The 70,495-nt window shown below is 44.8% G+C and overlaps 3 protein-coding genes and 1 long non-coding RNA gene across 7 annotated transcripts in view; 2 read left to right on the forward strand and 2 right to left on the reverse strand.

The window, feature by feature from the left end:
- Window positions 1-12,873: 12,873 nt before the first annotated feature.
- Window positions 12,874-29,174, reverse strand: LOC307085319 (major histocompatibility complex class I-related gene protein-like). Of its 3 annotated transcripts, none has more exons than XM_079750085.1 (7): window positions 29,062-29,174; window positions 27,860-28,126; window positions 20,134-20,412; window positions 19,404-19,703; window positions 18,915-19,013; window positions 18,286-18,353; window positions 12,874-12,942 (listed from the first exon to the last, which is right to left on the reverse strand). In XM_079750085.1, the coding sequence occupies exons 1-7, from the start codon at window positions 29,114-29,116 to the stop codon at window positions 12,889-12,891; spliced, it is 1,122 nt and encodes a 373-aa protein (XP_079606211.1). In that variant the 5' UTR covers window positions 29,117-29,174; the 3' UTR covers window positions 12,874-12,888. The 3 variants fall into 3 exon arrangements, with proteins under 3 accessions (XP_079606211.1, XP_079606210.1, XP_079606212.1); XM_079750084.1 differs by lacking the exon at window positions 12,874-12,942 and adding an exon at window positions 15,638-15,757; XM_079750086.1 differs by lacking the exon at window positions 12,874-12,942 and adding an exon at window positions 16,868-16,894.
- Window positions 29,175-31,622: 2,448 nt separating this feature from the next.
- Window positions 31,623-32,714, reverse strand: LOC307084943. 2 transcript variants are annotated; one of them, XR_013812335.1, is made up of 3 exons: window positions 32,561-32,714; window positions 32,285-32,382; window positions 31,623-31,777 (listed from the first exon to the last, which is right to left on the reverse strand). It is a non-coding gene; the product is annotated as an uncharacterized lncRNA (long non-coding RNA). The 2 variants fall into 2 exon arrangements; XR_013812336.1 differs by having other exon boundaries at window positions 31,623-31,817.
- An 11,062-nt stretch (window positions 32,715-43,776) lies between these two features.
- On the forward strand, window positions 43,777-48,056 carry LOC307085238 (BOLA class I histocompatibility antigen, alpha chain BL3-7-like). Its single transcript, XM_079749936.1, has 4 exons — window positions 43,777-43,891; window positions 44,848-45,114; window positions 46,643-46,921; window positions 47,641-48,056. The coding sequence occupies exons 1-4, from the start codon at window positions 43,837-43,839 to the stop codon at window positions 48,039-48,041; spliced, it is 1,002 nt and encodes a 333-aa protein (XP_079606062.1). The 5' UTR covers window positions 43,777-43,836; the 3' UTR covers window positions 48,042-48,056.
- Window positions 48,057-69,930: 21,874 nt separating this feature from the next.
- flot1a (flotillin 1a) overlaps window positions 69,931-70,495 on the forward strand; it is a gene marked incomplete at its 5' end in the record, with an annotated part of 9,651 nt that continues 9,086 nt past the window's right edge. The window contains 2 exons of the mRNA XM_079749187.1: window positions 69,931-69,973; window positions 70,409-70,484. Coding sequence (XP_079605313.1) covers window positions 69,931-69,973; window positions 70,409-70,484 — 119 coding nt within the window. The remainder of the gene's footprint in view (window positions 69,974-70,408; window positions 70,485-70,495) is intronic.

Consider the following 70,495-nt stretch of genomic DNA (forward strand, 5'->3'; position numbering starts at 1 on the left):
GTTTTTGCACTTGTAAATAGTTAATCGCGTTTGTAGCCTACACTCAGACATGAACTTATTCATGCATGCGGGTGTCTTCATTCATAAAAAAATATAAACATTCGGGAGTATGCAAATTATTCTAAAGAGGTCTAGACTCCGTGCGCAGCCCCGCCTTCTCCAGTGAACCAAGAAAGCCCGCGCCGTGACGAACGGCGGATTTTTGATCAAAAACTCAACTTCACTATCGCACCAACGTGAACCCACTCGTGAACCGCTTGCCGTCATGTTTATTGTTCAATGGGAAAGAAGGGTCGCATGGACTATACGTCATCCAGCTCAGGTTGCATAGCCGTGCGTGTGCGCATGTCGGCTCATTAGCATCTGTACCGTGGCCTGAGCACACCTCTCCCAAATGTGCTCAGGCCACGGATTTGAACTGTACTTCAGTACGGTTGGCGTGCTCACACTAGCCAAACGATCTAGACTTGAGTACGGTACAGGTGTGAAACGGACTTGGGCACGGTACAGATGGGCTAGTGTGAGTGCGCCCTAAATCAAATCTATCACAAATACAGCGATCTATTGATTTACAATTCTTACAGGTTAATGGTTATCAAAATAAAGTTAAGTATGAATGTTATTGTAATTACGCAAATCTAGCATCTTTAGTTAGCTGAAGTCCCAAGCCAGTTTGTGATGATTATAAATGAACAGCGATCCACTCAATCCTGGTTTAGGAAGCTGAACATGAGAAGCCTCTTCATGATTTAACTTTGAACCTAAACAGCAAGGAAGCACAAGTCAGCATTAAACATTAAACACATTATCACTTTGATGATGTACTGTTAATATATTACTGTGATGATGTACTGTTAACATATGACTTAATGTTAATCTATTAGTGTAGTGAAGTACAGTTAAAATATTACTGTGATGAAGTACTGTTAAAATAGTTATTTACTATTGCTGTGATAAAGTAGGCTGCAAATAAATATAACTGTAAACATATTTCCCTGAATAAGTATTGTAAAGTGGTAAAGTACTGACTGTGGTCAGGGGTTGGGCCTCAGGAGCCGGATTCTGCCCCTCAGTGCTCTCAGAGCTGGTGTCAGAACCTGGGAAGTATCAGAACGGGAGGAGGTGAAGTCATGGGCTAGATGTATCTAGATCTATAGAGCTGTATAGTCCAGTGAGCTAGATGTATCTAGATCTATAGAGCTGTATAGTCCAGTGAGCTAGATCTATCTAGATCTATAGAGCTGTATAGACAGTGAGCTAGGTGTTTCTAGATCTACAGAGCTGTATATTCCAGTGAGCTAGATATTTCTAGATCTATAGAGCTGTATAGACAGTGAGCTAGGTGTTTCTAGATCTACAGAGCTGTATAGACAGTGAGCTAGACAAGTCACAAAGGTCTCTATTGGTAGTGGTGTTAATCATAAGAGCAGAACTGCAGTAAAAGTCATTTTACTCACCAACTGGTTTGTGACTATTGTCTGAAGCTAAGGATCAAGAGAAATGTTTAGTGTTGTAACAGTGGTGGATATCCTCATGTTATTATACATTCATATTCTTCATGCCACAACATCTCATTGGAGAAGTTTCATCATTCAGAGGTGGAGAGGTTTCTACTACCAGACCGCCAGTGGGTGAGGACAACCAATCAGATCGTAGGAAGGGGACAGGAAGTAGGACCAGGTGGAGATCAGGTGTCTGTCCTCCTGGAGAGAGTGAGAGAGGAGAGAGAGAGAGGGGGGGAGAGAGAGAGAGAGAGAGAGAGAGAGAGGGGGAAAAGAGAAAGGGTGAGATTACTTGTATTTTATTGTAAATTAACATTAAATACACAAACCATATCAATATTATTATAACAATAACTAACATTAATAAATAGAGGAAAAATAAGACAAGCCAGAGCTCAACACCACCCTACAGCCCACTACACCACCCTACACTGCCCTGCACCACCCTACAACACCTTACATCACCCTACACCGCCTTACAGCTCACTTCACCGTCCTACAGTCCCCTACACCACCCTGTAGCCCACTACACCAACCTACACCGCCCTACACCACCCTACCCCACCCTGCACGACCCTACACTGCCCTACACCTCCCTTCCCCACCACCCTACAGCACCCTACACCAGCCTACAGCACCCTACACTGCCCTACACCACCCTAAAGCCCACTACACTGCCCTATACCGCCCTACAGTGCGCTACACCACCCTATCTCACCCTTCAACACCCTAGACTGCCCTCCACCACCCTACACTGCACTACACCATCCTACACCACCCTAAACCATCCTACGCCACCCTACACCGATCTACACCACCTTACACCACCCTAGAGCCCTACACCTCCCTTCACCATCCTACACCCCCTACACCACCCTATACTGCCCTACAACACCCTATAGCCCACTTCACCGCCCTACAACGCCCTACATAACCCTACAACACCCTACACCACAACAACAGCAACCTACACTGCCCTACAGCACCCTATAATGCCCTACACCACCCTACAGTCCCCTACCCCACCCTACCCCACCCTGAACCACCCTACAGCCCACTACACCCCCTTACAGCCCCCTACAGCCCCTACAACAACCTACACCACCCTATACCTCCCTCACCCCTTCATCTGACCAATAGAGTGGATATATATAAACAGTGGGCCAAAAAAGTATTTAGTCAGCCTCCAATTGTGCAAGTTCTCCCACTTAAAAAGATGAGAGAGGCCTGTAATTTTCATCATAGGTATACCTCAGCTATGAGAGACAAAATAAAAATAAAAAATCCAGAAAATCACATTGTCTGATTTTTTTAAGAATTTATTTGCAAATTATGGTGGAAAATAAGTATTTGGTCAATAACAAAAGGTCATCTCAATACTTTGTTACATGCCCTTTGTTGGCAATGTCAGAGGTCAAACGTTTTCTGTAAGTCTTTACAAGGTTTTCACACACTGCTGCTGGTATTTTGGCCCATTCCTCCATGCAGATCTCCTCTAGAGCAGTGATGTTTTTGGGCCTTCGCTGGGCAACACAGACTTTCAACTCCCTCCAAAGATTTTCTATGGGGTTGAGATCTGGAGACTGGCTAGGCCACTCCAGGACCTTGAAATGCTTCTTACGAAGCCACTCCTTCGTTGCCCGGGCGGTGTGTTTGGGGTCATTGTCATGCTGAAAGACCCAGCCACGTTTCATCTTCAGTGCCCTTGCTGATGGAAGGAGGTTTTCACTCAAAATCTCACGATACATGGCCCCATTCATTCTTTCCGTCACACGGATCAGACGTCTAGTATTTTACTGGAATAAGTGCTGCTCGGAATTGCAGTAACTGCAGCTCCTGTATCTAGTTTGAATGCAGTCTCCTCACCGTTCAGCTGCAGCACTCCCAACCATTCTTCCTCTTCACCCGAGCGCACTTCTCCCAAAAACGCAAACTCCTTGTCTTCTGAACTAGTGTGCCCCTGTGTAATGTCATGCACACTCTTGGCTGACCTGCACTTTTCAGCGAAATGTCCTTTTTTATGGCACTTCCTACATTCCTCATTACAGGCAGGGCAGTCTTTCCAGAGGTGTCTCTTGGCATAGCCACAGTTGCCACATTCTGTGGGCTGGCTATCCGCTGTGTCATGAAATCCTTTATGCCCTTTGATGTGTTTTTTGTGTATCGCTTCAACATGCCCTGCTGAAGACTCTGCCCCTCTCAGCACAGGCTGTTGCTTTTTTACTGCTGCACTTTGTCTGACTTTTGTCATTGCCTTAGCTAATGTCAGTTCTGTGTCTAGATGTAGACTCTCCGATAGCTTAGCATCTAGTATGCCGACCACTATTCGATCCCTTATCAGCTCTTCCCTCAGAGCCCCGAACTGACAATGTTCTGCAAGCGTGTGCACCGCTGTGATAAAAGATTCCACGCTCTCACCCGGCTGTTGACTTCGGCGATTAAAGCATGCCCTTTCATAGATCACGTTCCTCTTGCTGACGCAGTGCTTTTCAAACGCATCAATCACCGACTCGTACGACTTCTTGTCGGTATCAGACAGAGGTAAAACACTGAGGATGTCTTCTGCATCGTCACCAGCTGCATACATAAAAGCGTTCACCTGGAATTCCTCTGACTGTTTGTCCAGCCCTGATGCAATTCTGTAGCGTTCGAACCGCTTCATCCATCTCGGCCAGTCATTTGTATTGGAGAAGTCGAATTTATTGGGCGGGATTAGCTGTGGTGCTAAATGTTGCTGCTGCTGCTGTCGGTCTTGCATCTTGTTTCTTTTTTTTTTTCTTCCCCGTATTTCCTTTCCTTTTCTTATCGCATTCCGTGTTATTGTCGTTCTACTGCCCCACTTCTGACACCATGTTACGTTAGGCAAGGGTTAATGAAGCAGACAGAGACGGAGCTGCAAACAACGTGTTTACTCTTGAACCCCAAGTCATCTGTGTCCCCCCTAAACGGGTCCGTGCAACAACATACTTATAGCACCGCTATATTCTTTACACAACAACAGCTAATGACAACATTGAACTCTCGTGCAGGCTCGAACTGAGTGACACACAAACACACACATTTAAGGAGTTTTTCACCCGCTCCGTATCCAGCTTGCTCCACCCTTAAAGCACCCAGGCTACTAGTATGCGGCGAGCTGGGGCTCTCATGTTCCCCCTGCGGTGTATTCCTTGTCCGCAACCCCTTCCATCCAGTTGTCATACGATCCATGCAGACTGGCTTTGAACGGCTGATTCCATGGATGTACTTTGCGTGTGCCGTGTTTTCCCTCCGATGTGGCGAAGCATATGGTTATGCTGTTGAGAGCTTAAATAAATGGACTATATAAGTTGTCTATGAACAATTATTGAAGTTTAACATTTTCATCGAGCTGGTGATTCATTTCAAATCATTTGTTGCAAAATGTTGCAAATTGTATTCTCTATGCATAGCGCATCAGGTCGATATTGCTGTTTAGCGCTGCTTGCACAGATTCAGGAGACCCGCAGTGAATTCAACCTGGTTTAATTCATTGGGTATGCGCATGACAGTGTTTATTTGGCTTCAGGCTTTTCTAATGTCTCATTTTGGCTGCTGGTGTCTGTGGTGCACTTTCCTATCCTTAACGTAAACATTAACCTACTCAGTAGGCCTGCCCCGACGTGAGTCAGACATGACGATTGGCCTTTCCATTCCTTCTCAAACTACTTACAATTGCATATTTCATCAGCCCGATTTTCCAATTTTCTCAGGGGAGAAACCCCCGAACCCCTTTTTAAAATGACTAACTTCTGGGCTACAGCTCCAAATGTTTTCAATTGCTAGCAACGCTCCTGGAAACATGTTAGTGCGCTGGTGTGTTGGGAATGAAGATCCAGCGGACTGGAACAAATACTATGTTTAGGAACACGGCAGCACAGCAGCACCACCTGCTGTTTACATGCCAATAATGCAGCCTGCAGACCCGCGAAACGTTCACTTGATTAAAGGTGATATGACTTAATTGATCACTGCGGCCGGGGCATTTAAAATATTAGTCACCGTTACCTACATTAACTATATGTCATGTTACGTTATCTGTGAATTTAATTATATTTGTATTCTGCAGTTAGCCATTTTTTTGAAGGTTACATATGTTATATTGTATGTTGAATACAAACTTTTACACTAATTTTCATTAATTTATGAGATGAAACATATCTAGCGGTAGATAATATTTTGATTATATAATGTTGATTTAATATCGGGATTCTGGACACTGGATCACACAAAACAGGCCTCGGTCTCTTCTTCAATTTATATTCATATTCTACTTCACTGAGTACTACTACACTGAGTACTACGACACTGAGTACTGCTACACTGAGTACTGCCACACCGAGTACTACTACACTGAGCACTACTACACTGAGTACTGCTACACCGAGTACTACTACACTGAGTACTGCTACACTGAGTACTACTGGACTGAGTACTGCTTCACTGAGTACTGTTTCGCTGAGTACTGCTCAGTGTAGTAATGTTTATGTAGACTATGTATGTGTGTGTGTGTGGGTGTGTGTGTGACCGTGTGTGTGTGTGTGTGTGTGTGACCGTGTGTGTGTGTGTGTGTGTGTGTGTGTGTGTGTGTGTGTGTGCGTGTGTGTGTTTAGGAGTATGGTGAATCTTTATCCTTGGGTTAAATGATGGATATCTCCATGTGAGAGGTCAGACAGTAGATATAAACTTACGTCCTGTCTGGTAAAAGATCTTCTTCAGATTCACAATGCTGGCTTGGAAGACCTGCTGGTTACCCTGCAAGAGTCCAGTGATCCTCTCCAGGTAGTCTTGGTCATCTCTGGTGAGCTGCTCCATCCAGTCCTGTTTGGGGACCTCTCTCTGGGTGTTGCTGTCATAGTAGTTAAACTGAACTCCATCCACCATCCCAACAGCAACAAACTCTGGGAAGGTTGTGAGTCCAGACGACGCCGTGTAGAAATACTGCATAGGGTGAAGCCCTGTAGACAGACAGACAGACAGGCTACTACTGTGTATCACTGTAGACAGACAGACAGACAGACAGACATGTGACTAATGTCCATCCCTCTAGACCACGGGTCGGCAACCAATTTTGGCCCCGGGACAATTTTTTTTCCAGCCAGTAGGTGGCGGGCCAGAACATTATCAAAGGCTAGTTCAAGGAATGATTAATGAAAGTGCATCTGGAACTGCAACGCAGGCCCGTCAGCTGGCTTAGTCATATGCCTACCAAGCACTAGATGACTCTTAAAAGACGTACATATAAACAAGTGTATGCCCTAATCATATAAATGTCATGCCTGATCACGTTTGGTAGAGGTGTTGCTGCACTGTCTCCAAAGAGACAACGCAGTGACATCATCATGAGCAGTTCTAACTGGGGAGAAAGTGAAATCCGCGAGCTGCTGATCATGTGAGAGAAGGTGATGCAGTCGTATTAAACAAAGACGTTGAAAGATGGTGCGATCTACGAGGGAGACGCAGAGGAACTGTCCTTACGAGGCTTTTGTCGGGATAAAAAACCCTAACCCGTCCCTAACCCAAAAGTGGTCAGCAAAATAAAGAATATGTTGGCGTTTTTGCACTTGTAAATAGTTAATCGCGTTTGTAGCCTATACTCAGACGTGAACTCATTCTTGCATGCGGGTGTCTTCATTCATAAAAATATAAAAACATTTGGGAATATGCAAACTATTCTAAAGAGGTCTAGACTCCGTGCGCAGCCCCGCCTTCTCTATTGACCCAAGAAAGCCCGCGCCGTGACGAACGGGGGATTTTACCCCCTCGGTTTTACACAGGAAACTTGAGATAAGACGGTGAAATCGCCGGGCGTGCCAAGCCTCGACCGAACCGGCTTGGCAGTGTAGAAAGGCCTATGCTGGAGAGAGGGCAGTAGTGCGCACCTAAAAAAGCAGCCAACCACTCTTAAAACACTTCACACAACACAACACACACACACACACACACACACACACACCACGGCGGGTGCCGACTGACTGACTGCACACACCCACACACTCCCACTCACCCACACACACACACACACACACACACACACACACACACACACACACACACACACACACACACACACACACCAGGGCGGGTGCTGATTTACTGGGTGCACACACACACACACACACACACACACCAGGGCGGGTGCTGATTTACTGCGTGCACACACACACACACACACACGCATACACACACCATGGCGTGTGCTGACCGACTGCGCTCACACAAACCTCCGTTCCTAGCCTACTCACCGTTAGAAGAGCTGTAGGTGAAGTAGCCTCATCAGAGACTCTACTTGCGTCAAACAGCAAAGTCTCAGAGATTGGCGTCTTAAATCTTTTTTGGACTTTGTCAACAGCTCTTGCCTTTCTCTACGTGCAGTATCCCACAAAAATACGTAATTTCCGGTCGCCATTGTTGTTGTATATAGGCCTATAAAGGGGGGTTCCGTTTCATTTAATATTACATAGTTTCTAATAACTAACGCTCAGCCCCTCGCAGTTTACGCGTGACCGTGACGAGTGTGTCGCTAACCTTCTGGGAGTAGTAGCAGGATTTGATACAATTAAATTCAAAAACGGTTGTGAAAGAAAAAAAATAATTCACTGTATCCGTCCCTTTACATTGAAGCTAACAGATATAGATATTCGATATTCCAAAAAAAATAAAAAATCATATAACTTCTGAATAATCTGGCGGGCAAGCTATTATGTCTGGCGGGCCAGTTATGGCCCGCGGGCCGCCGACGCCTGCTCAAGACAAACAGGCATATGGCCCCGCCCCCTATCACATGGCTCCGCCCCCTGGCCGTCCAGGTAATGTAGGAACCTTCAGTTTGATCTGATTGACTTCCAAACATCTCACTGTAGCCTACAGCACTGGCTGTCCAGACCTTCAACTACAACACAACCTGCTGCCTCTCATTACTGCTGACATGAATAATAAACTATTATTTAAATAGTTATTACAATGTTTACTATTACAAGAATATTTGTGTTTTGTAGTTTCTGTATTAGATTATGGCATTTTAACTATCTTCACATTGCCATCATTGGAATGATAGTAATTAATATAATATAATATGATAATATAATTATTATGTTTCATTATAATATATTGATAGCAATGATAATAATTATATTATTGTGTGTCTGCGTGTGTATATGCGTGTGTGCGCGTGCATGATGATTCTCCAAGAACGTTGACAAGTAAATAATAAGATGTCTTTGAGTGTTATTATAATATTTAGGATTAAAACTAGACTTAAAGTACACATCGGATTCCTACCTAATTGAAATTTAATGTTTGGTTCTGATAATAGACTGTACATTTAGGAATAACATCGTCAAAGCAGTGGGCTTTCGTTTTCACAGTTGAACCCAGAATAAATGTTCAATCAAATGCTTTTCAACCAAATTAGAGAATCTAAGCACCGTCTATTCAGGGACCATGAACTAACCTTTTGGAAAGATAGTTTTGAAAAGTAAAAACTCGAGTCAGTCTTACTTGAGGACACACCGTGACCAAAGACCAACAGCAGCAGCCCCGTTAGCGGCTTCATATCGATGTATTCAGAAGAACAGCTCCATGAGATTATCCACAGCGACGTGACTCCGACTCCAGCAGCAGACGGACTGACCCGTAAACCTGCGAACAAGAGACGGATCACGAGGGAGGGGCCGGTCTGGACCAATAGGAATTCAATACGGCTGCGACGTCATTGGTTTTCAGGAGAACTTCAAAGTGAAACTAACTAAACACACACCCACCCACACACAGACACACACACACACACACACACACACACACACACCAAACACACACACACATACACACACACACACACACTCTCACACACACACACACACACACACACTGTAACTACGATCAAGCTTCATGTGACCCTGAAATAATTGTTCTGACAACATCATATTCAGCTGTATAATGTTCAGCTATACATAATGTTCACTTATAAATGATATTCAGAAAAATATAATGTTCAGATATACATTATGTCCATGTGCATTTGTTCCGATGCCATTGATAGACCTGTTGTGGTTTTTAAAATAGTTTCAAAAAGTAACTGGAAGTGATATCTACCCCACACAACACATATATCGTCGTAATGGGTTTCGTAATGGCACTGAGACGGTCCATACAGGCATGTACGGCGTTGTTGACTCGGACTGTTGTCCGAGCCAACAGTCTGAACGGACCTTCTGGTCGATGATGGCGGCCACGCAGACACCCGCGGTAGATCTTAGAACACCCAGGGATTCAGAGTTTAAACTGCGCCGTATCGATGAGGGCCATCCATCCGCTCCATAAGGCGTATCCACCACCAGCTCGCTGTCGCCCCCATCACGCGGCAGAAAGCTCAGTAGAGTCAGATAGTGTGCGTACAATCGCTATGTTCAGGTTGTACAAAATTTAAATATCCACACTCCGTGTTGGCGTCATCCTATTGTGCTTGATCAGCAAACACCTGTTCTGTATAACATAAAAAATATACCTTAGACACACACACAAACACACCACACACACAATAGCTCAACTCAAGTCACGTATTCTAATATTCACCGTTTTCTATAGCTCCTTGCACGTTGCATTACCCCATCACCACCCTACCACCATCGCTGTGATCTGGTACACCCTCTTCATCAGCTTCGATAAAAATAGCTGTTTTTTAACATCCTTAGTAGCACACGTGCGCCGATGGGTATCTGGGTAAAACTCAGTGGGGGGACTCGGGTACTTCTTGACCACTCCATCAATCTCCTCAAAGAATTGAGCGCATCGCGGGCCAAATCACCCCACTGGATAAAAAAGACAGGTTCAAACCAACGGGCAGACAGCACTGTCGAAGCAAGGGTGTCTGTTGATACCGAATGGCTCACGGGCCCCCAGTAAAACCCTTGGTTCAACGCAGCGCTTGAAAGAAACGTAGTTTGGCTCCATCCGGTATAACTCAGCTCCAAAACCCCCACTCCATTGGTGACATAGGCGCCTTCACGCCAGCGGACAACGTCTAGTTCAGGGCATACATTTTCACGGAAACGCATCCAATCTTTGGTAAGCATACGTAGTACACAATAGCTGATCTTTGTGACCCGTGTTGTAGCAATGTTCACAACCATGATAAAAGCAACCTGCAAATTCCTAGGCTGTGTGTGTACTCGGGGCATATCCGTCTAGGAAGAATAATCCATATTGAACATCACTATGATTGAGAGCATGGTGAATCCCCACAATCCAAACCCAAACTCCAGGCAGGTTGTCAGCCCAACATCTAACCCGAGTGCCCTCCATTTAAATAAATAAATGTCAGTTAAATTACTATCTTTGTCTAAATAAGGGAACAAAATGGAGATTTAGCTCACGGCTCACTGATGAAAGCCCTTGCATATGCAATAATATGAATTCTAAGAACTGGGTTTTGGTGGTTCCCCAAATGCGTAAGAGACTGCAAAAATTGCAAAGCAAACAATTTCTGCTCCCTCTTTTTTTAAATTTGTCAGTTTTGTTCTCAATCATCTTCAACATGTTGATGCTGTGTCCCCATACAGGAAATAGGTGGAATCAAGATGTTTTTTATATTTAAATCATATATTTGTTTATTCCCTTGTTCTCAAATTCCCAGTTGGTTGGTTTACACGTCAGTCAGTCAGAAAGACAGACAGACAGACCGTACGACAGGCACACACGCACACGCACACACACACACACACACACACACACACACACTGACACACACACACACATAGTATGGGCCGATATATTTAAAGGCATAATAATAATACAGATAATAATTACCGTACCTCGTATATACTAATCCGTATCCACAAGATAATTTGACACACGTTTATATAAGAAATATCCACAGTGTAAGACAAAACCTTTTGTCTTACACTTTAATGTATAATGCCTACCATCAAAATAGTATAAGTTATTACATTTAAAATGGGACTACATAATTTAATATACATATATATTAATTAACATACCTCGTATATACCACCCCAGCTTTTCCCACACACTCATTTGACATGTGACAGATACGGATAACTACAATGTTTCATAACAAAATAAGCCTCTCATTGTAAAATAACTGTATTAAGAGGATTCATAGAACAATATACTAGATAAATCCCCCTTTTAACACTCTTACCGTTCACAGACTCTTGCTCCCCTCAGGATAGACCCCCTGGACAGTTGCTGGAACCACATTAACCACATTAACACTTTAATCGTAAATGATGAAATGCACGAAACACAAAACCTTTAGTGTTAATGCATAACGCCTATCATTAAAATAGTATTCGTCATTATATTTAAAACGGGGCTAGATATATATTAATGAACATATCTTGTATATAGCACCCCGCTTTTCCCACACACTCATTTGACATGTGTTAAATGAGTGAGTATTAAATAATACTCGCATTATAAAATAACTGTTTTTAAGAGGATTCATAGAAAAATATGTTAGATAAACACCGCTTTTAACACTTTAACGTTCCCTGACTCTAACGCTCATTCCCTCTCATCTAGGCATGCCCCCACCCACACCCGTCTTGACAACAACAACTCACAGCAGGCACATGTGTACAGCATCACACAGCTGAAACATATTCCACTCATTCCAGGACGACACACACACGCCCATAAACCAACGTTTTTTGACACATTCTACACATCCAAACACACTACACACACATATACACACACACACACACACCACTCCCACCGTTTCAGCACTCACAGAGGAAATTACGTCAGATTCACGTGACGCAATTGAATCTCCAAAACAGTATTTGCTGAATCAGTTCTTGTGTTTTTTTTTACATACACTGTGATTCACAAGAGGCCAAGGTATAAATGTGATAATCCATTCCTTGGTGGATTATCTTTCGATAACATAACAGCTGGGCGTTGATTATCCCGCAGGTGAAATGTGCTGTGACAAGATTTCAATCACAAGCGTTTATCTAACATGGGGCGGGCTTGATATGATGACAGTGGAGTGCTGTTTATGTAATCAACCAAGATGGCTGATGGGGACCGGTCTGGTGAAGCCGCGTCAGGATTCAACTGGATGCTTCATCAGCTAACAGATGAACACTCAAATGCACTTAAAACCTTTGCTGATAAGAAAGATGTACTTCCGACAGGATTTGGTAAATGTTTAATTTCTGTTCAGCGCTGCCTCACACTGCTCTGTTTCACTGTTCTGGTTGAAGGTCTGATTGCGTCCAGAGGCATTTCGGCCGATGATAACGCCCCCTTGGAAAATGATGACCAGACTAATATGCTTTTTGCTAAATGGTCTGGCAATGTCAGACAAAAAACCAAAAAGAAGAACAGCTCGATAAGATTATCCACAGCGACGTGACTCTGACTCCAGCAGCAGACGCACTGACCCGGAAACCTGCGAACAAGAGACGGAGCGAGAGGGAGAGGCCGGACTGGACCAATAGGAATTCAATACGGCTGTGAAACGAAACTCAAACACACACACACACACACACACACACACACACACACACACACACACACACACACACACACACTGTTACAGCGATCAAGTTTCATGTAACCCTTAATGAATTGTTCTTACGATATTATGTTCAGCTAGCTATAATATATATTCAGCATTACATAATTGTCAACAATGTTCAGCTATACATTATGTTCACTGATACATAATGGTCAGAAAGATATAACGTTCAGTTATATATAATGTTCAGCATAATTTTTAGCTATATCTAATCTTCATCCACATATAATGTTTAGATGTATACAGTTCAGCTAAATGTGTGTTTATGAATGTGTGTGTGTGTGTGTGTGTGTGTGTGTGTGTGTGTGTGTGTGTGTGTGTCTGGGGAGTTGTGTTTGTGATTGTATGTCTGTGGGTGTGTGAGTGTGTGTGTGTCTGTGTGTGGGAGTGTGTGTGTGTGTGTGTGTGTGTGTGTGTGTGTGTGTGTGTGTGTGTGTGTGTGTGTGTGTGTGTGTGTGTGTGTGCTTTTACGCAGTGTTTTTAGATTTCCGTGACGCATTTGGAACCCTGGCGCACAACATTATGTTTGGATCCCTGAAAGAAATACATCTGCCTCAGGTGTATATAGACATAGTCAAAGACGTCTATAAGGATTCCTTTATCCAAGTGATATGCGGCAAACAGCTCACGGACCCAATCCCATTACAACTGGGTATAAAAACGGGCTGCCCGTGGAGCGCGGTGAACTTTGTGCTGGCAATCAATGGATGGATACGGTGGATGTGCCAGTGTGCGCCCCTTAACACCTACTCCCCCAACCCCGTGCAGGGGTACGCAGACGACGTGGTCGTATGCTCCCGACACGAAGGCGTTATAAAAGACATGCTTTCCAGGACTGACTCTTTTTTAGAGTGGTCTGGACTACAGGTGAAACAATCAAAATGTGCTGTCTTTTATGAGAGGAGGAGTGGCGGCAATCGCTGGTATCATGCCAAATCAGACACAATCCCAACATTTACAATAAACAATGTACCAATCAGAGTCTTTGCGCGCCACGAAACATACAGCTACCTCGGCCATAAATTCAATATCGCCGGGGAGTGGACAGCGCAAGTAGACGAGATTGTCACAGACTACATGGCCAGGCTGGACATGATACACTCCTCTCCTCTCCCTCTGGTTATGAAACTGGAGGCGATCGGGCAGATTGCTCTGGCAAAAATACACCATCTCTTCTCCAATGTTCACATACCAAAGAAGGTATTGTACGAACTCAACAACAAAACTGTACAACGAGTGAGAGAGTGGTTTGGCATGAGCACACACACAACCCGTGACTTCATTTTTCACAGTAAGCGGGCGGGGGGACTAGGGATAACAGACATTGAATGGACATGTATTTCCACACGCCTTGCCCATTTATTAAACATGCTTAACAGCGACGATCAGGCAGTCAGAGAGATCGCCAGAGCCTCGCTCATTCTCGACCTGGAGCGGCGCAAGGTCCCGAAAACGAGCGACCTCCCCAGCTTCCTTGGGTTTAAAAAGAAGCCCAGTGGTAAACTGGACACCAATGCGCCAGGGTTTGGCGTAAACTCTGACTGGCCCGACCTGAACGACCTGTGTGACTGGACTGGTGTTTCCCTGGAGTGGAAAAGAGCGGACAACGAGACGGTGAGCGTCTCCAAGTCTGTGATCACGGACCTGTCAATAAATGTGCACGCAACAGTGAGCCGCGACGGTACATCAAGCGCGCTCCCCACCATCGGGGCGCGCGCCTTCTAACGCTCAGAAAGCAAGAGAGAAAGGAGCGCTGGACAGGACTGAGGCTGCAAGGGAAGCTTGCCTGCCTCCAGTCAGTTGATCACTCTGTGTCCCACTCGATTCTAAAAAATGCAGCTATCGATGAGGATATCCTAATTTTTACGGTAAAGGCACGCCTTCAGGTGCTGCCAACTAAACTGAATCTGTCGATCTGGTATCCCAATAATCATGACTCTCACTGTCTACACCATGGACAGCGTCAGACCATAGAGTCTATGTCCCCCATTTTTTAAACTGATGTAATGTTTACCAAGGACTATACATAGCCAGGCATGACAGAATTGTTGACATTATCACCAAAGATGTGTCACCCATGTTTGATTCCTCTGTTTTGTTCTACAAACATTCATGTGTGAAACCAAAAATGTTTCAATGCAATGACCCCCATGTATTTCAAGGTATAACAGCAAATACACCAGATGTCATTGTGATTGATGAGAATAGCAGAGAGGTTTTCCTATGGGAAGTTGGTTGCACTTTTGACTCAAGTTTAGAGGAAGCTTTCCTCACTAAACAAGTTAACATTTACATTTACATTTAGGGCATTTAGCAGACGCTTTTATCCAAAGCGACTTTCAATAAGTGCATTTGTTACAATAAGTACATTTGTCATAAGAAGTGAAACAATATATCGCTGTCGGTACAGTAAAGACGTTCATAGAACCAAGTGCAAGTATTACAATCGCTAGGCTAACCCATTCCCCGTGTAAAGCAGCGATAGCAGCTACTGTAGATGCTACACAATTAAGTACCTTGAATAAGTGCAATGTACAAGTGCCAGGATGTACAACATTCAATGGTGGCTGTGCATTGGTTTCTAAGCAGAGTCGAGATGAACTCTGAACAGGTGAGATTTGAGTCTTTTGCGGAAGCTGGTGAGCGACTCTGCGGTCCTGACATCGGTAGGGAGCTCGTTCCACCACTGAGGTCCCAAAACAGAGAAAAGAGTTAAGTACCAACCATTAGTGCAAGCTATTATACGTTTAGGCTATAAATGCCAGCTCATCGTTTTTATTTTCAGCAGCCTAGGTCATGTCCACAGGCTGGTGGTCAGAGGCTTGAGAATTATGAGGTTGTCCAAATGTAAAGCAAAGCAGCTTGCAACATATTGCTCAATCTCCTCCATTATAGGCAGCCGAGCTATTTGGAGGAGGAGGTGTTTTCTGTACCCATAGATTTTCTCTGTATGTTAACAGACTGTGTGCAACCAACGTTGATTGAATAAGCGAATGTGTACGTATTGTGTACTCTGTGCATGTTTGACTCAAGCATTACAACATGTTGTTTCGAGGATGTAGGGTATCAAAAGCAACTGAAAATATTTGTGCCCCTGCAATGTATTTTATAAATGCGGACACAAATAAAGACATTGAAATGTGTGTGTGTGTATGTGTGTGTGTGTGTGTGTGTGTGTGTGTGTGTGTGTGTGTGTGTGTGTGTGTGTGTGTGTTTGTCTTTCAGCATAAGACATGTGATATCAGGATGCTTGTGGAGGAAGATCATGAAAGCTATGAACTCTGGTCACACAAAGCACAATAACTTCACTAAATGAAAGGACCTAACCTTTAAACAGAGTATATTGAGAATATTTTCTGATTTTTTGGGGGATTTTATTGGCCAAATAACCCCAAACAAGAGTAAAGCGATTTTTACATTGGATGAATAAAAAACATTAATATTTAATCCAATTACATTTTTTTTGTAAAAATACAAAAAAAACGATTTATGCTAGAGCAGGCTAGCTCGATTGTGCTAGCCTATGTAACGAGGTCGTGTTGCCATGGTTTCCAAGCATCAGTGAAAGATTACAGGTTTAAGCCAGAGAGTTAAACAAATCTATCACAAATACAGCGATCTAATTGATTTACAATTCTTACGGTTAAATGGTTGCTATTAAGATAAAGTTACGTATGAATGTTATTGTTATTAAGCAAATATAGCATCTTTAGTTAGCTGAAGTCCCAAGCCTGTTTGTAAGGATTATAAATGAACTGCGATCCACTCAATCCTGGTTTAGGAAACTGAACGTGAGAAGCCTCTTCATGATTTAACTTTGAAACTAAACAGCAAGAAAGCACAAGTCAGCATTAAACATTAAAACACAATATCAATGTGATGTTGTACTGTTAATATATTACTGTGATGATGCACTGTTAACATATGACTGTTAATGTTAATCTATTAGCGTGATGAAGTACTGTTAGAATATTACTGTGATGAAGTACTGTTCAAATATGATTGTTAATCTATTAAGGTGCGGCCACACTGAACGCCTTACGAGCGTAACGCGCCTAACCTGCCGCTTGATCATTGTGTCTCACAAAAATGGTTCAACGCGCCTACGAAGCTAGATGAGCCCGCCCCAAACTTATTGCCCCCGCTACTTTTCTTTTGCTCCACAAACCTGGCTGAGATCACCACCATCGCTGCGCTGTATTTGCTGTGGGAGTTCGAGGAGAGTAGGAAACCCAAACGCCGTCATGTTTGGGCGCATGAAATCCTCCGTAGGCGCTAACAGCTGGGTGACTTTTATCACCTCCTCCAGATCTCCGCCTGGATGACGGCCGGTTCCAGCGGTATTTTCGGTTAACTGGGGCCATGTTCGATGACCTGCTAGCCCGGGTTGGTGCTCGGATCTCCCGTCAGGACACCAACGGGAGCGCCTGTCCTCCGTCTCTCTGCCAGTGACGTCGGGTCAAGCTCAACGCTGATTGGCTATCGCGGCTAAGCGTCACTCGTAGGAGCGTAAAAAGGAAAAAGAATTGAACTCCGCGAGTAGGTGCGTTGGGCGCGTTATTTAGGTGTGTAAAACGCGTCTAACACGCTTAACACGCTGCTTCAGCGCGTGTAACGCATCTACGCGCCTAAACCAATGGTTCCCGATGCAAAAATGCCAAATTTCAGCTGGGTAAGTTTCACCACCTCCTCCAGAACTCCGCCTGGATGACGGCCGGTTCCAGCGGTATTTTCGGTTGACTGGCATGGCGCCAGTCAGTTCGATGACCTGCTAGCCCGGGTTGGTGCCAGGATCTCCCGTCAGGACACCAACTACAGGCGCTCCATATCAGCTGCGGAGCGCCTGTCCTCCGTCTCTTTGCCAGTGACGTCGGGCCAAGCTCAACGCTGATTGGCTATCGCGGCTAAGCGTCACTCGTAGTAGTGTAAAAAGAAAAAATAATTGAACTCCGCGAGTAGGTGCGTTGGACGCGTTATTTAGGTGTGTAAAACGCGTCTAACGCATCTACGCGCCTAAACCAATGGTTCCCTACGCAAAAATGCCAATTTTCTACGCCTCAAACGCGCGTAACACGTTCAGTGTGGCCTTACCTTTACTGTGGTGAAGTACTGTTAATAGTACTATTACTATTGCTGTGATAAAGTAGACTGCAAATAAATATAACTGTAAACATATGAGTCTGAATAAGTATTGTAAAGTGGTAAAGTACTGACTGTGGTCAGGGGTTGGGCCTCAGGAGCCGGATTCTGCCCCTCAGTGTTCTCAGAGCTGGTGTCAGAACCTGGGAAGTATCAGAATGGGAGGAGGTGAAGTCATGGGCTAGATGTATCTAGATCTATAGAGCTGTAAAGTCCAGTGAGCTAGATGTATCTAGATCTATAGAGCTGTAAAGTCCAGTGAGCTAGATGTATCTAGATCTATAGAGCTGTATAGTCCAGTGAGCTAGATGTTTCTAGATCTATAGAGCTGTATAGTTCAGTGAGCTAGACAAGTCACCAAGGTCTCTGTGTTGGTAGTGGTGTGTTAATCATAAGGGCAGAACTGCAGTAAAAACTCATTTTAATCACCAACTGGTTTGTGACGCTTGTCTGAATCTAAGGATCAAGAGAAATGTTTAGTGTTGTTACAGTGGTGAATATCCTGATGTTATTATACTTTCATATTCTTAATGCCACACCGTCACTGTGGACATTGGAGGAGGTTCATCATTCAGAGGTGGAGAGGTTTCTATTACCAGACCACCAGTGTGTGAAGACAACCAATCAGATCGTAGGAAGGGGACAGGAAGTAGGACCAGGTGGAGATCAGGTGTCTGTCCTCCTGGAGAGTTTGATCCACTCACCGTTCCTCTTCTTGTACAGAAGGACTCCAACAACAGCAGCAGCAACGAGGAGGAGAACAACGACCCCAATGATGATGGGGATGGTGATGCCACTCTTGCCTTGAAGGTAAATACAGAAAATAAAATCAGTCGTGTAATAATAGATGATGGACAGAGACCCTCCCCCATCCATCCCTCCATCATTGAACCACATGTCTAGGGTCATGTGATGCTACACACACGACTAACACAACGTCAGGGTACTATTCCTCTAGAATCTGTCCTGGAGCTCAGGGTCACTCTGGGACTGATCTGAGCCTAGCCCTATTCATAGAACTCATTTACCCACAATCCACCGTGTTCTGCTGCAGTGAGCTACTCCTGAGAGCTGTGTGTTCACCCAGTAGCTTCAGCAGTGTCCAGGTAGACCTGGCAGTGGTTGTGATGAGGTCAGGTGGACGTGGTGAGACATGTGTTCCCCACCTCCATCCCCTCCAACACCAGTCTTACCCCTGTTGGTCCTGATGAGGGCGGGGTCCAGGGGGGTGGAGATGTCCTCGATGCCTTTCAGCTGGACCACACACTCGTACTTCCCCCAGTCCTCCTGTGGGACGGCCTTGAGGTTGAGGTCCACGCTGACCTGGAAGGTCCCGTCGTGGTTGGGGAGGACCTCCCCGGGGTCCACCTGCTCCTGGAGCTCCTGGCCGTCTCTCTTCCAGAACACCACCACCCTGTCAGGGAAGAAGCCTGTAGCATGGCACACCACTGGGGAGGAGGGGCTCCTCTGGAGCAGAGACACCCGCGGACGCTCTGGAGAGAGAGAGGGGGGGGGTAGAGAGAGAGGGAGAAGGGGGGGAGAGAGAGAGAGAGAGAGAGAGAGAGAGAGAGAGGGGGGGGGAGAGAGAGAGGGAGAGAGAGGGGAGAGAGAGAGAGAGAGACAGAGAGAGAGACAGAGAGAGAGGGGGTTGAAAGGGGGAGAGAGAGGGGGAGAGAGAGAGAGAGAGGAAGAAAGAGAGCAAGAGAGGGGGGAGAAAGCGACAGAGGGAGAGGTTATTTCATAATGTAAACACGTGTTCTTGTCATGTAATATATTCTATATTTCATATTCATCCATAAGGGGCTGAGTTGCGTCCCCCTTGAGGGTTGAGTCTCGTCGGCGGGGGGGGGGGGGGGGGGAGTGAGAACAGGGACTCAGAGACATGAGTCTGTCGACGCCCAGCACCAGGTCATGTGACTCTACCTGTTCTCTGCAGAGTGCTCCTCCCATAGGACAGGAGCGCCGTCAGCCAATCAAAACACTCCTTGGTGTAGTAGTTCTTCTTGTATTGTAAATTAACTCTATCCTGATCCCATTTCTGTTTGGTGGGGACAGCCTGACGTACTGGAGCGACCCAGGTCAGGGTCTCCAGGTCAAACGATATGAAGTCCTCTCCATCATAACCATGCTGGTCATAACCACCAGTGGTATCATCCTCATCATCCCACTCACAACCATACATCCACTGATATATGTGGATACCTGAGAGAGAGAGAGAGAGAGAGAGAGAGAGAGAGAGAGAGAGGGAAAAGAGAAAGGGTGAGATTACTTGTATTTTATTCTAAATTAATATTAAATACACAAACCATATCAATATTATTATAACAATAACTAACATTAATAAATAGAGGAAAAATAAGACAAGCCAGAGCTCAACACCACCCTACAGCCCACTACACCACCCTACACCACCCTACACCACCCTAAACTACCCTACTGCCCCTACACCGCCCTACACCGCCCTACAGTCCCCTACACCGCCCTACACCGCCCTACCCCGCCCTACCCCACCCTACCCCACCCTACCCCACTCTACACCACCCTATAGCCCCCTATACCACACTAAACCACCCTACACCACCCTACACTGCCCTCCACCACCCTACTCCACCCTACACCACCCTACAGCCCCTACACCGCCCTTCACCAACCTACACCGACCTACACCACCCTTGAACCACCCTACACCGCCCTATACCTCCCTACACCCCCTTACTCCGCCCTACACCACCCTACTAGGGATGGGCATGAATAGTCGATGCTCGGCTAATTGAGCATTGAGAATTTTTTAGATGGCGTAAAGGTCAATGACCTTTCATTGATTAAACTAATGCTAAAAAATATCTTCACACGGTGTGTCTTTTTACAATTACCATTCCTAGTGTTGTTCAGCAGAGAAATAGTCAGCAAAAGACGTTGACGTTGCTTAGCAACCGGACACGCTGAGGTTGATAAGTTACCGGACTGCTAGCGGAGTGATGAGAAAGACGTGAATCGGCAAAAGATTCTCTTTCCTTGACAGCGGTCGAGTTCGGTGTGCATAAAAGTACAGACGGACCAATTGGGAACAACTGCAACTGCTGATGCCATCTCTCGCAGTTAGAAAGTAGCTGCACCCACCCCAAACCAATCGGAATGAGTGTATACATGTCGATTATAGCGGACTACACCACCTATTCGCACGGAATTCTATTCCGATCAGAGAATTGTATTCTGATTGAGGCATATATATGATCATTTTCTATTCCGATTGAGCGGTTCTTCCACTTCTAATCAGATCAGAAGTGTACGTAAATGCAGCTAGTGCGAGTCTGGCATCGAAGCAGAACTTCAGAACTTTCTGAGGGAGGCCCCCCCACCCCTGAATTCCACCCCTACACAGGCTGATGGAAATTGAATGGAATAGGGTTCCCTCGGTTTGCCAAGTTAGCCCGCACTGCATCACGGCAACGTCGGTCCCCTCAGAGAGAAGTTTTCGGTGGCTGGACTGACGGTCACCAGGCTGCGGTCGCGGCTGACCGCAGAGCATGTTAGCACGCTCATCTTTCTCAACAAAAATCAGGAGACTGGTGCTGAAGTTGTACGTTAGTTACCGGTTCTTTTTTCTGAAGCTTTGTTAATAAGCCTAATTCATTGTTAGGTAGGCTAACAATGACCCTCTTTCTCTGCCTTTTTTGATAGTTTTGAGTTACATTTGGCAAAACCATATGATATATTTTGGGTTAAGTAATAACATGATTGTTTTTTTTATATTATTATTATTATTATTATTATTATTATTATTATTATTATTATTATTTTTCGTTTTTACAGTGCAGTAGCACATATCAAGTGTAATCATTGAACAGATCCGGTTTAACTGCCACAGAGTTGTTCATCTAATGATAAAGATCTCAATGAGGAAAACACGCCGTGTTTTTGTATTTTGATTGCATTTTGAATATAGCATATAAATAGTTCATTGTAATTTTAAAAAATTAATGAGTAATCGAAAATGTATCGTTAATTCTCCCTACGATTAACTAAGACAATTTAATCGAATGCCCATCCCTACACCCTACACCACACCCTACACCGCCCTGCACCACCCTACAGCCCACTTCACCGCCCTACCCCACCCTGCACCACCCTACATCCCACTTCACCCCCTACACCACCCTAAACCCTGTACACTCCCCTATAGCCCCCTACACCACCCTACACCACCCTCTAATAATCTACACCACCCTACAGTCCCCTACACCACCCTACCCCACCCTGCACCACCCTACAGCCCAATATACCCCCCTACACCACCCTAAACCCCGTACAATCCCCTACAGCCCCCTACACCACCCTATAATGCCCTACACCACCCTACAGTCCCCTACACCACCCTAAAATGCCATACACCACCCTACAGGCCCCTACACCACCCTACACCGCCCTACACCACCCTACACCTCCCTCACCCCTTCATCTGACCAATAGAGTGGATATATATAAACATATATATACTTATGGACACATGCAGGCGCGTCGTTAGACGTGGGCATTCGAGGCTATAGCCCCGGATGTTTTGGGAATGGCCGCGGATCTCTGTGCCGTCAAAAAAAATAGAAATAATAATAATAATGACGAAAATAGCCCCGTAGAGAATACTTCTTTGTGGTTGCATTACCAGCAGCCACAGATGCAACATTGTAGCCAGTGGAAACCGCAACATTCTGACGTGTCCATATATGGGCAGATTTAGAATAATTTGTTGCAAAATGTTGCAAATTCAACGTGGTATTCTTTCTTCTCTATGCATAGCGCATCTCGTCGATATTGCTGTTTCGTTCTGCTAGCCTTTTAGTGAGATCAGAGTGTTGAGAAGCAGTAATAAAATATCTTTGGTAAGATGGATATAAGAAGAGAGACCCGCAGTGAATTCAACCCGGTCCACTTGACTCTGGGTAGGTGCATGACAGTGGTACCGTAAAACTTCAATAGCCCAGGCTTTTATTTGTTTCAATCACTGAACTTTCCAACAAAACTCTTGCTCAGTAAAGATGCAAAATACTATCAAATGTATTATTTAAACCAGTATGAATATTAGTAACCATAGGTTGGATCGAATAACGCCTGCACGCATGCTAACACACACACACACACACACACACACACACACACACACACACACACACACACACACACACACACACACACACACACACACACACACACACACACACACACACACACACGGTGGCGGAGTGGTAATCGGGAGAGTCGGTACAATTCCCGGTGGGCCGTTAACGTTTCGGGGCCGTCGGGCTGATCACTGCGGGTTAAGAATATTGCGAGGGGAGTAACTGAGCGCCCCCTCCCGAAGTGGTACAGCCCAGGTGGGCCTTGAACTGCGATTGGTCAGAAAGACGTAACAGCTAATGACAACATTGAACTCTCGTGCAGGCTCGAACAGAGTGACACACAAACACACACAGAGTTTTAAGGAGTTTTTCACCCGCTCCGTATCGTTGCTTGCCCCAACATGTTTGTGCGGCTTGCTTGTTGAAAAAAGCTACAAAAAACTAGCGTTTATTGAGTGATAAAAGAATTAACGCCATTAAAAAAAATTTCTTTAATCGAGCAATTAATGCTTTTGCCTTGGCAAACGTTGTAGTTTTTTCCCCTGCTGTCTAGCAACAATTAGTCACGTTAGAAAAACTACAACACCATACCGGATCTAGCTACAACGGAAACAAAACAACAAGGACGCCGCCAAACTTGTTGGAGCAAGCAAGGATACGGATTGGGTGAAAAACTCCTTAAAAGTGTGTGTGTGTTTGTGTGTCACTCTGTTCGAGCCTGCACGAGAGTTCAATGTTATCATTAGCTGTTACGGCTTTCTGACCAATCGCAGTTCAAGGCCCACCTGGGCTGTACCACTTCGGGAGGGGTTGCTCAGTTAATTCCGTCTAGACAAAATTGACTTGGTTGCGACGTTGACAGTTTCTGAGTGTTGCGTGTGTTGAGTGAGTGATAGGTTGTGGTTGCACGGCTCAGGCTGCCGGACGGCGCTGCAAGGAACTTTTATAAACGCAATATTGTTATCCCGCCGTAATCAGCCCGGCGGCCCCGAAACGTTAACGGCCCACAGGGCATTCTCCCGACTCTCCCGATTACCGCCACCGTTTGTGTGTGTGTGTGTGTGTGTGTGTGTGCGTGCGTGTGTGCGTGCGTGCGTGCGATTGCCCTCTAATGGAGGTGGGCAAGGTCGTCCGCGTCACCGGTGCCCCGTCTCCTCCCCACGGTCCCGGCGAGGCGTACCGTATCCCAGTGAGGATACAGCGGGGTATGCATACAGCGGGGTATGCATCAGGATACAGCGGGGTATGCATCATGGTCTGCATGCAGACCATGATCCATCAGCGCCTGGTGCGGTCCGAGGCATTGGTGGAGGCGTCGAGCATTTCGGTGAGGTGCATACAAGGGGATGTGCACGAGTATCCTTTGGTCCCTATCGAAATTCGTTATGGGGGGAGAAAATATAGTGTCAAGGCGGCGGTTAGCTCGAGCCTCTCGCATCGCCTGATTCTTGGGTTGGATTGGGCGGGGTTTCCACAGGCTGTTAGGGGGACTACGGGGATGCGGACACGACAGGTAGGGACATGTAAGTCATGTGCGGTGTTCTGCGCCGAGGCGGGGGCGTCCGACGCTGCTCAGGGATCGGGGGAGGCGGGGGGTCATCAACCCGAGGTCCCAGCGCCGAGGTTCCCAGAGGTGGAGGATTTCCCCCTCGAGCAGTCTCGTGACGCTACCCTAAGCTCAGCCTACGACCAGGTGATAGTAATTGATGGGAGTCGGGTCCGGCCAGACGCAGCGCTGACTTACCCACACTTTATGGTGGTTAGGGATAGGCTTTATCGGGTGAGTCGTGACACCCAGAGTGAGGAGGTTGTCACCCAGTTGCTGGTACCCAGGAATTGCCGGGAAATGGTTTTCCAGGTGGTGCATTATAACCCAATGGCGAGCCATTTGGGGTACGAGAAAACACTTAATTCAGGCGGAGGTGCGCAGGTGGTGCGCATCCTGCCCCGAGTAACAGCCACGGACGGCTTGTGTGAGAGGTTTAACCGGACGTTAAAGTCCATGATCCGTAAGTTCGTACACGAGGATGCTCGAAATTGGCATCAATGGCTAGACCCTCTGTTGTTTGCAGTGCGGGAAGTGCCTCAGGCTTCCACAGGGTTTTCCCCATTTGAGTTACTCTATGGGCGCAAGCCCAGGGGTGTCCTGGACCTCATTAAAGAAAACTGGGAGGAGGGGTCCAGTGACAGCAAAAATGAAATCCAGTACGTCATGGACTTGCGTGCAAAGCTTCACTCACTAGGGGTATTGTCACGTGAGCCTGTACGACAGAGGGACTAGGTTACGCGATCTCACCCCGGGGGATAAGGTCCTTGTACTGTTGCCCACCTCTAGCACCAAATTACTCGGGAAGTGGCAAGGGCCCTTTGTGGTCACGCCGCGAGTCGGGGACGTGGATTACGAGGTAGCGCGGTCGGACAGGGGCGAAACAAGCAGGTCTACCACATCAACCTCCTTAAGAGGTGGAACGATGCGGTCCCTGTCGCGTTTGCATCGACGCTACCAGAGAGAGAGGAGAGAGGACCGGAAGTCCCTGCTCCAGGTCCCACCCCTCCGGTCGGTCGAGGTGAAGACCTCTCTGTGAGTCAGGCGGCGGACGTTGCCAGCCTGCAACTCCAGTTCGCCGACGTCTTTTCGCCCCTTCCCGGTCGCACCCCGTTAATTACTCATGACATCGAGACGCAGCCCGGGTTAACGGTGCGGACACGCCCCTACAGGCTGCTCGTCCACAAACAAGATGTGGTACGGCGCGAATTAGCAACCATGTTAGAGTTGGGTGTGGTCGAGGAGTCTCACAGTGACTGGTGCAGTCCCGTCATGCTTGTGGGGAAGCCGGACGGGTCGGTCGGGTTCTGTGTGGACTACCGTAGGGTGAACGCGGTGTCGAAGTTCGAGGCCTACCCAATGCCTTGGATCAATGAGCTTGTGGACCGGCTTGGCATGGCCACCTGTTACACGACTCTGGACTGCACGAAGGGCTACTGGCAGATTCCGCTGTCTCCAGCAGCCTGGGAAAAAACGGCCTTCTCCACTCCGCTCGGTCTATACCAATTCAAGGTACTTCCGTTCGGGTTGTTCGGGGCCCCGGCCACGTTTCAGCGGCTGATGGACCGTGTGTTACGGCCCCACGCCGCGTATGCTTCTGCCTACATCGATGACATCATCATCTATGGTGAGACGTGGGGGCTGCATATGCGGCAGGTGGCGGCCGTCCTTCAGTCGCTGAGACGAGCGGGGCTCACGGCCAACCCGAGGAAGTGCGAGGTCGGGCGGAGGGAGATCCAGTATCTGGGGTACCACCTGGGGGGGGGGAGGTCCGGCCACAGGTCGCTAAGACCACGGCGGTGGCCGCCTCCCCTCGGCCCAGGACCAAGAAGGAGGTGAGGCGGTTCTTGGGGCTGGCAGGGTACTACCGGCAGTTCGTGCCGCACTTCTCGGACCTGGCCAGCCCCTTGACCGACCTCACCCATAAGAGGGCCCCAGATACAGTCCAGTGGTCGGAGCCATGTCAGGTGTCGTTTGAGGCTATTAAACCAGCCCTCTGTGGGAAGTCGGTCCTGTGTGCTCCTAACTTTGATCTCCCTTTTTCCCTGCAGACGGACGCGTCAGATAGGGGGCTGGGCGCGGTCCTGACCCAGCAGATGGAGGGGGTCGACCGGCCGGTGCTGTACCTGAGCTGAAAACTAACAGACCGGGAGGGTCGGTACAGCACGCTGGAGAAGGAGTGTCTCGCCATCCGATGGGTGGTCGGCGCCCTTCGTTACTACCTGCTGGGTCGCACGTTCACCCTCTATTCTGACCACGCCCCCCTCCAGTGGCTCCACCGCATGAAGGATGTCAACGCGAGGATTACCCCGTGGTACCTCGCGTTGCAGCCCTTCAACTTCCGGGTCGTGCACAGGCCTGGGGCGCAGATGGCCGTGGCGGACTTCCTCTCCCGTTCCGGGGGGGGGGAGTTCGAATGTGATACTATAATAACAAGAGGTTGTTGATATAGAGTTAAGTTATTACAGCCTGTAATCGTGTTTGAGAAGCGAAGAGTTTGAAGTGTTTAATAACAGAAAATTAATCTAAAGGAAGGAAGATGTTATGGATGTTGAGTATTGAGCATCAAGCGACACCTAGTGTCATTGTCATGTTAAGCTGAAGCCCATAATGCTGTGCGCGGTGTTTGACTTATTCATTCAATAAAAGCATGAACCGAAACAGTTACCTCCATTAACTATATGTCAAGTTACTTTTTCTGTTTTCATTGATTTATGAGATATCTAGCAGTAGATAATACTGTGATAAAATAATATTGACTTAATATTGGGATTCAGGCCTTCTCTCTTTTGAAATGTATATACCAACACTGAGTACACTGAGTACTACTAAACTGAGTACTGCTACATTGAGTACTACTACACTGAGTACTACCACACCTGTGTGTGTGTGTGCCTGTGTGTGTGTTTAAGAGTATGGTGAAACATTATTCTGGGGTTAAATGATGGATATCTGTATTTGAGATATGTGACATTAGATATAAACTTACCTCCTGTCTGTTTATAGGCCCTCTTCAGATTCACAATGTGAGCTTTGAGGCTCTGCTGGATTCCAAGAGCCTGTCTAGTCATCATTTCGAGTTCACCTGGAGAATCTCTGAAGAACTGGTCCATCCAGGCATGTCTCAGCCCTATTCTCTTACTGTTGCTGTCATAGTACCCAACCTGAACTTCATCCACCATCCCAACAGCAACAAACTCTGGGAAGGTTGAGAGTCCATACGACGCCGTGCATAAAAACTGCAGAGAGTGAATCACTGTAGACAGACAGACAGGCAGGTTAAGACTGTACATTACTGTAGAAAGACAAACAGAGAGACAGACAGACAGAGAGGTTAATACAGTTCATTACTATAGACAGACAGACGTGTTAGTGTCCATCCCTATACACAGGAATGCAGATGGCCCCTCCCCCTGCCCTATGGCTCCTCCCTCAGTCTCATGGCTCCGCCCCCTGGCAGTCCAGGGAATGTAGGAACCTTTAGTTTGATCATTTTGACATCCAAACATCTCACTGTAGCCTACAGCATTGTCCAGACCTTCAACTTCAACACAACCTGCTGCCTCTTAATCAATACTTTCTGACATATATAATAAACAATAATTGAAATAACTATGACAATGTTTTTAAAATTAGTATTAGCAAATAAGTATATTGGTGCATTTCTGTATTCGATGCCGGCATTTTAACCTTCACATTATAATTAATAATATAATTATTATATTTCATAATAATATATTGATAGCAATGATAATAATTATATTATTGTGCGTCTGCGTGTATATGCATGTGTGCGCGTGCGTGATGATTCTCCAGGGACGTTGACAAGTTAATAATAAGTTATCTGAGGGATAATATAAAAGTAGACTTAAAGTAGACATCCGATTCCCTCCAATCTGAGTTTAGTGATTGGTTCTGATAATAATACATTTAGGAACGACGTCGGCAAACCAGTGCGCTGGTTTCGTTTTCACAGTTCAAACCCAAAATAAATGTTCTTATATTAGTTTAAATACTCACAGTAAGAGCTGAATCATGTTGTGGATTCATTTAAACTCATCCTCTTAATTAAAGAGGATGCTCAAATGCTTTTCAACCAAATTAGGGAATTCAAGCATCGTCTCTTCAGGGACCATAAACGAACCTTTTGGAAAGATAGTTTTGAAAAGCAAAAACTTGAGTGAGTCTTACCTGAGGACACACCGTGACCAAAGACCAACAGCAGCAGCCCCGTTAGCGCCTTCATATCGGTGTATTCAGAAGAACAGCTCCATGAGATTATCCACAGAGACGTGACTCCGACTCCAGCACAGACGGACTGACCAGGAAACCTGCGAACAAGAGACGGAGGGAGAGGGAGAGTCCAAACACACACACACACACACACACACACACACACACTCACACTCACACTCACACTCACACTCACACTCACACACACACACACGCGCACGCACACGCATGCACGCACGCACGCACACACACACACACACAGCTGTGTAAAATGCTCATCAAGTCAAATGTATTGTAGCGACCCTGGGACATTTAAAGAGTTTTTGTATAATGTATTGCATTGTATTTCGTTGTCCGTTATGCCAGTTGTTCTATGTGCATGCATTGGAATGTTCTACTTGTCAATCAGTGTGGGGGGCGAATCATCAGTTAAGATGGGGGAGGGGCTTGGGCGAACAGGAGGGTGGGGGCTTGCACGTTGAAGGGACCGGGTTCTGGGTTGCCCAGGTAACCGGTTGTTGTTAGTGTGGATTTTTGCCGTTGGTTACGGGTTTCAGCGACCTGGGGCCGGATTCACAAAGCATTCTTAAGGAAAAAAAAGTTCTTAAGTAGCACTTTTTTCTTAACTGTGTTCTTAAGAGAAAATTTAAGATTTGATATTCATGAAGAAATTCATATTTTTCACTCGCGTTTTTTCCTAACTTTCTTGTTAAGTTTTTTCCTAAGAGAGTAATTAAGAACAAATGAGATTCTTGAAGACAAAGTTCTTGAATTTCTTCACAACTTTAAGATAACCCTTCACCAGTCTTAAACCAGCTTCAGTGAAAAGGTTAGTCTTTCCTTTAACATATCTATATTACATTTATATGAATACATTAATATATTGCTTAACCCAAGGCTATATGTTAAACAATGTTGTGAATTTAAGCTTGTCATACTAGTTTTATTATATCAAAAAAGCCTATTTTGACGATTGAAAATTAAATGGGCCTAAACTCTGTGTCAGTAACTAGTAGGCCTATTGATAATACCAGACAGTGTTGAGAAGTAATAGTTATCAAGGATGTTTGATTATACTTCAATTTACTCTTAAGTATATCAAGAAGGAAGTTGTATTTATTTAGACTATTTGATCATTTCACTAGGCCAAGTCACTGAAAACATATTACTCTTTGTTTTAGATGGAAGTTCTTTGGGTGGCAGTTAGGGAGGAAAATCAACCAAGGCCATTGAGAGACAGAATGGATCCGCTTATACTACCTGATCACATGTTGATTCGACAATATAGGCTCCCTAGGCCTGCAATAATTTATTTAGCAGATATGCTATCAAATGACCTGAAAAGGAAAACAAGGCGATCGTCACCACTTCCAGTTGTAACACAAATTATGGCTGCCCTGAGATTTTTTGCCTCTGGGTCTTTTCAAATGGTGGTGGGGGGCACCCTGGGTGTGAGCCGATCATCCATTAGCCGAGTGGTCAGAGATGTTACAAATGCACTCTGTAGAAGAGCACGGCAGTTCATCAAGTTTCCAGAAACAGACGCAGAATGCATTAGAACCAAACAGCAATTTTTTGAAATAGCAGGGTTTCCAAACGTATTGGGAGCAGTTGACGGGATACATATTGCAATCAAAGTATGATAATGTACAAAAACCTATTCTTGTATTCTTGTTATTTTGGATCCATTATGCTTTGTATTCTGTTTATAAAAATAATTGTGTTGAATATATATATATGTGTGTGTGCTACGTGGGGATTAATGTGCTAACTAACATATTCATTTCATAGGCACCAAGAAGTGATGAGGAGGATGGCTTTGTCAATAGAAAGAACTTCCACTCCATTAACACTCAGGTGATCTGTGATACAACACTAAGGGTTACTGACCTTGTGGCAAGGTGGCCAGGTAGTACCCATGACTCCTTCATATTGATGAATTCGGGAACAGTCATAAAATTTTATGAAGGAGAAATGCCAGATGGATGTTGTGAGATGAGTAACTAGTGATTCATTTTAAATTAGACTACACAAAATGATTCACTGTATAATACTTCAATAATTGACCTAACTACTTTCCTAACCAATGAAAGGTGATAGTGGCTACGCTCTACGACCATGGTTGATGACTCCAATCCTCCACCCAGCAACAGAGCCAGAACAGCGCTACAGCCGTGCACAACGCAAAACTAGGAGTGTTGTGGAGAGGTGCATTGGGGTTGTGAAATCCTGATTCAGATGCATTGACCGCTCTGGTGGAGTGCTCCAATACACCCCTGAAAAGGGATGTAAAATCATCACCTGTGCCTTCATCCTACATAACATCTGCATGATGCACCGGCTGCCTCTCCCTGATTTTCCAGACAACCATGAACCGGAGGGAGATTAGACAAGACCTTGTGAGGAGGAGATTCATGTAAAATAAATAAATAATAATAAACAACACCTGAAAATCTATGAGCATTTTTTTTTATTATTAATTATTTACTAATACTCTTTTTTTTTTTTAAGATCAAATTTGGCTTTGGCCAAGAGCAGTCTCTCTCTCTCTCAACCAGTAAAAGTTGCTCTTGAACTCTTCTCAGTAGCCACACTTCCTCCAAAAAGTCTCTTTGAATGAAGATCATGTCCTCCGTGCTGTGTGTCGTCACTGGTGTGGGCTGGAGGATGGACTCTGAAATGAGTTGTGACAGAGTAAGATCTTCTTCAGAGTTCTATCAGAACAAAAAGAACAGCAGAAGGTTCAATTCAATTGTAAAGCCAACAGGGGTAAATGTTAGGACTCAGATTGTGAAGAGGTGGGCTAAAATAGCCTTTCAATGACGGTGAGAACTGAGATTTCCATCCTGCAGTCATCTCATCTAGGAAATCAAATTCCAGTAACAGCCTAGGCTACTGTTTCACTGAGTTACAGCAAACAGCAATACATAACTGTAATTACACTACTTTTGTAACACATTTCGACTAACACTGGATGGTAAGGGCAGAAAGACACTCATGCTGAAAAGTCCATTTTGTTTGACATTGAATATCTAGATGGCCCAGGGGACACAGTACCTCCTCAAACTCTTCACTGTGGATTTGATGCCACCAGCTCCATGCCAACAACAGAGACAGTTTTCCTAAACAATATCAAAATGTATGGTGTGGTAGTCAGTGTCTGATACTGTTATAAACTTACATTTTGTTGAACTTCAAGAACAATGTGGGGGGGTACGATGACTTGGGTGGGTGCAGCTCCAGCTTGGTTGGGAAGAACATCAAGGACCACCATAGTATCTACAGAAAAGCAACAGAATCAGTAAAATTGGGCCATTAGTTAGGTAGTAGAATGCAGGCTCTGTTTACACAGTAGCCTACTAGCCTAAAGGCCTAAGTGAAAAAAAAGAAGCTTAATCAATGGGATCAACGTGATGATCAATAGCTAACAGCTAGTGACAGTCGCTTGTGAGCATACCTGTTTGTATCTGCTGTAACAGCTGCATACAGCTGTTGTCTCCGTCGGGGTCTCCAGTGTCCACCCCTCCTACCAGCGATTCCCCTGTCACTTCCAAAATCCTCTCCTCCAAAGTCAAGTTTCACAGGGGACGTCCCTCCTCCTGTCTTCTTCATGTCCCTCGCCCTCTCAGCAGCTTTTTTTGACGAGGGACTCTACGTCGGCCAATTTTTTTTTTAATAGCACTCGCATCGCGCTCCATCCCCCCACTGCGGACACCGATTGGGCAACTTTCGCCCACGCCCTCTTATTATTTGCTGTCACTACATTATCCAACTTCCCCATTAATAATTTTCGCCTTGAAACAACCTCCTCCACCAAAACCTCCAGCTCCTCTTTAGAAAAGTTCTTGCTGCGCTTGGCACTGTTGTCGTCCATTTCTTTGCGCAATCTGAATTTTCAAAGTAGGCTGTAACGTTCTCAGATACGAGGCCGAGGCAATGTCAAATCCAGGGTTTATTCAACAACAAACTTATTCCGAACGGTAGTAATATAGTATAAATAATAATAGTGTGGGGAGCAGCACGGGAAGGACGACACTGGAGCCCATGTTGAACCAAATATGCAGTTCCGTGCCCCATACACCGCACGACTACGGACTGCCTTTATTAACAACCACAAACATAACAGAAACACGGGACACTTGACCAACACACACAACACTCTCACTAATGGTCCCGATCACACTACACATCACACAAAAATGGAACAACACACAATTAACACACAACCAATAAAGACCCCAAACCCGTTAACCCCACTTAACCTAACAACAGAATAAATTAACAAAACCCCTTTTGTCAACTGACAACCCCAATTCCCAGAATCCCCGCGGCTCCGGAACATGGCGCCCACACCCCTGGTCGCCACAATAGCATAGTTACTCCACAGAATTAACGGTTTATTCTCCGCGAGACCCAAAACATAAACATCAACAAAGTACAGGTGACATAGCAACAGGGCCAGCCCCCTCCGCCGCTCCAGCAACAACAAGAGCGCACGAGGATGAACATTACATGCATTCCTCTACTACATTAACAATCTAAGAACTTCTTAGGTAAGAAAACAAAGAAGTTCATAAGACAATCGACAATTCTTAAGCAAAAAATGGTGAATAGCGTTTAAGAAGATTCTTAGGAACTTCTTATATATTTTTTTAGGAATCTTCGTAAGTTTTATCTTAAGAAAATGTTGGTGAATCCGGCCCCTGGTTTGTAACATTAAAGTTCCTTCAACTACTTATGACTGGAAATCGTTATGTCACCGGCGAGGTCATTACAGTATTTATAAGGCACATGTTTATAAAGCGTACCCTCTCTTAATGCTCTTTGAATTACTGATGGTGTGTTCCAGATTCCTCGGCTGCCAGCCTTCCGAGTCGGAAGTCGGGAAATCTCCCAGCTTTCTTGCGGCATTTCTCGGAGGCAAGCCCCCTTTTTGTCTTCATCTCTCGGAATTCTGAGAGTAGAACGAGAGCTGTGATGACACTCTCAACAAAAATGGCTGAGCCCGTGAAGAGATTAATTTTCTTTGTACTTGTACCACGTGTAATGGTAAGAACACATTTTTTATATCTTATGTGCTGACAGCAGGGGGCGCTCCTGTTAGATGAGTCAAGTAAGTTGCCGAAGCCAGAGCCTCTGAGATATATTTTACCTGTAACATGAATGAAGCTCACGTCTTTATAACAGTAAAGTTCTATCTCTTTAATACGTAACGCCGGTACATGTATTCCGTTACTCCCCCACTGCTTGTAGCCTATCACCTACTATCTTTTATTTATGAGAAGCACATCGTATTGCCACTGAATGGAAGGCTACACTTGCCTTTATCTAGAGCTGGTTTACCAGTACACAACGTTTAAAACTGAGCAAAGTCGATGCCAACAGACGGTTACAACATCAATCTATAGTAAAATATGTGATATGATGGTTGATTATTTTATATTGAGTTAAATGTTCATGTTCCGTCATGTTTATGAGCGTCACTAGTAAACCATACGTCACCAACTGGGCAACTCTTGGGCAAATCTGGCCCCAGTTGCTGAACGGAAGTAGAATCATAAGAGGGTCATGAGGTGTTGTTCACGAGAACTTTCCGACGTTGCGAAAATGTTTTCCCCATAATTCCCAGCGATGTGAACGCGCCATAATACTGTACATCCCAGTAGACGGACAGGTATATGGCCCCTCCCCCTGTCCTATGGCTCCGCCCCCTGGCCGTACAGGTAATTTGGGATCCTTGCGTTTATCTAAAAACATGATTTAATCTTAATTATTATTAATTATTTTGATTCTAAATTCAACAGGAATTTGGTGGGAACCCTTAGGTTGGATTTGTTTGTACAACCTACTAATGGTTAAACAAGAAGAGTGGAAATAGGATTAAAAGTATATTTAAACAGATTCACTCCAAACTGAAATTTTATGTTTAGTAGCGATAATAGATTATATTTATTTGATTTATAAACAACATCATCAAATGAATATTCAAAGTGAGTGATTAATAATGTTGTGGATTAATTGGTCGCATTTGGGATGATAAGCGAATGGTTTTAATTTTTTCAAGGAAATCTAACAACTAAAAGTCTTCCATTCAGGAACCAGAAACAAACCTTTTGAAAAGTTTGAAAAAAGTATTGAATAATAGTAAACTATTGATTAATAGTCAACTATTGAATAATAGTTTTGAACAGGAAAAACTCATCAGTCATATCTAAGGACACACCGTGACCAAAGACCAAAAGCAGCAGCCCCGTTAGCGCCTTCATATCGATGTATTCAGAAGAACAGCTCGACGAGATTATCCACAGCGACGTGACTCCGACTCCAGCATCAGATGGACTGACCCGTAAACCTGCGAACAAGAGACGGATCACCCACACACTAAACACACACCCACACACCCACACCCACAAACCCACACACCCACACACCCACACACACACACACACACCAAACACACAGACACACACACACACACACACACACACACACACTGTAACTACGATCAAGCTTCATGTGACCTTGAAATAATTGTTCTGACAACATCATATTCAGCTGTATAATGTTCAGCTATACATAATGTTCACTTATAAATAATATTCAGAAAAATATAATGTTCAGATATACATTATGTCCATGTACATTTGTTCCGATGCCATTGATAGACCTGTTGTGTTTTTTAAAATAGTTTCAAAAAGTAACTGGAAGGGATATCTACCCCACACAACACATATATCGTCGTAATGGGTTTCGTAATGGCACTGAGACGGTCCATACAGGCATGTACGGCGTTGTTGACTCGGACTGTTGTACGCACACCCCCAACAGTCTGAACGGACCTTCTGGTCGATGATGGCGGCCACGCAGACACCCGCGGTAGATCTCAAAACACACAGGGATTCAGAGTTTAAACTGCGCCGAATCGATGAGGGCCATCCATCCGCTCCATAAGGCGTATCCACCACCAGCTCGCTGTCGCCCCCATCACGCGGCAGAAAGCTCTGATTCAGTAGAGTCAGATAGTGTGCGTACAATCGCTATGTTCAGGTTGTACAAAATTGAAATATTCAAACTCCGTGTTGGCGTCATCCTATTGTTCTTGATCAGCAAACACCTGTTCTGTATAACATAAAAAATATACCTTAGACACACACACAAACACACCACACACACAATAACTCAACTCAAGTCACGTTTTCTAATATTCACCGTTTTCTATAGCTCCTTGCACGTTGCATTACCCCATCACCACCCTACCACCATCGCTGTGATCTGGTGCACCCTCTTCATCAGCTTCGATAAAAATAGCTGTTTTTTAAAATCCTTAGTAGCACACGTGCGCCGATGGGTATCTGGGTAAAACTCAGTGGGGGGACTCGGGTACTTCTTGACCACTCCGTCAATCTCCTCAAAGAATTGAGCGCATCGCGGGCCAAATCACCCCACTGGATAAAAAAGACAGGTTCAAACCAACGGGCAGACAGCACTGTCGAAGCAAGGGTGTCTGTTGATACCGAACGGCTCACGGGCCCCCAGTAAAACCCTTGGTTCAACGCAGCGCTTGAAAGAAACGTAGTTTGGCTCCATCCGGTATAACTCAGCTCCAAAACCCCCACTCCATTGGGTGACATAGGCGCCTTCACGCCAGCGGACAACGTCTCGCTCAGGGAATACATTTTCACGGAAACGCATCCAATCATCGGTAAGCATACGCAGTACACAATAGCTGATCTTTGTGACAGGGTTTAGATGACCCGTGTTGTAGCAATGTTCACAACCATGATAAAAGCAACCTGCAAATTCCTAGGCTGTGTGTGTACTCGGGGCATATCCGTCTAGGAAGAATGGTCCATATTGAACATCACTATGATTGAGAGCATGGTGAATCCCCACAATCCAAACCCAAACTCCAGGCAGGTTGGCAGCCCAACATCTAACCCAGAGTGCCCTCCATTTAAATAAATAAATGTCAGTTAAGTTACTATCTTTGTCTAAATAAGGGAACAAAATGGAGATTTAGCTCACGGCTCACTGATGAAAGCCCTTGCATATGCAATAGTATGAATTCTAAGAACTGGGTTTTGGTGGTTCCCCAAATGCGTAAGAGACTGCAAAAATTGCAAAGCAAACAATTTCTGTTCCCTCTTTCTTCATTTGTCACATGAAGTCGTTGGAAATTTGTCAGTTTTGTTCTCAATCATCTTCAACATGTTGATGCTGTGTCCCCATACAGGAAATAGGTGGAATCAAGATGTTTTTTATATTTAAATCATATATTTGTTTATTCCCTTGTTCTCAAATTCCCAGTTGGTTGGTGTACATGTCAGTCAGTCAGAAAGACAGACAGACAGACCGTACGACGCACGCACGACGAGAGTAGGCGCACGTACGACGCACCGACGCACACACGCACACACACACACACACACACACACACACACACACACACACACACACACACACAAGCACACACACATAGTATAGGGCCGATATATTTAAAGGCATAATAATAATACAGATAATTACCGTACTTCGTATATACTAATCCGTATCCACAACATCATTTGACAAACGTTAATATAAGAAATATCCACAGTGTAAGACAAAACCTTTAACTTTAATGTATAATCCTGCCATCAAAATAGTATAAGTCATTACATTTAAAATGGGACTACATAATTTAATATATATATATATTAATGAACATACCTCGTATATACCACCCCAGCTTTTCCCACACACTCATTTGACATGTGACAGATACGGATAACTACAGTGTTTCATATAAAAAAAATCCTCTCATTGTAAAATAACTGTATTAAGAGGATTCATAGAACAATATACTAGATAAATCCCCCTTTTAACACTCTTACCGTTGACAGACTCTTGCTCCCCTCAGGATAGACCCCCTGGACAGTTGCTGGAACCACATTTAACACTTTAATCATAAATGATGAAATACACGAAAGACAAAACCTAGTGTTAATGCATAACGCCTGTCATCAAAATAGTATTCGTAATTATATTTAAAACGGGGCTAGATATATATTAATGAACATATGTCGTATATAGCACCCCGCTTTTCCCACACACTCATTTGACATGTGTTACTATATGGAAAACTACAGTGTTTCATATCAAAATAATACTCGCATTATAAAATAATTGTTTTTAAGAGGATTCATAGAAAAAAGTGTTCGATTATACACCGCTTTTAACACTTTAACGTTCCCAGACTTTAACCCTCATTCCCTCTCATCTAGGCATGCCCCCACCCACACCCGTCTTGACAACAACAACTCACAGCAGGCACATGTGTACAGCATCACACAGCTGAAACATATTCCACTCATTCCAGGACGACACACACACGCCCATAATCCAACGTTTTTTGACACATTCTACACATCCACACACACTACACCACATATACACACACACACACACCACTCCCACCGTTCCCGCAGGTGAAATGTGCTGTGACAAGGTTTCAATCACAAGCGTTTATCTAACATGGGGCGGGCTTTGTATGATGACAGTGGAGTGCTGTTTATGTAAACAACCAAGATGGCTGATGGGGACCGGTCTGGTGAAGCCGCGTCAGGATTTAACTGGATGCTTCATCAGCTAACAGATGAACACTCAAATACACTTAAAACCTTTGCTGATAAGAAAGATGTACTTCCGACAGGATTTGGTAAATGTTTAATTTCTGTTCAGCGCTGCCTCACACTGCTCTGTTTCACTGTTCTGGTTGAAGGTCTGATTGCGTCCAGAGGCATTTCGGCCGATGATAACGCCCCCTTGGAAAATGATGACCAGACTAATATGCTTTTTGCTAAATGGTCTGGCAATGTCAGACAAAAAACCAAAAAGAAGAACAGCTCGATGAGATTATCCACAGCGACGTGACTCTGACTCCAGCAGCAGACGCACTGACCCGGAAACCTGCGAACAAGAGACGGAGCGAGAGGGAGAGGCCGGACTGGACCAATAGGAATTCAATACACACACACACACACACACACACACACACACACACACACACACACACACACACACACACACACACACACACACACACACACACACACACACACACACACACTGTTACAGCGATCAAGTTTCATGTCACCCTTAATGAATTGTTCTTACAATATTATGTTCAGCTAGCTATAATATATATTCAGCATTACATAATTGTCAACAATGTTCAGCTATACATTATGTTCACTGATACATAATGGTCAGAAAGATATAACGTTCAGTTATATATAATGTTCAGCATAATTTTTAGCTATATCTAATCTTCATCCACATATAATGTTTAGATGTATACAGTTCAGCTAAATGTGTGTTTATGAATGTGTGTGTGTGTGTGTGTGTGTGTGTGTGTGTGTGTGTGTGTGTGTGTGTGTGTGTGTGTGTGTGTGTGTGTGTGTGTGTGTGTGTGTCTGGGGAGTTGTGTTTGTGATTGTATGTCTGTGGGTGTGTGAGTGTGTGTGTGTGTGTGTGTGTGTGTGTGTGTGTGTGTGTGTGTGTGTGTGTGTGTGTGTGTGTGTGTGTGTGTGTGTGTGCTTTTACGCAGTGTTTTTAGATTTCCGTGACGCATTTGGAACCCTGGCGCACAACATTATGTTTGGATCCCTGAAAGAAATACATCTGCCTCAGGTGTATATAGACATAGTCAAAGACGTCTATAAGGATTCCTTTATCCAAGTGATATGCGGCAAACAGCTCACGGACCCAATCCCATTACAACTGGGTATTAAAACGGACTGCCCGTGGAGCGCGGTGAACTTTGTGCTGGCAATCAATGGATGGATACGGTGGATGTGCCAGTGTGCGCCCCTTAACACCTACTCCCCCAACCCCGTGCAGGGGTACGCAGACGACGTGGTCGTATGCTCCCGACACGAAGGCGTTATAAAAGACATGCTTTCCAGGACTGACTCTTTTTTAGAGTGGTCTGGACTACAGGTGAAACAATCAAAATGTGCTGTCTTTTATGAGAGGAGGAGTGGCGGCAATCGCTGGTATCATGCCAAATCAGACACAATCCCAACATTTACAATAAACAATGTACCAATCAGAGTCTTTGCGCGCCACGAAACATACAGCTACCTCGGCCATAAATTCAATATCGCCGGGGAGTGGACAGCGCAAGTAGACGAGATTGTCACAGACTACATGGCCAGGCTGGACATGATACACTCCTCTCCTCTCCCTCTGGTTATGAAACTGGAGGCGATCGGGCAGATTGCTCTGGCAAAAATACACCATCTCTTCTCCAATGTTCACATACCAAAGAAGGTATTGTACGAACTCAACAACAAAACTGTACAACGAGTGAGAGAGTGGTTTGGCATGAGCACACACACAACCCGTGACTTCATTTTTCACAGTAAGCGGGCGGGGGGACTATGGATAATAGACATTGAATGGACATGTATTTCCACACGCCTTGCCCATTTATTAAACATGCTTAACAGCGACGATCAGGCAGTCAGAGAGATCGCCAGAGCCTCGCTCATTCTCGACCTGGAGCGGCGCAAGGTCCCGAAAACGAGCGACCTCCCCAGCTTCCTTGGGTTTAAAAAGAAGCCCAGTGGTAAACTGGACACCAATGCGCCAGGGTTTGGCGTAAACTCTGACTGGCCCGACCTGAACGACCTGTGTGACTGGACTGGTGTTTCCCTGGAGTGGAAAAGAGCGGACAACGAGACGGTGAGCGTCTCCAAGTCTGTGATCACGGACCTGTCAATAAATGTGCACGCAACAGTGAGCCGCGACGGAACATCAAGCGCGCTCCCCACCATCGGGGCGTGCGCGCACCTTCTAACGCTCAGAAAGCAAGAGAGAAAGGAGCGCTGGACAGGACTGAGGCTGCAAGGGAAGCTTGCCTGCCTCCAGTCAGTTGATCACTCTGTGTCCCACTCGATTCTAAAAAATGCAGCTATCGATGAGGATATCCTAATTTTTACGGTAAAGGCACGCCTTCAGGTGCTGCCAACTAAACTGAATCTGTCCATCTGGTATCCCAATAATCATGACTCTCACTGTCTACACCATGGACAGCGTCAGACCATAGAGTCTATGTCCCACTTTTTAAACTGATGTAATGTTTACCAAGGACTATACATAGCCAGGCATGACAGAATTGTTGACATTATCACCAAAGATGTGTCACCCATGTTTGATTCCTCTGTTTTGTTCTACAAACATTCATGTGTGAAACCAAAAATGTTTCAATGCAATGACCCCCATGTATTTCAAGGTATAACAGCAAATACACCAGATGTCATTGTGATTGATGAGAATAGCAGAGAGGTTTTCCTATGGGAAGTTGGTTGCACTTTTGACTCAAGTTTAGAGGAAGCTTTCCTCACGAAACAAGTTAACATTTACATTTACATTTAGGGCATTTAGCAGACGCTTTTATCCAAAGCGACTTTCAATAAGTGCATTTGTTACAATAAGTACATTTGTCATAAGAAGTGAAACAATATATCGCTGTCGGTACAGTAAAGACGTTCATAGAACCAAGTGCAAGTATTACAATCGCTAGGCTAACCCATTCCCCGTGTAAAGCAGCGATAGCAGCTACTGTAGATGCTACACAATTAAGTACCTTGAATAAGTGCAATGTACAAGTGCCAGGATGTACAACATTCAATGGTGGCTGTGCATTGGTTGCTATGCAGAGTCGAGATGAACTCTGAACAGGTGAGATTTGAGTCTTTTGCGGAAGCTGGTGAGCGACTCTGCGGTCCTGACATCGGTAGGGAGCTCGTTCCACCACTGAGGTCCCAAAACAGAGAAAAGTTGTGAAGCAGGTTGTGATCACCGCACCACTCTACCAGTCTCCCGGCCTCCCTCCTGTATGAGCTCTCATCACTTCCTGTGAAGAGGCCAAGTACTGTTGTGTCGTCAGCAGATGTCACTCTGAGGTTAGATGGAGAAGAGGAGCAGCAGTCGTGAGTGAAAAGAGTGTAGAGAAGTGGGCTGAGCACGCAACCCTGAGGGGCCCCGATGATCATGGCCAGGGTGGGGGAGACGTGCCAATCCTGACATGTTGTGTGCGGTGTGTTAGAAAGTCCAAAATCCAGTTGCACAATGTGGTGTTCAGGCCAAGTTTGTGTAGTTTGCTGTGTAGCTCGTTTGGCAGGATAGTGTTGAAGGCTGAACTAAAGTCAACAAAAAGGAGTCTCCCATGTGTGTTCCTGTGCTCAAGATGTTCTAGTAGAGTGTGTAACACAACGTCAATGGCATCCTCTGTTGACTTGTTCTTCCGGTAAGCAAACTGATTAGGATCTAATGATGGCGGTATGGAGGCTTTAATGTGTTTCATGACCAGTTTCTCAAAGCATTTAAATTGAAATAAGATTTACCAACGCCCATAGTCTCTTTTTTCTCACGTTACCTCAGCATCCCCACGTATCCACCACGTCACCCATTCCTCCACACGTTCACATCCATACACCTAGCACACACTTCCATTCCCTTACCCCCCCCCACCCAGTAAACACAGCAATGACGAATGGTAAATTACTCTAGACCTAAAGAACCAACAGAGCAATTAGTCTACTTTAAAATAAAATGAGACCGATTTAATTCATTACTTCCACACTTTATGAAAAAAAGAAAAAAAAGGTTCAGAGTTGACTTATTAGCATTCTACTTTAACCCACTATTGTCCTTTGAGTCATTTCTTCCTCTTACGTGTACTCTTATGAAGGAGACGGGTGTTTCTTGCGGAGCTCCAGCTGGGCCTCCTGTGGTGGGGTGTAGTTCATCGTTTTCTCACCGTCTTGCTCTTGCAGAGCTGAAGGGAACCGGAGTTGGGTTTTCTCATCGGCCCAAAACGCCTCCCGTTTCTTCCGTAGTTGTGTTGAGATATCCGCGGTGATTCTGTAATTGGTGGTGTCATTAGGATTACTTTGGCTCCTTTCCCTCGTTGCTCTTAAGATCAGTATTATCTTCTGAAGGTGATGCAGTTTGAATATAATGGTGCGGGGGAAACGCTCATTGAAAGGGCCAAGGCAGTGTGCGCTTTCGAAGTCTTGTTCCTTCAGTTTTACTTTCCACTAACGGTCTCTGAGTCTCACTAGGAAGATGTTCATTCCCACGTTATCTTCCAGCCAGTCAGACACATTTAGAAGCCTCAGATTGTTTTGGAGCTTCCAATTTTCGAGTTTGTCAATGTACTTCATTGCGACCTGCATTTTTTTGTGCGGCATTGCTGCGCGCCCTGATTGACCGCCTGCTTGTGCATTTCTCCTGTTGACATTACATTTTCCCGTCCATGGTATCAAATCTTTTACAACCGATGCCAAACACGCACTCGCACGCACGCACACTCAACCACACATTCTAACACACACACATCAACACACATTTAGCTGAACTGTATACATCTAAACATTATATATGGATGAAGATTAGATATAGTTTAACATAATAGTGAACATTATGTAATTCTGACCGTTATTTATAAGTGAAAGTCAGTGTGTGTGTGTGTGTGTGTGGGTGTGTGTGGGTGTGTGTTTGTGTGTTTGTGCGTGTGTTTGAGTTTCACTTCACAGCCGTATTGAATTCCTATTGGTCCAGTCCGGCCTCCTCCTCGTGATCCGTCTCTTGTTCGCAGGTTTCCGGGTCAGTCCGTCTGCTGCTGGAGTCGGAATCACGTCGCTGTGGATAATCTCGTCGAGCTGTTCTTCTGAATACATCGATATGAAGGTGCTAACGGGGCTGCTGCTGTTGGTCTTTGGTCACGGTGTGTCCTCAGGTAAGACTGACTCAAGTTTTTACTTTTCAAAACTATCTTTCCTAAAGGTTCGTTTATGGTCCCTGAAGAGACGACACTTAGATTCCCTACTTTGGTTGAAAAGCATTTTATTATCCTCTCAAATGAGTTTAATTAATCCACAGCGTGATTAATCTTTTACTGTGAATATTTCAACTAATATAAGAAAATTTATTTAGGGTTCAACTGTGACAACGAAACCAGCGCACTGGTTTGATGACGTCGTTCCTAAATGTACAGTCTATTATCAGAACCAAACATTAAACTTCAGTTTGGAGGGAATCCGATGTCTCCTTTAAGTCTACTTTTAATCCTAAGTGTTATATTAACACTCAGATATCTTATTAATAACTTTTCAACGTTCTTGGAGAATCATCACACACACGCTCACATATCGCAGACACACAAGACTATAATTATTATCATTGCTATCAATATATTTTTATGAAATGTAATAATGATATTATTCTATTATTAATTATTATCATTCCAATGATGCCAATGTGAAGGTAGTAATCAAAGACAGAAATTCACCAATATACTTAATATGTTTACTATTAAGTAATAGTAAACATTGAAATAGTTATCCAAATAATCGTTTATTATTAATTTCATTATTCAGTAATAGGCAGCAGGTTGTGTTGTAGTTGAAGGTCTGGACAGCCAGTGCTGTAGGCTACAGTGAGATGTTTGGATGTCAATAAGATCAAACTGAAGGTTCATTACCTGGACGTCCAGGGGGCGGAGCCATAGGAAGGGGGGCGGAGCCATGGGACAGGGGCAGGGGCCATATGCCTTTCTGTCTAGAGGGATGGACATTAGTACCATGTCTGTCTGTCTATTGTAATGAACTGTATAAACCGGAATGCCTGTCTTTCTACAGTAATGTACTGTATTAACCTGTCTGTCTGCCTGCCTGCCTGTCTGTCTGTCTACAGTGATTCACTCTATGAGGTTTTTCTACACGGGGTCATCTGGACTCTCAACCTTCCCAGAGTTTGTTGCTGTTGGGATGGTGGATGGAGTTCAGTTTGACTACTATGACAGCAACACCCAGAGACTGGTCCTCAAACAGGACTGGATGGAGCACGTCACCAGAGATGACCCAGAATACATGGAGAGGGAAACTGGAAACTATCTGAGTGACCAGCAGGCCATCAATGCCAGCATTGGGACTCTGAAGCAGCGCTTTAACCAGACAGGAGGTGAGTTTATATCTACTGTCTGACCTCTCACATGGAGATATCCATCATTTAACCCCAAGATAAAGATTCACCATACTCCTACACACACACACACACACACACACACACACACACACACACACACACACACACACACACACACACACACACACACACACACACACACACACACAAACGTACAAGTAGTCAATGTAGCAGTACTCAGTGTAGTGGTACTCAGTTTTTGTATATACATTTAAGAAGAGACCAAGGCCTGTTGTGTGTGATCTTGCGTGTCCAGAATCCCCATATTAAATCAATATTATTTAATCATAGTATTATCTACTGCTAGATATCTCTCATCTCATAAATCATGTGAAAATTATTTTTATTTTCATTTTGTTAACTACAGTTTGTAGTTACAGTTTGTATTTACAGTGACTACAGTTTGTAGTTAACATGACAAAGTGGATTTTTTGACGTCTTTCGTATTACTCCGCAAGTTGTCCGATAACTTAACAACCCCAGCGTACTCGGTTGCTAAGTGACGTCAATGTCTTTGGCGGACTATTTCTCTGCTGATCAACACTACGAATGCTGGTAATCAGGGGCGTAGCACCAAACTCTGAGCCCTATACAAGAAGTCCTGATGCCCCCCCCCCCCTCCAAAAGGGCCATACACCAACATACCACAAAGCATACCATTATGACTTAACCATAATTCAACAGTCTACTTAAGCTACTGTATAAGATAACACAACCGCACAAGACCATATTTACCTGTTATATTTCCAGAGTGAACAAGAATGGGACATCTTTTTTCCATTTAACACTATAAGCCATAAATCGGCTTAGTATTAATTTAATATTTGCTTGCTTCAAACCAGCAGCCTGCTGTTGCATTATTACCATAGGCCTACACTTTATTTATCCTTTACCTTAATAACCAAGGCCTCATAATTTGAAAGTGTAGCCTATTGTCTACTCTCGCTTTGGATTGTCTGTTTGTTTTAGCAACGATAACGGAGGTAGTTAAGAATGGGGTTTCATCTTGTGTGTTTGAACGTTTGTGCTCACCATTCTTAGAAATGAAGTTGGTCGGAATCTGACTTCCTTCACTTTGTCTTCTCTCCCTTTCTTTCTTCACCTTTCTCTTCTGAGAGCCAGACTTACATTTCTTGAAGTCTGGCTCTCAGAAGGGAAAGGTGTGGGTGTAAGTGACATATTATAAAAAAAATAAAAAATAAATAAAATAATATCGAAACTCCCCATGCCCTCCTCTGCCTTGGGCCCCCCCAAGCCTGTCCAGACCAGTCCAGACCACACCATACAAATAAATTTAAAAAAGATACACCGTGTGAAGTTCTCTTTTCCCTCCTTGCATCTCTCTCTCTCTCTCTCTCTCTCTCTCTCTCTCTCTCTCTCTCTCTCTCTCTCTCTCTCTCTCTCTCTCTCTCTCTCTCTCTCTCTCTCTCTCTCTCTCTCTCTCTCTCTCTCTCTCTCTCTCTCTCTCTCTCTCTCTCTCTCTCTCTCTCTCTCTCTCTCTCAGGTATCCACATATATCAGAGGATGTTTGGTTGTGAGTGGGATGATGAGGATGATACCACTGATGGTTATGAGCAGTTTGGTTATGATGGAGAGGACTTCATAGCATTGGACCTGAAGACCCTGACCTGGGTCGCTCCAGTACGTCAGGCTGTCCCCACCAAACAGAGATGGGATGGGTTAAGAGGTTATAATGAACAGAGGAAGAACTACATCACCAAGGAGTGTGTTGATTGGCTGAAGAAGCACCTGGCCTATGGGAAGAGCACTCTGCTGAGAACAGGTAGAGTCACATGACCTGGTGGGCGTCGACAGACTCATGTCTCTGAGTCAGTGTTCTCAGTCTCTCTCCCTCCCCCATCTCTCTCCCTCCCCCCTACTCTCCCCCCTCTCTCTCTCCCTCCCCCTCTCTCACTCCCCCTCTCACCCCTCTCTATCTCTCCCTCTCCCACCTCCCTCTCTCTCTTTCTCCCTCTCCCCCCCTCTCTCTCTCCCCCTCCGTCTTTCTCTCCCTCTCTCTCTCCCCCTCTCTCTGTGTCTCTCCCTCTCCGCTACCTCTCTTTCTCCCCCCTCTCTCTCTGACCACAATATATAAACAAAATCCTAATATGCCTAAGCAGACGAGACTCAACCCTCAAGGGGGACACAACTCAGCGCTTTATGGATTAATATGAAATATAGAATATATTGCAAATTGTTTTACATTATAAAATAATCTCTGTGTCTCTGTTTCCCTCTCGCTATCTCTCTCTCCCCTCTCTTTCTCCTCTGTCTCTCCCTATTTTTCTCTCTTTCTCTCTCTCTCTCTCTCCCCGCCCTCTCTCTCTCTCTCTTCTCTCTCTCCCCCCCCCTTTCTGTCTCTCTCTCTCCCCTCTCTGTCTCTCCCCCTCCCCTCTCTGTCTCTCCCCCCACCTCTCTGTCTCTCCCCCCACCTCTCTGTCTCTCCCCCCACCTCTCTGTCTCTCCCCCCACCTCTCTCTCTCTCCCCCCCCCTCTCTCCAGACCGTCCGCGGGTGTCTCTGCTCCAGAGGAGCCCCTCCTCCCCAGTGGTGTGCCATGCTACAGGCTTCTTCCCTGACAGGGTGGTGGTGTTCTGGAAGAGAGACGGCCAGGAGCTCCAGGAGCAGGTGGACCCCGGGGAGGTCCTCCCCAACCACGACGGGACCTTCCAGGTCAGCGTGGACCTCAACCTCAAGGCCGTCCCACAGGAGGACTGGGGGAAGTACGAGTGTGTGGTCCAGCTGAAAGGCATCGAGGACATCTCCACCCCCCTGGACCCCGCCCTCATCAGGACCAACGGGGGTAAGACTGGTGTTGGAGGGGATGGAGGTGGGGAACACATGTCTTACCACCTCCACCTGACCTCATCACAACCACTGCCAGGTCTACCTGGACACTGCTGAAGCTACTGGGTGAACACACAGCTCTCAGGAGTAGCTCACTGCAGCAGAACAGGGTGGATTGTGGGTAAATGAGTTCTATGAATAGAGCTAGGCTCAGATCAGTCCCAGAGTGACCCTGAGGTCCAGAACAGATTCTAGAGGAATAGTTACCCTGACGTTGTGTTAGTAATGAAAAGCTGTGTTTCCATCCAAATTAGCCAGAACTTGTTTTCAACTAACTCAACGGTTCCTTCAGCTGATTTCTGTCTGCGTTTCTGCCACGGTCAAAATTCTTGCGAAGATTAGGCCCATTTAGGTAGGGTGACCAGATCCCAATTCACCAGATGTGGGACAAAGACTACGTTTGTGTGGGACAATGTGGGACAATGTGGAATACCAATGCATCAAGGTAGTCTAAAAGAACATTTATAAAAATAAAACAAAATCTATTATGCCCCTTTGCTTATAACATTACTATGCTTTGCCATCTGGTTGATTCAGTAGCATGTAACAGCCTGCAAAAAAAACAACTTAACAAATCCTATTTAAATAAGATATATTTCCCAAGTTCTCTCACATGAGAAAACATACTGTTTTGTTTTTTTATGAGTCTCGCATTGTCTGTGTCGTTTCACGTCGTATTCATCTCCTCCGTGTGAAACGGAAAAATGACTCAAGCTAACTTCACACAAAACGTTACCAGGCTCACCTTGCACTGGTTTCACCCAAGGAAAGATAGTTTCCCAGTCTTTATCGTACCTGCATTTCCTCTTCTTAGCCGTACATGTCACGACTCAGAGCGGGAATCAATTGCAGATCAAAAGGATTTATTCTCAAACAGTCCAGCAGGCAAATCCGATTCCAGGTACAGGCAGGGTTCGTAAACAGGCAGGCACGCAGGCAGACAGGTACAGATGGACAGGTACGGGCAAGAGATCCAAAACCGATGGGCAGAAGACTTAGTCCAAAACAGGCAGGGTTCAAAACCGGGAAGAACAGTAACCTATAACTTCTCTTTAAAAAGCTTCACGCTAGTCTCACTCACGTGGCAGTCAGGTAGCAAACAGTACATACCCTGACGATCTGACAAAGTGAACAGAAAGGGCAGTGTTTAAATACTCCACCAATCAATACCCAATGAGAGACAGGTGAACAGAGAAAATGGAGGGAAACAAACAAAGGCAGGAAGTTGCCCAAATAAGGACATGGGTGTTACCCCGGGCACATGACCAACACATGACTACAAACATAGACAAAGTCCAGAATTATCACACTCCAACAGGTAGGGGGAGACAAAAACAACAGTCCATACGAGAATCCTGACAGTACGAGTCGTGCTTTCCTCCGTCTCGTGCTGCATGCCGTTCTGACCTGGTTTTCATTGTTTCTTCTCGGTGGGCGTGTCCTTAACCTGCGTCCGCGTCCCAGTTTGATTGACACGATCAACCAGCGTGCCCCGCCCCCTGATGACAGCCCTCACTGCTGTCTCCGCACACAGCTGTTTGATAAATGCCTGATTATAAAACCCGCATTTAAAAAAAATAAAAACGTCTCAATTTGCGGAAGGTGTAGAAGGTAATGGGAATGCGTGGCATCTGATCACCCTACATTCAGGTCCTTTTACACCAGCAAGTTCCTTTGACAGCACACATCCAAAGATTGGATTTTAGGTTTGGTTCTGTTTGATATAATGGGTCGAAATGGATGGTGTTGAGATTCCTGCTAAGGAGCCAATTCTGATATTTTCACACTCAAAGCCTAGCGAGCGTCAAACACGAAAGTTGACAGAGAAACCCTGACAACATGTCGACTAAAGATTTCTGACACCTTACGATTTTAGGTGATATGCCTACAATGTTTCACTTACTTCAATACTTTGCCTACTTTTTGTCTTCCTTTTCAACCAAACATTGGGTTGCATGGAGGTAACTGCCTTTGGTCCTGTCTGTACAGTGTTCAGCTTTCCAGATGTATAGATATTTAATCAAACCCATATCTCTCTGTTACACAAAACGGACCAGGAGGACACAGGTTCCCAGTCAATGCTCCTCTTCAATTGATTGAGTTGCAGATGCAGTTTAAGTTAGCTGTAAATGCATCATGTATCACAATGATTTCTATTCCTTATTTCTTACCAAAACTATGCCACTCATAACAATCATTTAATCTTTGCCCAGCCCTAATCAAGCAAGGCCTGGACTACATATAAAATGGAATGGAGACCATCCCCTGAAAATGTAATTGAGTCAAAGACAAGAGTTGATTCAAGTCTGCCAGACTGCCCCTGCTCTAAAACACACCACTAGTGAAGCATCATCCATACCTGTCCTTCCACCAAGCATTGCTTTTCTCTTGTGGACATGTTGTCCCCTGGTCCACTGGTCCACATTAAAGTGAATTGACTTGTGCTCCAGCTGAATTTGTTATTACTCATACATTCTCTGATTCTTGAGGTCATGGATCTCAACATGAAGTGTTTGACTCTCGCTGTGTTCGTTTGTTAGACCTCCAATAACCTGACCTTCAGCCCCTGGGGGAGACGGCTGACGAGAGGAGGAGGGGGGGGGCAGCAGGTCTCCCTCAACAGCACTGGAACAGAACCGGACCACCGGGGCCAAAGGAAACATTGACCTCAATGAAATGTCTTTTGTCCACAGGTTCACCAACATTGTATTAGCTTAGTTGAAAGCTAAAATATTACTTTTGTTGATTATGTAAGCTGGACTTAAGGAATATAGTTACAGGCTACATATTTAACATTTATCGATTCAACATGCATCTTATTTGTAGCGATAAAATAATGCAATTAAGTTCAATTGATTAAAACTTAAGGTTCTCATCCACATATTTTTTTACTAAGTCGTTTATACATATAATTGAATCATAATTCTAGTTTGTCAACAGGTTCCACAGAAATTAATTTGATACAACTCACATGTTTTTTTCATTTGGTTTATTGACCAACACAACACTGATGCAGCTAACATCGCGGGGCACATGGTACACAAAAAAACAATACATCTTCTGCACATTATTAGGCACCATCATTTGTAAACTGCCTTGTTGCAGCATAGAAATCCCAACAAAACATGCCTTGATTTGACAATATAACGGTCTAACAATACAACAGGCTTTTCATCTTTTGTAAAAGCAAAATTAAGGTGTGACATAATTTATGTAACAACACTGCTTTTTTAACAAAACACTTGCCACTGTCAACATTCATTTTAGCATTGCGGAGGGAAAACCTGAGTTGTAAACATTTTAAAAGCCCTCTCTCTCTCCCCTCTTTCTCTCTCCCTTTCTTCCTCTCTTTCTCCCCCACTCCGTTACTCTCTCACTCCTTCTCACTCTCATTTCAACAACACACACAAACATGTCACATTGTGCAGACGCAATTTCATGCCACAATCACAAAGACGAACAGGAACGCTATGAATGCTCCGAGACCGGAAGTGACGTCAAACAACTCGGAAGGCTGGCGTCCGAGGATTCAGGAACACAATACACCATTGCTGTGTTCTAATATCCATACTTCCATGAGTACACTTAGACGTAGTACACTATCCACATTCACTAAGTGAGCTAATTTTCAGATGTCAGTGTTGTTCCAAATCAAATACTCTGTGGTGCACTGACCGGAAATTACGATCACGACTGGGGAGGGGACTGCAATAAACATCCCGCTTTGAACGGTGAACTCTTTACGCCTAGCAGATATAAAAAGCTATAAAAGCTATAAAAACTACAAAATGACTCTATTAATGCAGGCTATGTGGAAAATGCACCGACTTTGGCTCAGCCTGGCTCCGCCCTCTTCCGCCACGTAGCTAAGATGGCTGCCGTTGAGTGCGAAAAGTGTCCATCGATCCACACTTCGCGATTTGACCGTTTTGAGTACACCATCCGGGTCCTTTCAGTACAATTATTTTCGCCCGATCTGAATTGGAACACCCTACGAACTCAAACTAAGACTAGTAAGTACGGATAGTATGGATATTGTTAGTTTCACTTTGCCGTTCTCCTGGAAACCAATGACGTCGCAGCCGTATTGAATTCCTATTGGTCCAGTCCGGCCTCTCCCTCGTGATCCGTCTCTTGTTCGCAGGTTTGCGGGTCAGTCCGTCTGCTGCTGGAGTCGGAGTCACGTCTCTGTGGATAATCTCATGGAGCTGTTTTTCTGAATACATCGATATGAAGGCGCTAATGGGGCTGCTGCTGTTGGTCTTTGTCATGTGCGGAGGCATTAACCGTGACTACCGTGTAGATTTCATTAATAGAACAAGTCCTTTATTTCCGGACACCTGGATACGACGTCACAGGTATAGCAGTACGGTGGCCCATACATTCATATATCACTACATTTCCCCCTTTTAAGTCATTGAGATATCCCATGCATTACCCAAACAGAACAGGCATAATTTTCCATAACGGGGTCACATAGAACTAGGATTTTGGGGTAGACTGCCCGCCATCCACAGCAACGTAGGGATTATTCTGCCCTCAATAGTTGCTGTCCCTATTGCGCTGAAAAAGTCCACGGGTTTCCGACTTCGGCAACAGCCATACAGTCCAAATCCATTTCGTAACTCAAAAGTGCATTTTTTCTTTTTTTTTTATAACAACTGTATGTCGGCATGAGAACAGTCAAAATCTCAACAATAACATTTCAATAACATTTCAACTTAACATAACCAATCCCTGCTTTAATTTGAAGTGTATCATAAGTGTATTAAAGCAGGCCTAAGAGTTAAGTGTCTCTATACCTGTAAGGAAGTCTGACCTCCCGACCTCTGGAAGTCACCTGTACCCCCCCCCGGCGGTGTATGCGGGGATGCATGCCCCACGGCTCGGTCTGGTGACATCTGGTCTGGTGGCTTGTCGCTGAGGGCAGGACTGGCCGCAGGAGAAGACCCGCTTGGCAGTGGTGTAGGTCTCTCAGCCCGCAGCTGCTGTTCTTCAGACGAATCTGCAGACCCCGGCAAGGCCTGTAGGTGTCTCCGGTTGCGACGCAGCACTGCACCGCTGTCCATCTTCACCAGGTACGACCGGGGCTCTTTGCACCGGCCAACGAATGTAGCAGGAGTTTTCCACCCCTTATCACCATCAATCTTGACTCTGACGTCCTGGCCCTGATGAAGTGGTGGAAGTGGACATGCAGAGTGGCGGCGGTCGTAGTAGAACCGGTAGGACGACTTTGTCTGTGTGTCTTTTTTCTGAACCCGTTGTCTGTCAACAGGTGCAGGCTGTAGCTTCTCTTCCAACATAGGAAGTGTAGTCATGATGCGTCTCCCAGTCATGAGCTGAGCTGGGCTCACACCGGTTGCTGCACTAGGGGTAGCTCTGTGACCCAACAGAGCCAGATGTGGATCAGGCTGCTTCAGGATGTGCTTGGCCGTCTGAACAGCCCGTTCTGCTGCACCGTTCGCCTGGGGGTAGTGAGGGCTAGTTGTAGTATGGGCAAAACCATACTTCTCACTAAAGTCTTTGAACTCCCCACATGTGAACTGTGGGCCGTTGTCACTCACCAGTTCAAGTGGTATCCCCCATCTCACGAACATGGCTTTGAGCCTGTTGATGACTTGTATGGTGGACGTTGAAGAGAGGTGAGCTATGTCAAGGTCCCTTGAGTAATAGTCCGTCACCACGAGATAACTCTTCTTTTCCAGTTCACAGAGGTCTGCTGCAATACGCTGCCATGGGCCCTCTGGTAGGGCTGTGGTGAGTAGTGGCTCACGTCGCTGAGTGGGTCTGTTTTCGACGCAGAATCGGCATGCTGAGACTTTCTGTGTTATCTCACCACTGATGCGTGGCCACCACACTGACATCCTGGCTCGCGCACGGCACCTTGTCAGGCCCTGATGGCCTCCATGAATCTGCTCCAGTATGGCAGATCTCAGCTCAACAGGGATAACGATCCTATCCTGATAGAGCACCAGCCCATCTGTTTCGGAGAGATGAGCCCTAGCAGAAAAATAAGGCTGTAGAGATGGTAGCATCCGTGACTTTGGTGGCCACCCATTTCTGATAAAGGCTATGATCTGCAGCAGCTCACCGTCCTGTTGAGTAGCTGTGCGGATCTCGCTGAGTCTTTGTGATGAGACTGGAGCATTGGCAACGACTGATTCCACGTAGGCCTGTACCTCGTGCTCCAGCTCTCCATCACTCACCTCAGACAAGGGCTGTCTGGAGAGCGTGTCGGTGACGACTAACTGTTTCCCTGGAATGTGCTCGGCCACCACATTAAAACGAAGAAGGCGCATGAGAAGCCTCTGACACCTAGGAGGAGCTTTGTCCAGGTCGTAGGTATTGATAAGCGGCACAAGAGGTTTGTGGTCTGTGTGCACGTGAAAACTGTCCATACCTTGTACGTAGCGTGCAAACCTCTCGCAGGCCCACACACACGCCAGGCACTCCTTTTCAATTTGTGAGTACCTTTTCTCGGCCTCCGACAGTGTACGAGAACAGAATGCCACTGGCTTCCACTCGCCGCCATGTTCCTGCATTAACGCAGCCCCTATGCCGTAGCTGCTCGCGTCTGCACTGACGACAGTCTTCCTGTTAGCTTCGTAGTATGCCAGAGCAGGGGCTGACACAAGCATGGCTTTGACAGTCTCAAACGCTCTTTCCTGTGCCTCACTCCAGACCCAGTCGTTTTCCTTCTTCAGCAGATCAGTGATCGGATGCATTTTGGTGGAGAGATCAGGCAGAAATCTCCCAACATAGTTGATGAGGCCCAGGACCTGACGCAGTTCCTCAACACTTGTTGGACTGGCCATTTGGGTGACTGCCTTCACCTTGCTGGGGTCCGGCCTCAGGCCATCCGCACTGATGAGGTGTCCAAAGTACTGAATTTCTGACTTGCCAAAGTGGCATTTGGCCCTGTTCAATTTCAGTCCACTGTCTTTGACAGTCCTCAAAACTGCATTCACTACGGTCATGCTCCTCGGTCGTGGCTCCATACACCAGAATGTCGTCCATGACTACGACAACCCCCTCGTGGTCCTTAAGCAAAGTGGACATCTGTCTTTGAAATTTTTCTGGGGCTGACGTTATCCCGAATGGGAGTCTACGGAAACAGAACCTGCCAATGGGAGTAATGAACGTTGTCAGCTTGCGGCTATTCTCCTCCAACGGGATTTGCCAAAATCTGCATGAAGCGTCGAGAGTGGAGAATATCTTCGCTCCAGCCAGCTTTGGAGCGATGTCTTCAAGCGTTGGTAAAATGTACCTCTCACGCTTTACTGCCTTGTTCAGGCATTTTAGGTCTACGCACACTCTTACTTCTTTGTTTTTCTTTTCGACAGGGACCATCGGGGCACACCAATCCGTGGGGTCCGTGACCTCCTCAATTATGCCCAGGGACAGCATGCGTCGTAATTCAGCTTCAACTTTTGGCAGGAGAGGAAACTGGATACGGCGCGGCGTTGTCAGGGTGTAGGGCTCTGCATCCGGCTTCAATTCCATCTTCACAGGGTCACACTTGAACAGGCCAATGTCCCCAAACACACCCTCTAGCAGATCTGATGCAACAGCATTGACTCTCATCACCAGGCCCATTCTCTTAGTGACACTGCGTCCCAGTAGATTATGTGAGTACGGCCCCCTTATAACAGTCACCCAGTACTTGTAACGCTGTCCCTTGTATGGACTTGTGGCAAGGAATCTGCCCACACATTGCACTTCACCCCCTGGGCTGGTAACGAGTGGTTTTGGCCCAGTCATCACCAATCGTGGGTGCCGCGCTAGCCAATTGAAAGCAGCCTGTGATATTACTGTGATGTCTGCACCAGTGTCTATTTTAAATTCAACAGGACTGCCATTTACACGCAATTCCACCAGCCACTCATTTCCGGAGTCAGGCTGCTCAATCACGTCTGTTGTCGCCTCCATTACAGCCCCAACGAAAAATGCATCTTCACTGTACTCCTCCATACAGTCAGACGTGACATTGACTTCTTTTAGTGATTTACTTTGACAGACGGCCTCGAAGTGCCCTAATTTGTTGCATTTCCTGCATCTCTTATCTTTAGCTGGGCAGGGGCGTGCGTTCCCATGCTGACCATTGCTACGTGAACAGGTAAACCGCCTTGACTCACCCCTGTCGTCCTTTCTCTGCCACTGCGGTCTATCCTTCGCGCCATTTCTTCCATTGGATTGCCATCTTCCTTGTCTCATAGCATCCACTGCACAGTCACTGTCAGCACGCAAGCTCACGTATTGCTGTTTTATTTGCTCACTCTGACGAGTTATTTGAATCGCTTTCTCAAGCGACAGTTCTGGCTCCAACTGTAACTTTTCTGAAACTCCCGTGTCGGAGATGCCAATCACAATCCTATCCCTGATTTGCTCGTCCTTGGTCACTCCGAACTCACAGTACTGCGCTAGCTCGTACAGGCTTCTGATAAAAGCTTCAATAGGCTCACCAGGCTTTTGAACCCACTTATGAAAGCATGCCCGTTCGTGTATTACGTTTCTCTTCGGCACAAAATGCTTGTGAAATTTCTTTATCACAATGCCGTAATCATGCTCAGGGCTTACTTCATCATCATCGTCTTCGCTCCGGTCAAACACAAACGAATCGTATATAGCCTCCGCCTCACTTCCCATAGCATAGAGAAGCGTGTTCCCCTGCACTACACCACTGTCCCGGTCTAGTTTTGTTGGCACTCGATAGCGATCAAAACGTCGCAGCCACATCGGCCACTCAGCCGGACGGGTGAAATCAAACTTTTCTGGAGGTCCCAACTTCGCCATTGTCACTTAAAAAAAATTGTAAATATCCCACTTCTGACACCATGCCATGTGCGGAGGCATTGACCGTTACTACCGTGTAGATTTCATTAATAGAACAAGTCCTTTATTTCCGGACACCTGGATATGACTTCACAGGTATAGCAGTACGGTGGCCCATACATTCATATATCACTACAGTCTTTGGTCACCGTGTGTCCTCAGGTAAAACTGACTCAAGTCTTCAAAACTATCTTTCCAAAAGGTTTGTTTATGGTCCCTGAAGAGACAATGCTTAGATTCCCTAATCTGGTTGAAATGCATTTGATAATCCTCTCATGAGTTAAATTAATCCACACAATGATTAATCTTTTACTGTGAGTATTTAAACTAATATAAGAACATTCATTCTGGGTTCAACTGTGAAAAAGAAACCAGCGCAATGGTTTGATGACGTCGTTCATACAATCTATTATCAGAACCAAACATTAAAGGAGACATATTATGGTGTTTTCCCAACAAGTAAACATAGTATTTCAGTTCCAGAAAACATGTTTTTGAAGCTGTTTGCTGGAAATAGCTTTTAGGAACAAAAATCTCGCATACCGCTGTTCCACTCTGTGTCAGTCCCTTCAGAATGCTCTGTTTCTGGTGTCTGTAGCTTTAATGCACATGAGCTGCTGCCCATTGACCAATGAGCTGTCAGACTGAACCACAGCATGGAGGAGAATGGATTGTTGCCGATGGGGACTCCTGGAGCTCTATATATCATTTAATATAGTCCTAGTATCAGGGGTGTAGGAATGAGTTTAACATTGGGGGGGACACATATTGGAAACCTGACAGATCCATCAATGGTTTGAACAGAAATATGTCATAAATTAACTACACTGAAAAAATTCACAAATATATTTTATTCTACTAAAAATATACATTTGTAAATGTAAAGGAAAACACATTTTGAATGGCAGTAATGAACTGATAAATATCAAATCAATTCTTTAATTGCACACTCAATCATCCAGTTTTTTAGAATAAGAAGCGATGACAAGATGCTGTGTTGCGCTTTCAAAATAAAATAAAATATTTTTAAATAAATTATACCCCCGGTATAATTTTTAGGTGGGACAAATGTGCCTGTCTCCAATATTGGAGGGGACACGTCCCCTCCGTCCCCCCCGGTTCCTACGCCCTTGCCTAGTATAATAATATTATATATGGGTATTTATATAATATTATATCTAATTTCACGGCCAAAATCTATGTGCGCCTCAGATGATATTATGAATCATAAAGACTGCGTCTGACGTCTCTGGAACTTGCACAACAAGTAAAGACTCGTAGTGGGGGATATCTCGGCCATGGTTGAGAGGAATTGGGGAAAAATAACTTTGGCCTTGACTCTCTGAGGTCCATGAACCGCGACGTGGAGGAGAAAGGGATTGTACTCCAGCAGCTCAGCTCCGGGAGTACAATCCCTTTCTCCTCCATGTCTCCAAAGCTTTGGCGGTAGTCCGGCAGAGAAAGGGATTGTACTCCCGGAGCTTTGCTGCAGGGCTACCGCCGAGTTCCCCCCGCCGGAGCTGATCGTCCGCTGGTCCAAAAAATCTTAGCTATGCTCTGATTGGAGGGGAGTGGGGAAGTGGGAGGTAATATTCATCTGTGCCATCTTCCTACGTAGGATGGGGCACCGAAACTGACTCGCTCGTTTGGTAACTGTAGGCGGGTACTTTCAGAAATGCATATCTCACTCAAAAAATCATGTACAGACTTTTTTCTGAAAAACATATTATTCTGAAATATAATAATTCTATTATGATGTTATTCATTATTATCATTCCAATGATGTCAATGTGAAGATAGTTAAAATGCCATAATTTAATAAAGAAATTCACCAATATACTTATAATTATGAAAGTTAATTGATAGTTGATTCAATAATTGTTTATTGTTTAAGTCAGCAGTAATGATTAAGAGGCAGCTGGTTGTGTTGTAGTTGAAGGTCTGGTCAGCCAGTGCTGTAGGCTACAGTGAGATGTTTGGATGTCAATAAGATCAAATAGTCTATAGTAATGAACTGTATTAACTTCTCTTTCTGTCTGTCTGACGGTCTACAGTAATGTACAATCTAAAACGTCCTGCCTGTCTGTGTGTGTACAGTGATGTACTGTATTAACCTGTACGTCTGTCTACAGTGATTCACTCTGAGGATTTTCCTCACATCGTCATCTGGACTCTCAACCTTCTCAGAGTTTGTCGTTGATGGGATGCTGGATGGAGTTCAGATTGGGTACTATGACAGAAACAGTAAGAGAATAGTGCTGAAGCACGCCTGGATGGACCAGTTCACCAGAGATCATCCGGATAAACTGAAGTTGTACACTGAAATGGCTTTGGATGCCCAGCAGACCTTCAAAGCCACTATCGGGATTCTGATGAAGCGCCTTAACCAGACAGGAGGTAAGTTTATATCTAATGTCTGACCTCTCACATGGAGATATCCATAATTTAACCTCGAATCCCAATATTAAATCAATATTTTTTCATCACAGTATTATCTACTGCTAGATTAGCCTGGGTATACCCATGCTGCCTTGCGCGCTATTTCATTTCGCGCTGCTAGTCAGCCTGGATTCCATGGATCTGAATTTCGCCTGAGATAGGGAACCAATCACAGAATGGGGAGGGACGGCAAGACGATGACAACGTCTATTCGACACGCCCATCGTCTTCTTCCTCATCGAATGTCTTTCGCTCTACACACGTCATCTGTTATAATTGATACGATTGGCTATGAGCTACGTACAGACTCATATGATAGACATTCGTAGCGCCCAATAAACGGCTCCGGGCAATCGTAAACCACGCCTCAAATATGAGAAAATGAATGTGTGCTTCCCAGAACTCATCTCAATGTAGATTGAGATGAGGTCTGGCGTTAGCCAGGCTACTGCTAGATATGTCTCATCTCCAGGGTGCGATTTGTGAAAAAACCAGAGGGGGGGATAATTTTGAGAAACATTTTAAAATGTTTCAAAATGAAGACGGACCCTGTGTATTTTGGTTGTTAATTATTACGATGTAATGGTGAAAATACTTTGGGTGGGGGGGATCATTTTTATCCCCACCGAGGATAAAAATAATTCAGCAGAGGGTATGACGTGTAAACCAGAGGGGGGGATAATCCCCACCATCCCCACCGGCAAATCGCACCCTGCTCATCTCATAAAAATGAAAATTATTCTAAAAGTTTGTAGTTAACATGACAAAATGGCCAACTCCAAAAGACAAATACAGTTAAATTCACAGATAACGTAACATGACATATAATTAATGGAGGTAACGGCTATTAATATTCTTAAACGCCCCGGCAGTGATTAATAAAGTCACATCTGCTTTAATCAAGGGAACGTTTTGCGGGTTTACCGGCTGCATTACCGGCATGTAACCTGCAGGTGGTGCTGCTGTGCTGCCGTGTTTCTAAATAATATTTGTTCCAGTCCGTTGGATCTTCATTCCCCAACACGACCAACACACACACATGTCCAGAAGTATATATATATATATATATATATATAGATAAATACACACACACACACACACACACACACACACACACACACACGCACACACACACACACACACACACACACACACACACGCACACACACACGACATGTCTTTAATCCTGGAGGTGATTGTGTCTTTGTTTGTTAATCTGTTAAAGATAACCTCTGAACTGCCGAGGAAAGCCTCTTTTATCTATCCTCCATCGGAGTATCTGAGAAGTTCCAAAGACAACGATTTCACAGTAAAGTACTGACACAGCTCGGTCCGTCAGGGAATAAATCAGACTTAGTTTGTCCAAGACGGCTGAAACAGGCGACCATTACACAACCTGCTTCTTTAGCTCCTGCCATCATCAACTTACATGGTATAAAACAACAAAGATAGCTAGCAGGCTAGCGGTATTAGCTCCACACGTCTGCTGGTCAGATGAAGGGGTAAGGGTGGTAAATGGTGGTGTACGGGGTGTAGGGTGGTGTAGGGGACTGTAGGGCGGTGTTGAGCTCTGGCTGGTCTTATTTTTTCAGCTATTTATTAATGTTGGTTATTGTTATAATAATATTCATATGGTTATATGAGTAATATCCCAAAGTAATCCCACCCTTTCTGTCTCTCCCTCTCTCTCTCTCTATTCTCTCTCTCCATATTCTCTCTCTCTCTCTCTCTCTCTCTCTCTCCCCCTCGCTCTCTCTCTCTGTCCCCCCCTTCTCTCAACAATATGTACATAGAACAACCCATATCAATATAACAGAACATACAGATGTGTATATATAGAAACAATAGTAGCATTTTAAATTAAATTAATGTAAAGAAAAGCTACATAAAACACATTATAGGTTACAAATAATCTTAAAATAAAACAAAATAAAACTCACATATGGCAAGCTGGAATACACTGTCCTGCGAGGACGGAGCTCTCTTTTCTCTCTCCCATTAATATTTTTAGTTGGTCTACATGGGAGTTTATAAAATGTGGTTGTTTTTGGCCGAATTTGCTCAAATCTATTTTGCATTTTTGACATTTTTGAATTTGGGGCAGTGTAGGAGGAAGTGCTGCTCGGTCTCTACAGCAGCTTCTTCACACTGCTGGCACAGCCGCTCCTCTTGGGGCATCCATGACTTCCTATGGCGGCCTGTTTCTATGGCCAGGCTGTGAGCGCTCAGTCTGTACTTTGTTAAGATCTATCTGTGTCTAACATCAGTGACTGTGGTCAGGTAGGGGGCCACAGTGTACTGTCTGTTTAGGGCCAGATAACACTGCATCTTGCTGTGTGTGTGTGTTTTAGTGTTCCGATGGGTGAGGTAGGTTTGTATCTGATGTTTTATAATTTGGTTGAGCCTAATTGACATGTTCTCCGACTGGTCCTGGGGCAGAGCAGAGGGGGAACCTGTCTGTGGTCAGAGCCTCAGGACCAGCTGAGTGAGAGGACTGTTCATCTCTTGGCTTTGCAGAGCTTTGTACTGGAAGGAGTGGGGGTCACTTTGTTTTAGATGTAGCCAATATTTAATTGATCGTTTTTTGGATTTTTAATAGCAGGGGATACTGGCCTAATCCAGCTCTGCAGGCATTGTTAGTGGTTGTCCTGTGTACCTGCAGAATGCTTTAACAAAATTCAGTGTTTGCAATTTCAATTGGATGTTTTTCCCATTGGTCAAAAAGTTGGTTTGTTTGTGGGCCCCACACTTCACTTCCATAGAGCAGGATGGGTTCAATAATTGCTTGAAGTAGTTTGAGCCAAATTAGAATTGGAATCTGAATGTAAATTTGTCTTTTGATTGCATAGAAAGCCCTGCGTGCTTTCTCTCTCAGTTCATTGACTGCTGGATTGAAACTTCCAGTGGAACTTATTTTCAGGCCTAAATAATTATATTCTAAACAGTTTTCTATTTCATGTGTTCCTATTGTGAAGTGCAATGTGTTTCCCAGACATCTGGGTCTTTTCTGGAATATCATGGATTTTGTTTTCTTAATGTTAACAGCCAGAGCCCAGGTCTGACAGTAACGGTCTAGTAGGTCTGGACTCTGTTGAAGTCCTTCTTTTGTGGTACTTAACAGGATTAAATCATCTGCGCAAAGCAGAAATTTGATCTCAGTGTTGTGGAGAGTGAGACCAGGCACTGTGGACCGTTCCAGAATGGAGGCCAGCTCATTTATGTAAATGTTGAACAGTGCAGGTGATAGACAGCAGCCTTGTCTCACTCCCCGCTCCTGAGAAATAAAATCTGTTGAATCTTGATGCCGCACATGTTGTTTGTGTACATTGGTTTTATTATGTCATATGCTTTACCCCCTACACCACTTTGAAGAAGTTTGTAAAGTAATCCAATGTGCCAAATTGAGTCGACTGCTTTTTGGAAATAAATGAAACAAGCAAATATTTTGGTTTTGTTTTGGTAGACATATTTGTCTACCAGGGTGTAGGGTGTAAATATGATCTGATGTGTGGTGATTTGGTATGAATTGTTGGGGCAAAATAACCTGCTGAGCACATCACATGTACATTATAAATATAGCTAACTCCTACCCTAGCTTAATGAGCACATCACATGGCAGTCACCTTATAATATAGTCAACTTTTAACACATAACACATACATGAGAATATAGTCAGGTCAGGGCCAGAGCCAGGGCTCCATATCTCCTTCCGGCAGATGGTAGACACTCAGACAATGCACCAGTCATCCTCAAGGACGGGAGGACCACAACGGGTGATGCTCTGAAGCTCTCCCCCGTAAGGAGGAACACAAGAAGATATACATGCATACACTAGTGCCTGGGAACCAAGGTCAAGTAAAAACACACAGAACCACACACATCTCAAACGCACACACCTCATCACGAGGAGATACAGCATAAGACTGTATCACTCTGAGACTCTTCACCTTCTTCCGAAGCAGACCTTCCACGGAGGCGAAGCTCCGGACGAACCATCAGCGCTGATTAGGGACTTAGACATATTCGATTTCTCACGCTTATGACTCTGTATAACCGTTGCCACTTTACTTAATAAATCCAAGGTCCTCGTGCCGATAGACTTTATTACCTCTCCGTCTCATTTCATCTGGTCCAGTAACTAGACAGACCGTTTTTCCCAACAGAATCCAATGTGACTTTTGCTCAGGACATTGTGTTTCATAAGGAAGTCTATGAGTCTTAAATTAATGATACAGAAAACCTTCCCCAGGTTACTGTTCACACAAATGCCTCTGTAATAATCAGGGTCCGATTTATTTCCATTTTTAAAAATAGGTGTTATGAGACCACGATTCCAGATATATGGGAAGTAACCTACACTGAAGATCAAGTTGAATAATTTTCGAATAGCCAATCTGATTTTTTCACTGCTGTGTTTCAAAATCTCGTTTAGGATGCCGTCAATTCCGCTTGATGTTTTTGGCTTAAGGTTGTTGTAATTTTTCTTCCACTTGTTTTTCAGTGATGAATAGATCTAAAGGGTTCTGGGAGTCTTTGATGGCCAATTCTAATTTGTTTAAGTTTTCTGTAATTTGAGTTTGCTCTAAATCTGATTTGATAGAGGTTGTAAGAGCCAATTTTAGTTTATTTTCAATTTGTAAAGGTGTGTTATTTTTAGTGCTATATCTATAAGTAAGGAAACGTTTTGAATAATACTTAATATGTTTTAGTTTTGCGTTTAGTCAGTTTGCGTTGTCTATTGTTGTTTAACGACCGATTAATGCCGTATCTTGTGGTTCTGCGCATGACTGTTAGAGTAATGTTTCTATGTTGGTTTTTCGAGAACGGAGAAGTTGGTAGGTGTGGATCGAAATAAGTTTTTGACCGTCGTCGTCGTCGTCGTCGTCGTCGTCGTGTTTCCATGGCATGTTCTATTGGATGAACATGTAAAAGCAAAAGGGATCATAACTTTGAACATCTATTCGGTATTGGACCGAAGAACATGTAAACTTGGATTACCTGATGTTTTTGTTTTTTTTGGATAAATAAACCCCGCACAAGTTATCCTGCTTCCTCGTGAGTTCTATGGGTTCTTTTGGAATAAGATTGGATACGACACACGCGTCAAAGCATTGAATTACAACAACCTACAAACTATATGGCCTTTATGGTTAGTCGGCCATAACATTAAGTCAAAAACTTTCGAAATGGACAGATGGTGTTTGGATAACGAGCCCGAGGGATCAGGCTAATTTCTGGAGCCATTGGATAGCGCGCCTGACTACTTTGGATTGCCAACAGTGATCAAAGAAGAAATAAGGAGTATAAAGCGCTAAATTGACAGTGGATACATTGTTACCTTTTATGGCTGGACGTTGGCTGTTTCACGTTAGTTTCTGATTCCAGTATCCTTAAAAGAGCAACTGCCGTGAGCTGATTGGGGCTGGCTACGTCATGGCTGAGCCAGCCGACGGCGAAGCGGTTGCAAATGGTGCAGTTGCGGATGATGACCAAAAGAGGGCGGTCGAAGACACAGAAAAAACTGTGAGTGGAAAGTTGCATGACTGTATTAATGCAAGAAGAGGAAGATTAAGGCAACTTACTGGAAAGTCTAACAGAGTTGAAGAGTTAATGGAAAATGGCCTTAACTTGGAGGAAGTTAAAGACAGGATGGAATATTTCAAAACACTTTTTTAAGGATTTCAAGAAATGCAACACCGCAGTTCTGCTTCATCTTAATGAGGATGAAAAGAGTGTCGATCAGGATGATTGGTACGAACCTAAAGCAGATAAATTTGAGAGCTTTATCCAAGCAGCTGATGTGTGGATTAAGGATGTTGAACTTACTCAAGCATGTGAAGTTGGAGTTGCTCATATGGACAGTGTTTCTATTGTGACACGTTCCAGTATTTCCAAGTCTGGCAGTGGCATTCCAATGCGTCATCAGCGTCGTCTGCACGCTTAAAGGAAGAAGCTAAGCGCGCAGCTCTGGAAGCCAAGGCGGCTGGGCTTAAGCAAAAACAAGCGTTAGAATTAAAGGAGGCTCAGCTCAAAGCAGAGCAGGAGGAGTTGAAAATTAAAACGGCTTTGGCTATGTCTAATGCTAAAATCAAGATTTACGAAGAATATGACGCCCAGGAAAATGGTGATATCACATACGAGTATGCTGATGATGCCAACACGCCACGCACTCCTGCAGAGCAACAAGCAGAAAATAGTTCCCCAGCCAAAACATTGGATGTAAAGCTGCCAGTCAAGTCCTATGCGTTCCCTGGAGCTAGACCAAAGTTGCTAAAGGCGGTCAATACTTACCAATCAGCCAGCGGGTTTCCGCAGCAACAAGGTAGCGCTGCAAATGACATCTGCAACGTCATGAAGCAGCAGAACGATATCACAGAGCTGCTTGTAAAAAGTCAGCAGTTGGCTCGTCTGCCACAGCGGGATGTTCCTGTGTGCAGTGGCGACCCACTTGACTTCAGATCCTTTCTGAAAGCGTTCCAGCACACAGTGGACTCAAGATCTGACAACAGTGCAGATAAGTTGTACTTTTTAGAGCAATATACAAAAGGTGAGCCACAATACCTCGTAAAGGGCTGTCAGCACATGCCTGCTGACCATGGTTACCAGCAAGCCATGGACCTGTTGGAAGATCGCTATGGCAACCCACTGAAAATCGCCACTGCGCTATTGGAAAAGGTGTTTAAGTGGCCGCAAATAAAGTCAGAGGATGCAAAGGCACTCAACAACTTTTCAGTTTTCCTTCTGAGTTGCCGTCACGCCTTGCAGGATGTGGATTATATGGACGAGCTTGATAACCCCACCAACATGAGAGTTATCGTCTCTAAGTTGCCCTACAAGTACAGAGAAAAGTGGAGGTCGCAAGCCTTTGAAATTCAGGATAGGAGTCGACGGAGAGTGAGAGTCAATGACCTCGTTGCCTTTGTAGACAAGCAGGCTAAGATCGCCACAGACCCTCTCTTTGGAGATTTACAAGGCGCCTCAACTGAAAAGAAAGAACAAACAAAGTTTCTGGAGGGAAGAAGGCAAGAAAGGCTAAAAGGAAGCAGCTTTGCTACTAATGTAGCTGCATCAAAACAGGGCGAAAACGACCATTCAAAAGGGAATGCAATTGGAACACCAATCTATGCTGCTCTCAATAAGCCATGTTTGTTCTGCGAAAAGAATCATACACTAGTGGAGTGCCATGGTATTGCAGAAAAACCACATAAGGAAAAGCTGGATTTCATCAAGAAGGCTGGTCTCTGCTTTGGATGCCTTGTTAAAGGGCATGTAAGTAAGGACTGTAAAAGGAGAATGACATGTCAGGTATGTTCACAAAAACATCCGAGCATGCTGCACATTCAAAGAAAGGATGCTGTTTCCCAACAGGCAGGTGCAGAAAGTCAGGAGGAGGCTTTTTCAGAACAAACAGTAGTTTCAAGCGCACTTGTAAGTCTAAATCAGAAGAAAATTGCCTGTGATGGGGCTGGAGACAAGTGTGTTCTTGCTATTCTTCCAGTCTATGTCAAGGCAAAGAGCGGTAGCAAAGTTGTGCAAACGTATGCATTTGATGACCCTGGGAGCTCTGCTACGTTTTGCACAGATTCCTTGGCAAGGCAGCTGAATCTTCAGGGAAAGAGTACTGAGCCCGTCTTAACTACAATGAATTCAACTAAACATGTGAAAAGTTGCCTTCTCAGAGACTTGGAGGTCAGTGGACTTCAGGAAGATAACTTCATCGACTTGCCAAAGGTTTTCACCCAAAAAGGCATCCCGGTAACAAAGGAGCATATTCCGTCACAGGAGGACGTGGGAAAGTGGCCATATCTTCAGGGAGTGAAGTTGCCGTGCATTGATGCTGAAATAGGGCTTCTTATAGGTAATAATGTTCATGAAGCTTTTGAGCCATGGAATGTTATTCACAGCCAAGACAGCGGTCGGGGCATATCCGTCTAGGAAGAATGGTCCATATTGAACATCACTATGATTGAGAGCATGGTGAATCCCCACAATCCAAACCCAAACGCACACCTACTCACTGTCAGTCAGTCAGTCAGTCAGTCAGTCAGTCAGTAAGACAGACAGACAGACAGACAGACAGACAGACAGACAGACAGACCGACAGGCACACACACGCACGCACGCACACACACACACACACACACACACACACACACACACACACACACACACACACTTGTGTATCAGGACGCTAGTGGAGGAAGATCATCAGAAATATGAACTCTAGCCACACTAACGCTGGTCAGGACTGTGGATCACACACACACACTCACACACACACACACACACACACACACACACACACACACACACACACACATGGACGCAGCGACGGGGTGAAAGGCAGAGACATCCTATGCATAGACGCAGCATTGGCTGCGAGAAATGCGTCCGCCATCTTGAAGTGGGGATGGGAAGCAAGGGAGCAGCATAAAGTCCGAGGGGAGATTGGAACAGAGGATGTATCTCTGCTTGGGGAACCCAGTTTGGCATCGACAACCACCATTCTGACTTGTAATCATTGGTTGTGTCTGTGTTTCATAAGATAAGGTTGCACCACATTGCCAAACTCGCCTCTCTTCAGAAACAAAGCAGGAGAAAGAAGCTATGCAAAACAGCCCTCTTTCAGGGTTTTAATCCCATACAGATATTGATATTTTTTTACATTCACAATGCCTTGCATACACTACATTGGTCAGTCTGCATTTACCCTGATTGCTTTTTATTGTATTTTGAATTTCACTCCTAATTCATGATAATTGGGCCTAATGCGATAGATTTATTTTTTCACGATAATTCTTTTGTATTTTATTCTCTTATTTTTGAAACACTGTAAATGGTCAGTCTGCATTTACCCTGGCTGCTTTTTATTGTAATTTGAATTTCACTCATTCTGGTCTGATCAATTTCCTGTATCAATTCCCACCTGCAAACTCCAGTCCATTCCACCCATCCATCCACAAATAAACATTCCATCAGAAGATTTGTATCATGACACATTCTCATTTTAGGCAAAGTATAAGACAACACTTTCTTAACAGTATAATTGTAACCATGATACAAATGGAGTCATGCAAGTAACAATATTCAAATAGGCCTACTAACATTGTTGGGTAAGACAGAATTTGGTTTTATCTGAATCCAGTGAAACAGATTGGTGGTTTTAGCTGATATAAAAACATTCAGGTGTTTATATATGTTGAAGTATTTGGCTTTTTAAGTAAAGGTGCTGCCAGTATGACGCTTTATTCCAAAGCGACATGCATAGAAAATACATATAAAACAATCGCTGTAAACATTATAATAATTTAAGGAAAGAATGATGTTAATAAAAGTTAATACAAAATAGCAATACAAAGTGTCAAGACAGAATAAACTCTGCTCCTGCAGCAACAGTCAGAGATACAGTCCATAAGGTAAGATATATAGATATCTAATGTATTCAAACATTGTTTAGGTAGGATATATATGTATATGTAGCCTAATCATATATTGTTTCTTTAACTTAAAAATAGCTGACGGTTTTTTTTCCCCTTCTCAGGGATAATGTTCCCAGTTTTGATCTCGGACGTCTGGTCACTTATAGCATATAAGAATATTGTAGCGGCGACCAAGAAACACACAGAGTCTGGTTTAAGATGAACTGTAGCTCTGCGTCCCATACACTGCACGACTGCAGGCTACTTTTATTCCACACACAAACGCACGAGAAAACAGCACACTCAATGAACAAACATGACACAGTCAGCGATGGTGGCGATGGCGGTTTATTGAAATGCGAGTTCAACATCAAACCGCAAGAAAGCAGCAGAGTGATGTTGTACGACCTGTGTGGAGTTCCATCCTCTACCAATATGAGGTGATTATCAGTACTAAACCAATAGGGGGGTGACGATCCGTGCTAAACCAATAGGGGGCGACAGAGCGTGTTAAAGATCCGTACTGAACCAATAGGGGGCGATAGAGCGTGTTAAAGATCCGTACTGAACCAATAGGAGGCGGCAGAGCGGGTTATTACAGTCTGCAAGCGATGCATTAGCTGAGGCGCTGCTGATGCCGCTGTGCACAACCAGAGACCTTCATCTGAAAATACAAGATACGGATCAAACATCAAACATCCAACTCGCCCAGTATCTAGACGTTTGAAAGTATTTGAACATTCGAGAGGACAATACTTGAACCTAATCGGTAAGTATATTTGTTTATTATGCGTCTATGTGCATGATTTTAGGAATGCGAAAACCAATGCTGCCACATTCATTGACACATTGAAAACAGCCGACCGGTTCGATCAACCTTTCACCGTCTATTTCGTCATCGTGATCCATGTTGTGTATCTTGATGAATTTGGTCTTGGAGGTTGGCAAGTGACGTGGGTCTTTTTCTGGTTGTGAACCTCAATGGAAATCTGATTAGTCGAGTATGGATCGCGCGCGCGCGCGTGTGTGTGTTTTTTGTGCGTGTGCGTGTGCGTGTCTGATCTTGGCTTGCCCCTCTTCTGGCATTCTGGGAAGGGCTCTCCAGATGGACGAGTCACTGTCAGCCCGACGCTGATGGAGACGAGAGGACAGAGAGGGGCCGTTTTAAAGGGAGACAATTCTTTTGTGGTCTTTGTTGATGTGGTTGTGTTTGTTGTTGTTTAGTTCGTCGTCGGTCTACGGGAGAATCCGCCGGCATGTTTTACACCTGTGGACCCAATGAGGCGATGGTGGTGTCGGGTGAGTTCAGTTTCATTTGTATCTTTGGGTCTTTGTCATTCCGCTAGCTTACCTATGTTATATTGTTACTAATAGATATGACATAATAAATGACTAGTTCTTATTAATTACACGGCATGTTACAACGAGATATGATCAGAAGTGGCCTACTTTATTAATCCCAGGGACAATATTACCAATGACATATGTAGCATTAAAATAATTATAGAAATGTACATGTATGTGTCAGTTCCAGATGTTTGAGTCCCTTTTACGTTTTAAGGGTTCATTGTGGCCAGGGGGAGGCTCTAGAGGGGGAAGCAATGCATCATGGATCTTAGAGTCACTAGGATCCCCCTTGTTCTGAGATGCGTGTTCTGAGTCCTGTGTTCTGGGTTCTGTGTTCTGGGTTCCGTGTTCTGGGTTCCGTGTTTTGAGCTGCGGTTCTCCCTCCAGGGTTCTGCCGCTCCTCCCCCCTGATGATTGCTGGTGGCCGCGTCTTCGTCTTTCCCTGTGTCCAGAAGCTCCAGAGGTAGAGAGACA

Source organism: Pollachius pollachius (assembly GCF_949987615.1).
Source record: "Pollachius pollachius genome assembly, chromosome: 13".
NCBI lineage: Eukaryota > Metazoa > Chordata > Actinopteri > Gadiformes > Gadidae > Pollachius > Pollachius pollachius.

What these genes read in the sequence shown, in the direction of transcription:
- LOC307085319 (XM_079750084.1), bottom strand. Translation starts at nt 29,116, where the DNA reads ATGAAGGCGCTAACGGGGCTGCTGCTGTTGGTCTTTGGTCACGGTGTG. An exon ending in TGGTCACGGTGTGTCCTCAG is followed by an intron (nt 28,127 to 29,061) that starts GTAAGACTCACT and finishes GTCTGTCTACAG; the next exon opens with TGATTCACTCTCTGCAGTTT. An exon ending in AGGCCCAACCCCTGACCACA is followed by an intron (nt 15,758 to 18,285) that starts GTCAGTACTTTA and finishes TTGGGACCTCAG; the next exon opens with TGGTGGAACGAGCTCCCTAC.
- LOC307085238 (XM_079749936.1), top strand. Translation starts at nt 43,837, where the DNA reads ATGAAGGTGCTAACGGGGCTGCTGCTGTTGGTCTTTGGTCACGGTGTG. An exon ending in GCGCTTTAACCAGACAGGAG is followed by an intron (nt 45,115 to 46,642) that starts GTGAGTTTATAT and finishes TCTCTCTCTCAG; the next exon opens with GTATCCACATATATCAGAGG. An exon ending in GAGCACTCTGCTGAGAACAG is followed by an intron (nt 46,922 to 47,640) that starts GTAGAGTCACAT and finishes CCCTCTCTCCAG; the next exon opens with ACCGTCCGCGGGTGTCTCTG.